Source organism: Mixophyes fleayi, chromosome 11 (assembly GCF_038048845.1).
Source record: "Mixophyes fleayi isolate aMixFle1 chromosome 11, aMixFle1.hap1, whole genome shotgun sequence".
Lineage (NCBI taxonomy): Eukaryota > Metazoa > Chordata > Amphibia > Anura > Limnodynastidae > Mixophyes > Mixophyes fleayi.
Genome location: NC_134412.1, coordinates 35,986,218 through 36,058,306, shown reverse-complemented (window position 1 = coordinate 36,058,306; position 72,089 = coordinate 35,986,218). Strand labels below are relative to the sequence as shown.

The following is a 72,089-nucleotide window of genomic DNA, read 5'->3' as shown; positions in this document are numbered from 1 at the left end:
GCATCCTAGTAATTTTCTTCTTCGGCCTTCTTCACTTTAAGAGAAAGGCACATGATGAATTAAGGCATTATTGGTCGACTGTGGTTTGTGTTCTTGGTAGTGGGCTGTCGCTCAGCTTCTTAGTAATAACAGTGAGACCTCCCTAGGTCGATGTCTATGAGGAGGTCTTTTGGGTTTAAGCTTCCTCAGTTGTTTATCCACCTTCCATCTGGAGATATAGGAAATTTATTACCCTTCTCTCTAGGATTTTTCAGTTTTCTTTATAGGTATGAAGAATCATACCATAGGATTGTGGTGTTGATGTTACATAGTGGTCGGAATTCCCTGCCCCCAAGAAGAGGTTCCACCCACCCAAAGCCCTCTGTACCTCTTTTTGGGGGCAGGAGTGGCTTTCAATCATTTTATTTAGAATGCAGAGAGCATCCTAGTAATTTTCCTCTATAGCCTTCTTCACTTTAAGAGAAAGGCACATGTTGTTGTGATGAATTAAGGCGTTATTGGTCGCATGAGGTTTGTGTTCTTGGTTGTGAGCTGTAGCTGAATTTCTTAGTAATAACAGTGAGACCTCCCTAGGTCGATGTCTAGGAGGAGGCCTTTCTTCGGCCTTCTTCACTTTAAGAGAAAGGCACATGATGAATTAAGGCGTTATTGGTCGACTGTGGTTTGTGTTCTTGGTAGTGGGCTGTCGCTGAGCTTTTTAGTAATAACAGTGAGACCTCCCTAGGTCGATGTACATGAGGAGGCCTTTTGGGTTGAAGCTTCCTCAGTTGTTAATCCACCTTCCATTAGGAGATCTAGGAAATTTATTTCCCTTCTCTCCAGGATTTTTTAATTTTCTTTATAGGTATAAAGAATCATATCATAGGATTGTGGTGTTGATGCTACATAGTGGTCGGAATACCCTGCCCCCAAGAAGAGGTTCCACCCACCCAAAGCCCTCTGTACCTCTTTTTGGGGGCAGGAGTGACTTTCAATCATTTTATATAGAATGCCGAGAGCATCCTAGTAATTTTCTTTTTGGCCTTCTTCACTTTAAGAGAAAGGCACATATTGTTGCGATGAGTTAAGGTGTTATAGGTCATATGAGATTTGTGTTCTTGGCAGTGGACTGTAGCTAAATTTCTTAGTAATAACAGTGAGACGTCCCTAGGTCGATGTCTAGGAGGAGGCCTTTCTTCAGCCTTCTTCACTTTAAGAGAAAGGCACATGATGAATTAAGGCGTTATTGGTCGACTGTGGTTTGTGTTCTTGGTAGTGGGCTGTTGCTCAGCTTCTTAGTAATAACAGTGAGACCTCCCTAGGTCGATGTCTATGAGGAGGCCTTTTGGGTTGAAGCTTCCTCAGTTGTTTATCCACCTTCCATCTGGAGATCTAGGAAATGTATTTCCCTTCTGTCCAGGATTTTAGAATTTTCTTTATAGGTATGAAGAATCATACCATAGGATTGTGGTGTTAATGTTACATAGTGATTGGAATACCCTGCCCCCAAGAAGAGGTTCCACCCACCCAAAGCCCTCTGTACCTCTTTTTGGGGGCAGGAGTGACTTTCAATTATTTTATATAGAATGCCGAGAGCATCCTAGTAATTTTCTTCTTCGGCCTTCTTCACTTTAAGAGAAAGGCACATGTTGAAATAAGGCGTTATTGGTCATTTGTAGTTTGTGTTCTTGGTAGTGGGCTGTAGCTCAGCTTCTTAGTAATAACAGTGAGACCTAACTAAGTCAATGTCTATGAGGAGGCCTTTTGGGGTGAAACTTCGTAAGTTGTTTACCCACCTTCCATCTGGAGATCTAGGAAATTTATTTCCCTTCTCTCCAGGATTTTTGAAGTTTCTTTATAGGTATGAAGGATCATACCATAGGATTGTGGTGTTGATGTTACATAGTGGTCAGAATTCCCTGCCCCCAAGAAGAGGTTCCACCCACCCAAAGCCCTCTGTACCTCTTTTTGGGGGCAGGAGTGGTTTTCAATCATTATATTTAGAATGCAGAGAGCATCCTAGTAATTTTCTTCTTCAGCCTTCTTCAATTTAAGTGAAAGGCACATGATGAATTAAGGCATTATTGGTCATCTGTGGTTTGTGTTCTTGGTAGTGGGCTGTAGCTCAGCTTCTTAGTAAAAATAGTGAGACCTCACTAGGTCGATGTCTATTAGGAGGCCTTTTGGGGTGAAGCTTCCTAAGTTGTTTATCCACCTTCCATCTGGAGATCTAGGAAATGTATTTCCCTTCTCTTCAGGATTTTTGAATTTACTTTATAGCTATGAAGGATCATACCACGGGATTGTGGTGTTGTTGTTACCTGATTGCTACATGATAGTTCTCTTCAGATTCCATATTGTTAGGCCTACTTTTTCTGAAGGCCACATGGACACTATATAATCTGTACATTTCTTAATTTTATGTGTTCATTTTACCTTAGTGTTCTCTTTCTCGTTTTTGTTAGTAGAAGTTAATGTGGTTATTTGAATCAAGGTTTTCTTCATTACTGTTTTGCTGGTAATGCTTCTGAAGCCTCCATTTGACTCTGCACTAATTCTAAGAATGCTTTGCTGCGACGTGAAGTTCTGCCACCTGGAAATATGGAAGAGACCTCTTACTAGTGTGCAAATTCTCCCTAGCAGTTTAAAACACGGCTAACATAGTCTCTGCCTGCCTCATGATTCCAAGATATTAGGGCATCATAGACATAGTGGTTGGAATTCACTGCCCCCAAGAAGAGGTTCCACCCATCCAATGCCCTTTGTACCTCTTTTTGGGGGCAGGGGTGGATTTCAATAATTTTATATAGAATGCCGAGAGCATCCTAGTAATTGTCTTCTTCAGCCTTCTTCACTTTAAGAGAAAGGCACATATTGTTGTGATGAATTAATTTCCATCTTACTTCTCAGATCCATACAAGTTGAGAACATTCTATGGTTCAATACAAATGATAACATAGCGACCAACATACTATACAGAGACATTCTGTGCTTGTAACTTAGAGCCCGGAGGTAGAGTTATATATAGAGTAAATATACCTTAACAATAAGATTTTAACTATACAAGGTGTACCTTTTCTCCTGTAACTGCTGCAGTGTGAGCGCTACATTTCCTTCAGAGCCTTCATGCTTTCCAGACATGCTGCTTTCCCCCTGTAGTTGTGACTGAGTTATGGCCAGAAATATCTTTTATAGAGGCAAAGGATCAACATGTCACAATGACCCTCCTTATGTCAGCCATTTGTGATGAAATGGGTGTGGCTGGTGGGTGTGGCTAGTGGGCATGGCTGGTGGGTGTGGTCATACTCTTGGTTCGTTGCTGTGATATGGGTGGGGCTGTTAAATGTGTCATAATAGTAAAATATTCAGGTTTTTTTTAAAAACACAGCTTTTTTGGTGGAACATGAATGATACAAGGTTAAAGTATTTGTTGAGGCATTGGGGAATGAGGGTTCCCAGGTTGTTTATCCAAATGGAGAAAGCTCAGATGGGAAAGGACTCGTAGTTGGAACAGCACAGTACCAGGTAGTGGCTAGAAAGGCAACTAAATTCCTATGTTGCAAAAATGTATAAACACATGCTGGTCATGTAAACACAGTATTACCATCCCTTAAATTTGGGGGAAAGTGTTTTGCACCACTCCGCAAGAAAGATAAATCAAAACTTGGGAGTGTTCAGTCAGGCAACCTCATTAATAAAGGGCATAAAAGTGTTAAATTATAAATAGATGTTCAAATAAACTACCTTGGAGGTGACCCAATTCATATATTGGTATAAGTGTATCCCCGACATACCTCCCGACTTTGAAGTGCTGGGAATCGAGACAGGGGGTGTGACCATGTCACAATGGGGGCGTGATCATATTGCAAGATCATACAGATTACAAGGGGTTGCGAGTGGAATAAACTGAATTCCCCTCCCATTCGTTTTGTCATAGATGGAAATGTTTTCATCTGCAGGAGAAGCAACAGTGCAAGCACAGGGACCAATTGTTGTTCTAGATGGATCTCTACCGAAATGGATGAATGTTTATGCATTTTAAATACCATGTTTTTTGGTATGCAGATGAGTCACAGCGGGGAAATCACTATAGTCAGCAGCCATTGGAACGGCCCTTGGGAGACCCTCTTAAAGTTGCAGCTGAAGCCCACGAAACCACCCTTGTGTGGGGGTCCTTTGTGCAAAGCCAGGTGGAGGTGGTGGGATCTCTCTAAGCATGGGGCAGCGGGTTGCCACCCCCAAGTGGTTATAGTTACAGCCTAGGCTGGAGCTGGCTTGCAGTGCTGTTTCTTTAACACCATGATGATGAAATCTATTAAATATAGCTGTGACAACTTTTTCACCACACATATGTCTTTAGTCTTTATCTGGGTTTTGGGCATTGGTATAGTGGGCATAGAAAAGGGGAGTGGAGGCCATGGCGTCAACCAACTTATACATGTAATGCGTGTTTCATTTTAATATTAGATTTGCAAATTCAGGGATCAAAGCAGTAATATTCAATGTTTCTCTAGATAAGGACTATGAAGCTCTCCGGCCATTCTAATTGGACTTTAATTAAAAAGGGCATTCATGTAGATCTGTACAGACAACTGTATATGTGACACCGGTGAAGGTACCAAAATGTTGCAATTTTTTTGTTTAAAGCGTACTTCTGGTAGTAATCTACAACCAGAAGTGTATTCAACAGTGCTACGGAATCTGCTGGCGCTATATAAATAAATGATGATGATGATTCAGTGCCTTCAGGCTAGAGATGGAACTCATGCATAGGGACTACAGTAGGATTGGTGGAACAGTCTATGTCGCCACGCTCACAGATGGACACTTGAGTAGTCAAATGACAACTAGGGTTTAATGAGCCAAATTGGTCATGTGAGAAACAGAGCGGGTATTATTTATATTTTAGATCAGTGGTTCCCAAACTTTTGCAGTTCGCGGCACCTTTAGAGTCTCCATAATTTTTTCAAGGCACCTCTCCAAAATAATTACTGAGCAGTCCCATTTTATAAGTAGCTGGGTCAAAAAACGTAATAAGTATTTAGGTCAGGACAGAAATGCTTATTTAGTTATATGCAAAAATACACATAAATCCAAGGGAAAATAATATTTTTAGATATTTTTACAATTATATTTCTGTCAAAGAATAATTTACAGCTAACTCACTCTGTGTCCCTGCATCATCTTCACACTCTGTGCCCCTCTGCATCATCTCCACACACTCTGTGCCCCCTCTGCATCCACACACTCTGTGCCCCCTCTGCATCCACACACTCTGTGCCCCCTCTGTATGCACACACTCTGTGCTCCCTCTGCATCCTCGCTCTGCCCCCTCTGCATCCTCGCTCTGCCCTCTCTGCCCCCTCTGCATTCTCACTCTGCCCTCTCGCTCTGCATCCTCTCTCTGCACCCTCTGCATCTTCGCTCTGCCCAATCTGCATCCTGCAATGGCCAGTAAGAGAGAATAAAAAACCAAACAAATAAAATTTACCAATCCGGCGGTGCCCGGGACCCAGCATCCTCTCTCCTGCCGCTTGACACTGAATGTCGGGCGTGATGACGTCACGCCCGACATTTAGTGAGAAGCGAGGAGGGAGGAGGATGCTGTTTCCCGGGCGCTGCCGGATTAGTAAGTTTTTTTTGTTTTTTATTCCCCCTCTTCTTGTCCACGGCACCCCTCTGACAGCGCCGTGGCCCCCCTGGGAGCCACAGAACACAGTTTGGGAACCTAGGGGTTAGATGCTAGATAGCCAGCAGATCAGTAATGGGAATAACACATGTATTGGGGTACAGATATAGGAAGATAATAACACATTTAAGGACAAAGGAAAAGAGATTGGAACATTGTTCAAGAAAGGGCCCCAAGAACATAATGGCAGGAATGGAGACACAAATTGACATATGAGACGGGCGTTAAATCACAATGGACAGATTAAGGGTCCAAGGATTAAAGAAGACAAGAGCCATAAGATAGGGTGTAATGAAAAGACACAGAATGTGGTAATGGGCTAGCAGAAGACAATTTATCCGGAGGGGATAATCCAGAAAAGACGAAAAAAACACTGCCTAGGCTGCATACACACGGACATTAAAATGAAATGAATAAGGGTATAGGATGTGTCGTGGTACAATCCAGGCCCAAGGCATTGCAATTACTGTATGGCTATTGAGCTAAGAAGTTAAATACCTAAAAATAGTGCATGGCTGCATTCACAAAAACGATCAGCATTGTATGCTCATGCAACAGCCACTGGCTAAAATCCCACCGCGATCATACTGTTTTATGTTTCATGCATTAAATTAACACTTGTATATGAGAAGTGTGGCCATCAGCCTGAACGCCTGAATGGTTTAGTTTTATATAGGTGAAGGTGCTCCACCATTTTCCCCTCTCTGTTTCCGGATTCCTCCCGCCCACCCGGCAGTTTTAGAATGGTTATGTTGCTTTCGGTGGGAGAGCAGTGCAGTTGGTAAGTTTGCATATGGTGCTTGGGTTATATGTCATAGGTCACTACTCCCCCTTTCGGATTGTGTTGTCATCACGTGTGTTGGGTCCAGTGAATGGGACTCTGGGCAAGTATGTTAAATATCTTGCTGGCGGTTTAAATAGGGGGTGTAGTCTTGCCGTTGGACATATATTTCGCACCGGCCAATAGATAAGGTATAATCCTGGGTTGGTGGTTCAATGGTCTGACCTTTCCACCGTTATTGGTTTTGTTTTTGCTATCTGCCCTGCTCTCGTCCGCCTTTCAGCCCCTTTAGTTTAATATTATCCATTTAATAAATATATTTTAATTCCAACGTTATTCTGGTGTCCGTGTCGTTATTGGTTTAGAAGGTATTATGGTAAACACTATGAACTTCCGCACTGTGCATTTTATTATCCTTAAAATCTACCATGTGCAGTTTCGTTTTATGCTACAATGTATACATAAATGCCATTTTAACATCTAAAAAGTATTAAAAAGTGAAAGTTTGATGTAGGATTGTTTAGTTTGTCCCATTACTTTTGGTCCCTTAAAAAGTGGGAGGCACATATAGAAACCGTTGCAATTCCTAGACCGTTCACCTGATTTGGATGCAAATACCCTCAAATTAAAGCTGAAAGTCTGCAGTTAGAGCAAATCTTGTTAGTTTCATTTCAAATCCATTGTGGTGGTATATAGAGCCCAAAATATGAGAATTGTGTCAATGTCCCAATATTTATGGACTTGACTGTAAATGTATTCATTCAACAATGATTGTATAATCTGAAAAGGTGGAATGCTAGTTCTGCAGCTTTACAGTTTGAGTTATCATTGCATGTGTAGCAGCAATATATTACTATGTACTGATCACAGTCACACCACAGTTTAGCTATAGTATTTATTAATTAGGGATACTTCTTAGAAGTCTAGCTCAGACAGGTATTTTAGAAACTGTGGGGCACATGTAGAGTTGGATGCAAGACTATTTTATTTGTGTAAAATACGCATCTCCCTACTGAGCAAGCCTACAAATAATGCGTAGCCCCCTATGTAGACTCAGAGCCACCTTACACTTACTCTGTACACTTAGGGAGGCAAAACGGGAAATGGAAGGGGCACATTAGCGTAGGCCAAGTTCAGTAGGCGTATTTCATGTAATTAGCATAGAAAACAGAGGTGGAAGCACCATCAGATGCATCTGTCAGGAGACGTATCTGCTGTGGGTGCTCGGCCTCTGGTGGAAGATACATGATCATTAACACAGATGTGATAAAAATAATATAAATTATTTTTTTTTACATTTTAAAAGAAAAAACACCACAAAAGAGCAACCAGCACTAGTGCTCATAGCCTAGATTTATAGCAGCAAAATTAGGGCAACAAACGGTCTGGGTCCCCCTGCTACCAGCTGTAGGTCATGAAAGGCTTGGCTGGTAACACTATAGCAGGGAATCCAACACTGTGGGATCCCCATGACATAATGTCAACCAGCCCTAGCCTGTTCAGCTTGGGGCTGAATTCCCTAGGGGAATAGGACCTGCAAAAAAATGCCCCTCCCCGAGGAAAAGCCAGCCCTGTACATTTTTTTGGCTGAAGAACTAAAAATCCCAACAAGCCCTGTAATAAAGTGTTAGGGTATGCTAGCACTTGCAGAACTACAAACACCAGCCTAGAAGAAAGAGATTAATATGCCTGCGCTGATGGAAAAGGAGCTGCCCTCTATTACCCTGCACACAATCCACTATAATGTGATTTAGATCTAATAGATAAGAGAATGTGGAATTAGAGTCGGCGCTCCTTTAAGTACAAAACATATCAGAAAACCATATATACACAGAATAAAAAGTCCAGATGAGAAAATCTAAAAGTCCATATACAAACAAACTCTGTTTAAACATTAAAAGTTCATGATTTGGATCCAACAGAAGTCCCATGTAGAATTCTGAAAGTTTCCTCCCAGGATAAGGGTATATGCAATCAAAACAAAAAAATATCATAGCGCAACATGTATGAATCATAACTGTCCACACTTAATCCAATGTGTTTATAAATATGAGACAATATTCTTCACCCTTTCGGGTGTACACTCACTAGAAGCAAGACTGAAATCCGCTTTGTATACAGGAGGTGTGTCTTTCTCTTTCAAACCACTAGGCAAGTTCCCTGCCACACTTTTCTTATATAGTATACTGAAAAAAGAGAGATATAGCCAATAGTGTATTATCTTAAGATCATTTATTATACACAAATATGAATAAAAACACAGGGATATAAAAAAAATGAAAAGAAAAATAGTGGCTGCTAAATGGAGGACAGATTCCACCTATGAGGTTTGACTCTTACCCTACTACCGATGGATGTCAGTGTGTAGAGAGAAACTCATCCCACCCGATCGGCGGGGTAGCCGGCTAGTTTCTGTCACCGCTGCATGTGTAGCTGTAAATGCAGTTCTGAGGCTGGAGTCTATGACTTAGTTCTTGCCATTAGATCAATTTATGCAGCTTATTCTGTATTAACGCCATGAACAGTGAATCAGCAGGGATAATGTATACTCTACAATAATGTGGATGGTCAATATGGAAAAAAACGTAGATAATATGAATATTCTTTTCCTTCCGTATATTAAAACGTATATAAGAATATCTTAGAGGTTCTGGTTTTGTCTGAACCATAGACTATGATCCATTCAAGGAATAGTATAAGAAATTGAGTGCTGTACAGTGAAATCCCAAGAGTCTTTCTATAATCAGATCGTACCCCACATAAAAATCTTTCTGTGCCCACATAGGTCCAAAAAGTAAAAGATAACACTGCAAATTTTATATCAAATGGAAAGCCTGAATGAGGCTAGTTTCTGAGTACCCGTTCTTACATATCTACTGAAGTATGACAATTTATGCTGTTCAATATATAACTGTACTTCCAAATAGACAGAAAATGTATATAAAAGATAGTATGATTAGAGATTTGAATACATCAGAAACGACCGGAGTGGGATAAACTTCCTTAGGTTTGCTGTCAAACTATTACATATTCTAGAGCTCCTAAAAATAGTAGATGTTAAACCATACTCCTTGACCTCATACATATGATATCACCACATAGGGAAAAAATATTTCTATACCTGTACGGTGTATTTATTCTAAAAACCACTTCATTTTGAAATCAGTGTTCAGACCTCTCGGGAGTAAATGAGTTTCATATTTGCTCTTGCTAAGTTACCCTTAGAATCCCTTTTCCTCTAATCACTCCAGATCTTCTTCAAACCACAGAAATACTTTTTGGAGTTAATGTCACACTTGTGTTCGTTCTTGCAATACATTGATAGCGAATGTAACTCATATCTTTTTTTGATGTTCCTGACATGTTCACACCAACGTTCTTTCAACCTGCGTCCTGTTCTTCCAATATACTGTTTCCCGCAGATACATTCCACTATATATATACACAATTTTTCGTATTGCAAGTGATAAAATCTTCTATCTTGTATACCAAACCAGTTGTGTTTGATCTCACTTCTACTTTCTTGGTGATATTGGATTTTACATTTTTACACGCTGCGCAGGAACAGCATCTAAAAAAGCCTTTGGTATTGTTCAAATCTCTTTTAGGTTTGGCAACTACACTCTTGACCAAAATGTCTTTCAGAGTAGGTTCTCTCCTATATATGAAGCATAGAAATCTTGACACTACATCCTTTAATTCTGAATCTTTTCTAAGGACCAATATTTTCTGAGAATGTTTTCTACATCTTTATGGTAGGTGTTATATTGGGTGATGAAAGATATTCCCAATTTCTTCTCTTGATCTTTGTTCATTTTGTCACTCAATTTTGGGATAAGTAGATCCCCCCTTTCTATATTTTGTATTTTCTCGATCACCTGATCTAAATTATTCTCCTTATATCCTTTCTCCATAAATTGTTTTTTCAGAAGTTGTCCTTGTTCTTTGAAGATTTCCAACTTCGTACAGTTTCGCCTTACTATTTGAAATTGACCAAAAGGAATACTTTCCAGCTATTTTACATAATGATTGCTATTGGTGGGGATGAATGAGTTTGAGTCCGTAGGTTTACTATAGTTTCTCGTAAGTACTTTATTATCCTCAATATAGATGTTCAAGTCCAAAAAATGCACTTCCTTTTTAGTCATCTCGAAGGTCAAATGGATATTGGAGGTGTTTTGATTGAGTTTACCATGTAAATCAGATAAAGAAAACTCATCTCGCCATGTGAATTTTTTTTTGTCAATATAGTGATACCAGGAAACCAGATTCGCCTCCCTGTTGGGGTCACTCCAGATGTAATTATCTTCCCACCACCCCATAAACATGTTGGCATAACCGGGGGTGAATCTGGTTCCCGTAACAGTCCCTTGCAACTGTAAATAAAAATTCGTACCAGAAAAAATTATTTGTCAATATGAATCTTATTCCTTCTATGATGAAGTTTTTCTCCTCATCTACCATCATTGATCTGTCTAAAAACTATTTGATCGCTTTAATGCCCTGCTCATGGTGGGTGATGAAAGATTTTAAAAAAAATTACCGAACCTGACTTTTCCGACAGTTAATAAATGCTGACTGACCTTTGTAATGACAAAAGAAGTCCCCGACAGTGTTCTGACAAATCTCGACCACCAGTAATGACGGCAGTGTGTTTTGACATCATTTAAAATGGCGATCGCTATATCAGTATTTTTAAATCAGTTCCATGCTCCGGCTCCCGATTGCAACACCACTTTGCTTACATCTGGCCGGTTCTCTGCGCTTATGTGACACTGGGCATGGAGCTTGAAATTCTCTGCACTATATAATATTTGCTCTGACACACGGTTTGCAATAGGTTCTAAACCCCTACTTCTGGCTTCTGTGCTTCTTTTGCTTACTTGGCTCCTAGTGAATTACCTGGCTTGTCTGACTATGATTCCTGCTTAACCCTTACCTTGTTGCAGTGTTTCCGGCCCAGGTTATTTATTGACCATGACACCATGACGCACTTTGCTCTCCCTGTGTACCGGACCCGACTTGCCCTCTGACCTCGCTTTCTGCATTGTCCACTGTACCTCATACCTCTGTGTGTATCTGACCCGGCTTGTTTCTTGGACCTCGACTTATACCTCCCAGTGTTCACACCTGTGTGGGAACTGGTTCTGCTCCTGGTCTTTCAATGGAGATTCAGTTAGTGGCATACTTTGGTGTACTCGCTTGTGTTTGACAGATCTTTTGGGACGCAGTATTATTCCTTGCTGTTTTGGATTACCACTCCCGTGTATTCATTTGCATCTATCCATCTATTCTCTATCACATCAGGGTGCTATACCAAAGGCCACGACCTGCGGGCTCCCGGCAGCAAATTCCATCCTGCCTTGCGGAAGTTCTTGGTGAAAAACTAAGGATACGTTAGACTGCACGCTTTGGAAAGGCCGGCACCAATCTTGACACCCCAGTGACCGTAACAGCTTTATCCCACTCTGCTCTTTGTCTTTTATTTATAAATGTGAGGAGCAGCATTAGCCATTTATATATAGATGTCCTAGGAGTGCCCCATGACAAATACACCCTATCTGTTTCTCTCTTTATCATAAGGGTTTATTAGATTATCAGCACCATTCACACATTGCCTGTAATAGGATTAGCTTGCCTAGATGATCATTCTCTGCAGTGTATTGTAATTTGTTCGTTATTGACTCTGCTAATTTTTGATCACTATTCCTGCCACCTTCCTCAAACGGGAGGCTCATTGTTAGTTACACCCCCCTTGGGGTGTTGTGGGTGGGTCCCAGCTTGTGAGCCAAATGATGGAGAGTGAGGCTCCATGGCCTAAAAGCATCAGAGAGCATTTTTGGTTAAGGAATTATTATTATTATATATTTATTTATAAGGCACCACAGAGAGCGTAGTGCCGGATACAGAAGCAAGTAACAAATAGAAGAGGTAATACATATTAGTAGCACAGATGAGTGTGAGTAATGCAATGGGGACTCACCCAAATTGCAGCAAAATACATGACAGGATGTACAAGGGAGTCAGACAGTAGACAGACGTGGGACAATACGTAAAGAGAAATAGTTACAGGGTCGGACTGGCCTGCCGGGGAGTCGGGCTATCTCCCGGTAGGCCCCGACCCTGATCGCTCCTCTCTTCATTGGTGGGGGGGAGCTGACACTTAAAAAACTGACAAAAAAAAAAAACATACATGAGTGCCTCCTCCTCCCTGCTCCGTCCGCACTGAATGTCGGGCGTGACGTCATCACGCCCGACGTGCAGTGAAGAGCGGCACAGAGAGGAGTCGCAAGAAGACAGAAGAAGAGAAGAAAAGAAAAGAAAGAAGCCGATAGAAAAGGTAAGTGAAGGAACGGAAGCAAGTGTGCAGCAAAGACAGCATAGGCAGCGTGTGTAGGGGGAGCAAAGATAGCATGGCAGAGTGTGAAGAGTGACAAAGGCAGCATGGCAGAGTGAAGGGGTAGCAAAGGCAGCATGGCACAGTGTGAAGGGGGACAAAGGCAGCATGGCACAGTGTGAAGGGGGACAAAGGCAGCATGGCAAAGTATCAGGCGCGGGCTGGGAGAGCTCGGCCCGGGGGGCACACAGGCGGCCGCATCACGTGACACGCGATGCGGCCACGTCATTGATGACGCGTGTTTTGCGATGCGGCCGCGGATATTGTTATCCAAATTTGGCTTCCGGGGGAGTTGGGGCCGGCCCAAACAGGGGTCGGACTGAGCGGCCCGGTGGGCCGATGCCCCCCTGCCCCCCGGCCCAGCCTGCTCCTGCAGAGTATGAAGGGGGAGCAAAGACAGCATGACAGAGAGTGAAGGGGAAGCAAAGGCAGCATGGCAGAGAGTGAAGGGGGAGCAAAGGCAGCATGGCAGAGTGTGAATTGGGGCCAAAGCAGCATGGCAGAGTGTGAATTGGGGCCAAAGCAACATGGCAGAGTGTGAAGGGGGGCCAAAGCAGCATGGCAGAGTGTGAAGGGAGGCCAAATCAGCATGGTCCAAGGTGATGAAAGGGGAGCCAGGATAACAGGGGGGGGGGGGGCAAAAGCAGCATGGCAAAGGGTGATGAAGGGTGGCACAGCATTCTGATGAAGGAGCACAGTAATATGTGTGTGATGGCACAGCGGGCTTGTGACAATGTAATGTGTGTGGTAGGTGGTGGCTAGCTTATGGGTGCTATTTTGTTTGTGGGGTGATGGTGGGGCAATTAAATTTTATAGAGGGGACTATTAATTTAAGATGGGGTGGTTTGGTGGCTATTTATGAAATGTGAATATGAATTATTTAATTGCAGTGACGGTTGCAGGAAATAGAAATATTTATTATACATAAATGCTATTAATCTATTGCTGGGGCTGTTTTGAAGGAGGGAAATAGGTTTATTTATTAAATGGGAATACTATTACTTTAATGTTGGGGCTGGAGGAAGGCCTAAGTATTAATCGTGGGTCCTATTGATTTAATCCCGGGGCTGCTTGGAATTTTCTAAATGCACCCATTTATTTTTCCAAATAGGGCTCCCAACATTCCAGGATCCAGACAAGCCGCAACTAAAGAAACCAGCAGCCACAGGTGGTGAAAGTGACAAGAACAGGTAGGACAGTCTATCAAATGTTCTGAGTCTAGTGGGACAATCCCGATTTTTGGTGACTGTTCCGCCCAATCTAAGGGGCAGGTGAAGACTGTGTACTCTTTATATACACACTGCATTCTTTATATACTACACATTGGTGCTAGCTGTCCTTTGTGGGCTGATCACTCCCCGTCTAGTGTCTGGTCTCGTCTCTTAAATGGCTGGTCACGCCCTCTCTGGTGGTCCCCTAGCATTGCAGTTCCCCGGTGGGCCCTTCATGCCCCAGTCCGACACTGAATGTCACTCACCTTAATAAACGTCTCATAGCATTTTTTTATATATAACATACAAGGCACAAATGAACAGACAGCAATTGAACAGACAGCAATATCAGAAACCCATCTGTATGTTGTATTCTTTTTTAGAATACTGGATATATTCCTGTTCCTCCTAGTTCCCTTATTTAAAATTATATTGTAGCAAGTAATTATTCTGGATGTGGGAATAATATCTTACAAATCGCAGCTTGTCTTTGTAACAGCACTATTGTGTTATATAGGTTAATTGTAATATTTAAACCAATTCATTACATGCTGTATTCTCTAATAGACCTCTCTGTACTTCAGAGAGCTGGGCTAGTTTGTTGCAGACCATATAACGTTCTCCTTTATCTCCAGAGACTCAACCAATTCATTCAAAGTATTATATATTCCAATTTATTTATGGAACTATTATTTAGTTGAGCCTCGGTATTATCTATGTTTTACATTATTAAGTCAGTATTAGATGTCTCATTAGTTTTTGCTTATCATCCGTGAAGCTGCTGTGGTCTCTCATATTGTTTCATACCGAACTCATAATCGGCACACAAAAAGTCTACTCCTCTTGCTCACTGAGAGTACATGCATTAATTCCTATTGCAAGTATCCATTCATTCACACATCCATTCCATACTTTATGCAAGATTGGGAACGAAGTTGGCCTCATTGGCAGTAACACCAACGTTTGCTTCCCCATGTGGCTTTATAAAGGCCATTGAAATACTCTTATAATTTTTGGCCATGCACTTAAACCCAATGGACTATTTTATTTATTATCATCTAATTTATTTATTTTATGCAATTTGTTCTTAACTGTTTATTTTGGGATTTAAATAAATCAATATTTCATATGGTATTTAAATTATTATTAGATCTGATTATTTGATTAATTATTACTTTTATGAAATTGTATATTGCATTATATTCGTGAACCAACTTTGTATTGTTTTATGTAGTTGTTTTTTTTTTTAAATCAATCTATTTCCATCATCACCATCATCAGTTTGTTTCCTTATGAACAAGTGTCAGTCATGGTCAGATCTAGACTTGGTGGATTAGCAGAGCCACCCCCCCAATTGCTGTTGTAATAGAAAATCCGCCCCCATATCTCTGGTTGCATTATAATATAGAGCCCACCCACCTAGTCTCTGTAATAATACATCAAACTCCAGATTAATGATGGCATTAAAACACAGCCCTACCTCCCCCTAATCTCTATTGTTGTAAAGATCAGACCCCAGATCCATGGGGGTGATCCAATTAAACGATTTACCCTTCCTCTGGTTCCTCCCTAGTTGTGACTTGTGAGAGCATCCTGCCACCTTATTGGTGAAGGGCTTGAATAATCCATCAGTCAGTGTGCTACTGGGTATGTCACTATTATATCCAGTAACTGTGTGGCTGCGCACTGTGAAGCAGGCAGAAGATGTTGCCAGACTGCTACGATTGTATTTAAAACAAAATATATTTGCCTTCCTCTCGGTCGCCAGGCACATCTAAGAAGTGTATGCTAGGGGGAAAGAGGTGGGCAATCTCTTCCACTGGAGTCAACACTTAAGTTTATATTTTTCAAAATAAATACTGTAATGAAATCAAATTCATGGGTTTTTAGATAATAGAAAAGTGCAAATGTACTGAAAAGATACCATCAGACATTCACTTTTATTATCTATGCTGCACTAGATATAGCAAAGCTAGTTGTGGATTGGTTGCTAGAAATCACAAAATATTTTGTATTTTAGCTGTAATCTGATCAGCTGCCCTGGTGGGCAAATTATCATGAAAATGGAAGAAAATAAATATAGTTTTCAAAATAAGCTGTTTTAAATACTGTATGTCCTTAGGAATAAAGGGTATCATGACAAAAATTCATTTTGGTGATATTTAAAAAAAAATCTATAAAATGTATTTACATTTTCAAGAAATCTTGCTTTCCAGGTTATGCTAAATTTATTGTTCAATTCTCTTCCGTTTCGACCTCTGTCAGCAATATTTCTTCAGTGGCCAGTGATCTGATAAGTTGAACCAAATTGGCCAGAGGGACAAATAAACACACACATGTGGGGTGTAGTATTTGCTCTGAGTTTATCAAATCATCATCTATATATGTTTTAGTCATGTAGATATTCTAGCACTGTGCAAGTGTGAATCACAAAGTCCAACATCAGCAAATATTACTATGAACAAAGAAAGATATACATGTCTAGTGGAACAGGACATAAATGTTACAAATCATATATGCAGTTCTTGCATGTCCCTGAAATTTGCTTAAAAACTAAAGCCTATTGTGACTTATAAAGTTGTAGACCTAAGCAATATTGTTTTGAACAATCTGATATCCAGTTAACGCTTTCACCTCCCAGGTGTATACCTTTCATTTGTAGGCACAGTAAAGAGGGATGTGGGCAGCACGGTGGCTTAGTAGTTAGCACTTCTGCCTCACAGCACTGGGGTCATGAGTTTGATTCCTGACCAGGGCCTTATCTGTGTGGAGTTTCCATGTTCTCCCCGTGTGTTTGGGTTTCCTCCGGGTGCTCTGGTTTCCTTCCACACTCCAAAAACATACTGGTAGGTTAATTGGCTCCTATTAAATTGTCCTCTCTGTGTGTGTGTATGTTAGGGGATTTAGATTGTAAGCTCCAATGGGGCAGGGACTGGTGTGAGTAAGTTCTCTGTACAGCGCTGCAGAAATAGTGGCGCTATATAAATAAATAAATAGATGATGATGATGATGATGTGCTAAACAAGATGATCAGGATGATTGCCTGCAGTTAAATTATCTGCCATTAGATGGCACTAACTTTTTTCTTTCACCCAATGCTTTCAATGGAGAAAAAGCAACACACTAAAGTAGCTGTATTTCACATAAGAGTAATATTTAATTTCTACAATGTTTCATATTTTAAATATGCACAATGAGTAAGTTACACTTTAATACACAAACCTGTTGATAACAAATAATGTAATACAATGTATTACAATATACATACATGCATTGTTTTTATTCTAGAAAAACAGCTCTATCACTTGTATGTGAGATGAAGGCCTTCTAAGCATAGATATGAACATATGGGACAGTAAAGAAACTCCTGCGCACCTCCATTTTTTAACTGCAGGTAATAACCGGGAACCGGTCTGGTCCCTTGGAATGTTATTTGTGCTGAATGCTGGTGCAGTTTTTACCCAAGAAATGAGAAGCAGATAAAATAAACTGCATTGTCTTCCTAAAAAAACACATTTCAATTTGTTTTTTATTATTTCAATACAATTTAGAACATTACATCATGACGTATATAATGTAACATAAGGACGAAGTCTACAAGTAAACTATAAGTGCATGTGTTCATGTCTCCTATACAACTGCTATAACTGGAGACCACAGACCTCTAATCCAGCCTATCATGCAGCGCGCCAAGGAACATAGAGTGACGTGGATAGAGCGTCTTCTTCTCTACCTGACAACTTCCTGTCTCTGTGCTTTCCCATAAGCCTCCGCGGTCCCCCCTCCTCTTTCCTTTCCTCCCCGAGAAGCCGCTGCTGCTACAGCCGCCATCATGGTGAGAAAACTAGTTTTGTTACAATCAACCGCCATCTCTTTCCCTTTTCCCACCAGCAGTCGTTCTTAAGCCGCTGTCCGCAGCATCATACTGGGGGGCTTCTGGCTGGACGAGTATTGAGTGGAAACTGACCCGGAAAGTCGTTTAATAAAGAATGTATCTGTTCCCCGGCCTTATGTGTTATACAGAGCTGGTATAGGACTCTGAGTGCTGGAGACAGAGGCTGTGGGAACAGCCTGGTGTGAGCAGTCAGCATGCTGTTATCTCCTGCCTGGTGTGCTTGGCTGCTCATAGACTGCAGCATGATTACTGTTACATGCCTGACAGTCTCTGCTTCCTTTACTAAGTCACCACCGCTCCTCATACCTACATAAAGCCTTATATGTATTCTATAAGTGTCCCTAAATTAATCATATCTACTTATTATTTTACTAGACAGAAGTGTGTGTGTGTTTTATATAATTTTACCTTTCCTTACTAAGTTTCGATAAACGGTGTGTTTGAAGTATAATATGTATTGATGTCTGTTATTTTAGTTAACTTTTTAACGGTGCCCTTTAATTGGCAGTGTAATCCTCCACTTTTGGATAGGATGACTTCTATTTTTTTAGAGGCAGTGAGTGGTGGAACTTTACAGGCAAAACCAGTGCTTAGATTACTGATCTAGTCAATTTGCTGTTACCAGACATAGTGTAAACTGTAAAATGTGGTCATAAGGTTTTATTCATTATTATTGATTTCATTGAACGCTCATGTTTAGTGGAACTTTGCATTGTCAGAGGTTAATGAAAACTTAACTATAAGGCTTGAATACTTTTTTTTTATTTTAAATGTGTTTATTGTAAAATGTGCTTTGCTTTCCTCATTTAGGGAGTAGATATCCGTCACAACAAAGACCGCAAAGTGCGGCGAAAGGAGCCAAAGAGTCAGGATATCTATCTACGACTTTTGGTTAAGGTCAGTAATGTTTGTGTTCTGGTAACAATTGTTTCTGTAGTCTGATATTTCACTGTTTCGATGTAAAGTGATTTTTTTTTTTTATTGCAGCTTTATCGTTTCTTGGCCCGCCGTACCAACTCCAACTTCAATAGAGTGGTACTAAAACGTTTATTCATGAGCCGCACCAACAGGCCACCCCTGTCTTTGTCTCGCATGGTAAGCAAATATTCATACTTAAATATCCTAAGTTAGTTTTGGTTTGTTTGTATATGGTTGAATCGGTAGTGTTTCAAATGTTCAGTATTGAGTGCGATCTTCCAACTCAATTTATCATTTGACGACATGGCAGACATACTCTAGGAACATCATTATATTCATAAGAGATTACCTGGAATTAAATTTTTTGGGGGGACAGGTAAGTTTCTTAAAACTGCTCTAGTTAAGATGCTGCATATTATAGAAGATGATCGTGTCCAAGCAAAGTGGGATATACTGTTCATACCACATTTTCCTCAGTTTTTTTTGTTTAACTGCTTAATGCAAACAGTTAAGCAGTTTACTTTGGGACACTTGAGCTGGTTCTGTTCTATATGTAAACTCTTCATTTACACTAACACAAGGAGTAGGATGAAGTTTCACACGTTAATTATGAACAAGCATGTTTGCCATAGGTCAGTGTTGCCTAACCTGTGAAACTACAAGTCCCAGCATGCTTTGCAAATATATAGCAGCTTATTGCTGCTACTTGTAGTTTCACAGGTTAGCCAACACTGCCATAGGTAATGGCGCCCCTCGCACTGGTCTATATTGTCTCTGTCAAACCCCATTCCAGCTCTGTAAATTGGGCATTAGCAGTCACCTCAGCCTTGTAAGTTAAAAAGATCACAAGGAATGGCAAAATGGCACCTTAATGAATCCAGCTTGATGTTCATATTAGTGGTACCTGTTCTTGGCAGTTTCAATAGCTGATAGACACTTAGAAATGAGGATTGATAACAGCGATTAGTTGTCGTGTGTGTTAAAAGGGACTAGCCTCAGTTTTCCTAGTGAATAGACTATTTTGTGTCTGCTATCTTTTTGAACAAAAGCATTCTTTTAATTTATAGATTCGTAAGATGAAGCTTCCTGGCCGTGAAAATAAAACTGCTGTGGTGGTGGGATGCATTACAGATGATGTCCGGATTCAGGATATTCCCAAACTGAAGGTATGTTGTATTTGTAGCCTCAACAGAAATCTGTTCTGGGGAGACCCCAAGCATCACCAGAGGTTATTTCCAGCTTTGAGAGTGCTGGGACCCTGCTAAATATATACCAACAGTGGTTGTATCAGAGTAGTAGCCAGTTATACAGAGAAGGAGGGAGATGGCATACAATAATATTTAAAGTGTAAAACCCCTTTATAGAATGACTAATCTTGAAATGCAGTTGGCTTTAAATAAAGAGCTTTTCGAAACATTTATTAGATTTCGCCCCTTCAATACACCAGCCTTTTGTCAGCATTTGTTTACGCAGTTTCATAAAGTAAATGCAGCAAGACTCGATCACTATAGAAACGTGTAGACATCCTGATGTTTCAGCCAAGCACCCGAAAATTGTAAATGTATCATTTTGGTCTTCTCGTTTCGATTTGGAAAGCAATGTAATGCAAATTGTGACTAATAACTATTACAGAAATGTTCCCTTTTACTTTGATAACATTTGTGAATGTTACAAGGTGCTTGAATAAACTAAGAATTGGGAGCCAGCAATTTATATGGGGGAAAAAAATGCCCATCTATACTGCCTTGTGAGGGGGCTCTTTGTGTAAAATGCCTTGTTTGTTATTCAGTTTCTTTATTCTGATGATAAATCAAGTCCATGTCTCCTTGTACTGTCTAGCCACCAATGGAAATTCAGCAGTTGATTTCTTATTGATGGTTAATCGGCTTCTTATGCTTTCTTCACTGTTCCTTGAACATGTTATCACATCCAGTTTCCTGACACCACTGGTCTTTCTCCTTCACTGCCCGCTGACGCACTCATTTAATTTGACTCTATAAAAAGTCTTAATTCTCTTTTTCTTTCCTTACGTACCCCTTTAATGAAAGACTCAGGCAATGCAATACTTGTGCTGACAGAAGGTGCCCAGGAGAATAAAGGGGCCATCGCAGGGTGTACAAAAAAGATACGGGGGCATTGCCATGGTGTATTTTCTAGTCAACATTTTGACCTGAAATCTGAATTTTGTCAAGCTCTGGTGTGTGCACTGTACTGTTATCAGGGACTGTTGGCTATGCTTATTTTATTTAATGCTGTTAAGGATATTTATGATCCATTTAATGGATTTGGGTAAATATAGCTTAACATTTTCTTTCATCATAGGTTTGTGCACTTAAAGTGTCCAGTGGAGCACGTAGCCGAATCCTTAAATCTGGAGGCCAAATCATGACATTTGACCAGCTGGCCCTTGCTTCCCCTAAAGGCCAGGATACTGTTTTGCTGTCAGGTAATTTTATGATGGTGGTTTTTTGCTTTAATTTAGTGAAAAGTAACCTGTTTAAACTGACAACAAATTTTCATGTGAATGGCTGTTTTTAAAGCCGTACCGCATAATTGTGCAGTTACAGATGTTGCCCATAATCACCATATTGCCAAATTCTGTTAATCAATGCATCACATTTTGAGGCAGAAGTTTCCAACTTTGTTCTATGCATTGAAAATAAATCTGTGGAGGCTGCAAGATTGTCAAAGGCCCACTGCTTTCAGGGACTAAAAGCTATATTTTACATGGTGTAAGCTTTTAAATGCCGCACTTTAGTTTGAGATCAGATTGATGTTTTTGGTCAGTTTGTTTTCCTTTACATTTCTATTCCTGTTTGGGCGATAATTAACTTATTGAAAGTTATATCAAGTGAGGCTTAATCCACAAAAATGTTAAGCAGTGTGTGCCAATGTTTTGTGATCCTCACACTGTTTGACACTCTTGTGGATGAAACCTTGCGTGCGTATTTCCCTCCTCGTACAGACATTTCTCCCTGCAGTTCTCTTTGAGACTGCAAATACTCTTAAAGCGGAGTCATTATCCTGAGATGAGTGCAATCCTTAAAAAGAAAAGGCTGCAGCTCTACGTAGTCCACGAATACCATAGTAATGAAAGAAAGAAAAATGGCTATATCGCCTATTACTGTATTACTATAATGCCGGTATATCGCCCATCTCAAGCGCAGTCTGCTTTGTATTTTTATCAAGTATAGGATGAAAGAACATCTACATCGGATAAACAGCTCTGCAATAATGTATTGTTTTTTTTGGCAACATCTTGCTGTATTTCAGTACTAAGTCTGGGGACACACTACAGAATTTTCTGACCAATGTGTTATCGACAGCAAAAAAGTGACGATCAGTATGCAGATTCATGTGTACAAAAACTATACATGTTTTAAAAGATTTACCTTCAGACCTGTGCTCCTCAACTGTCATCACGGTCGGCTGAAAAGATTGCAACTCTAACTCTTATGGTGATCCTGCTAGTGAGTGTATACACATTGCAGGATTGGAACGAGATATATAGTTTTGCTTAATAATCACAGGAAACAACTATCGGTACTTTGGAATGATTATTGTTTAAGTATACACACTAATGCGATAATGGCCGAATGGTCATTTATCACTCAATTGACCCAATAGTTGGCTGAAAAACCTGTAGTGTGTCCAGCTTAACTGATTTTGAATATTTAGATTACTGTTTAGAGCGATCATCTTTATCTTGAGAGTTCTGTGTCTAACTATGAGCAACCTGCTTGAGCAGTGTCCCATCACTGAGTTTGCAGAGGTTCTTGGGAATGTTAGACTCCACGGAATAGCAATAAGTTCAAAATTCTTGAATATCTTCGTTGTCCTTCCTGTGTGATTTATTTGCAGTACATGCTTGTTGATGTGCAGTCCTTTTATTTAATGAACAAATGCCACTGGCTACAGAAATGTGAGCAAACAAAATACTTCTACTGTCAATAAAAAGTTCATTACTGACTTAGTAGTGTATTAGTGAGTGCTGGAATGGGCAATAAGTGCAAGTGTTAATAGGATGAGCATTTGTTCATGCCAAATGACTGGATCCGTGAACATCTGGACCACTTTCTAGGGGCTTAAATTATGAGATCTGGCCATTTGGGTCTTGGACTGAATGGTCTGTTTTCTGTCTGCAACAAAGCCTGTCATGGAGTTAGGAAAGAACGCACACACAGGTCAATAGCTGCCAATTTCTGAGCACGTTTACCAACTTGTCCGATAATAATTGGACCCATTTTGATTGGATTATCGTGCTTGTTTTGGGACCACATTGATATTAAGCTACTTGCCCAGTATCTCTACAGATATTACAATATTGTGGTTTGCTTTACTAGAAAGTAAACAGTTGGTCTGTCAGAACAATGCTTCTGGGATTCATGTGGAGAGGAAAAGATTGTATTAATTTTGAGGCAATGCTTTCTGGCGATTACTTTGACTGAGGCTGTCAGTTTGTTGTGTGTTTTTATAATCTATTCAGCTAGTACTGTTGGTACCTACACACAAGTGTACATTAAACAGATATCTGCAAACATGTTTACATTTACTTTATAGCATTGTAGTTTATTCTATATATATATATATATATATAATGTGCCAGTGTGATAACTTGCTTTTGGCCAGTTGGAAATATCCAGAAGCAAGCTCGCTGTGTTCTGGAGAAACGTCCTGGGTCATCACGCTTACCAGCTTGTGATACATTGGCTTTGAATGATCATACAAGTTCAGGGTCACAGGAACTGCAGCTAATTTAAATAATTCCTAAGGCATTTGATACAGATGGGTGGACATAATTGCAATTAGCATTTTGTTCAGGCTGTACTAAATTCAGGCAAAAAGTGGAGATTAACAGTTTATCCCTTTCCCTCACCAGGCCCTCGTAAAGCACGTGAGGTGTACAGACACTTTGGCAAGGCACCAGGTACCCCACACAGTCACACCAAGTAAGTTTGACTATAAACTTATTAGATTTACTGTACAAAAAATCTTTGTGTAATGTATTCTGCATTTTGTGTTTGCTGACCTTTCTCAAATGTATTAAAGGTCACTACAGTGTTCTCCCCAGCACCTATCACTGGCTGTTGGAGCTCAACAGTCCTATTATAATAGACTAAACAATTTTCTCCTAGTATAACAGGCACTGAGAGCACTACAGCCAGCAGTGTGTGTTAGACCACTGACCACCAGTCCTGGCAGGTGTGGGCAATAACCTTCCAACATTTTTCAATATTATTGAAAAGTATCACACTGCCTCCAGCCGGCTACTTCTTAGTCATCCTGCTTGCAAAATTTTCTGGGAAGAACACTGCACTATTTATTAAACTATTTTAAGTTTAATTTGTAAAACCGTCAATGGAAAAATATATCCCAATTATTGCGGGGGGTTGGCGGAGATTAAAGTTATCACAAGGTCCCGCTGCGCACACTTCCAGGTATTATAAAACTTAAAACATCCCTGATTTTTGCTTGCCCCTCTAAGGTGTAAGCAAAATGCAGCAATGTTTTTAGATACTGAACATGCCTCGGCGATGCATTGTGTGAGGCTCCTCGGGACATTGCACTAAATCGTATTCATCCCATATAGTGTTTATAATCCCACACATTTTCAGTAAAAATATTCCCGTTAAGAAATTTGTGTTTATGTAATGTCCATTGGGTAATAATCACTTTATAATGTCAGCCTTAGTCTTGTGTTTGAACATGGGATAAACAGAGGTATTTGTATGTAGTAACGTGGTTGAAACAGCTGCTTGTTCATAGCAGATCAATGTGTGTATGTTAGGGAATTTAGACTGTAAGCTCCAATGGGGCAGGGACTGATGTGAATTAGTTCTCTGTACAGTGCTGCGGAATCAGTGGCGCTATATAAATGATGATTGTAGATTGTAATGACAGTGCCCCCATGTGGGCATGTTAATAGGAAGAGATCTAGAAGACATGTCTTATAGCGATTGAGAGATGCCCATAATGTAGTATTGCAGTCTTATTAATAAACATTAGTGCCATCTAATGTGAGATTTGTGTTTCAAGTAGGGATTCTAAAGCTGATGGGTACACTCCTATCAGTTTCCAATACCAACGGCGTGGATTGCCCAATTACTTATTTGATTGTTCAGTAGCCAGGCCGAGCATATTAATGTAAAGAGGCACAATATTTCCTGTTGTCTAATGACTGCATAGATGGGCCGGATGTGGTCCTCAAGCAGAAAAATGTATTTGATTATCTTGTTCATACCTGAAGACCATTTTAGTCCCAAATGTCTATTTTAAAGCCCATTTGGTTGAACATAGTGCCCTTCATAATTACAAGCAGCTTATTTAGAATGAAGGATGTCCTGAATGTAAAGAATTGTGAACATTCTCAAACTTGTTTACGTTTTTTCATATCCTTTCAGGTATTACTATGGCTCTGTACTGGATTGTAGCATTGATGGTTTGCCTTTTTCGAATTATGTTGTTTTTTTTCTGTCTAATTTTTTTTTTCTGTTCTATTTCTAGGCCATACATTCGTTCTAAGGGTAGAAAGTTTGAGCGTGCCAGGGGACGCAGAGCCAGTAGAGGATACAAGAACTAAACTCACTGTCTATGCTTTGTACACAATAAAGATGTTAAGTCTTCACAAAAAGGTTTCACAACTTTTTTTAATTCAATATACAACAAAAATGATCTGGTTTATTAAAGTCCTTCACGTTATTAGTTGTAGTGTCCCATCATTATGCCATCCTTTTATATGATGCCAGTCTTGGCCTGCGTGATAAGCTGGCATTCTAAAAAGGGAGCACGTATAACATTCAATTTAAAAGACCATTAATCCTAAAACGCGAGCCTATTTTTTCTAATTGCATATATAAAATACCAAAATAAGGTTAAAAATGTATATTCACTAATGTAGCACAATAAAAGCTGGTCATTGTGTACAATTTTAGTCTAGCTCAGCCCTGTCCTTAACACCTTTTAGCATAAACTTGCAATGCACAGAAAATGTTATGTCTAAGACTGTAGTTTTAAGTTTCCTTTAGATTTGTGTTCCATAAAGACTTGCATACATATTTTTGAATATTAGAAGCTTCCATAAAGGCAAATTGTATTTAGTGATCAACCTATATTCCCTTTGTAACAAAAGGCAGGAAGTGCATTTTTAAAGGCATTGGGCACATTTAGTTAAATAACTTATTGGCTTGTATATTCCATTTTACAAATTTTTTTGCATTACTTTGAAGTGGACCACTCTTCCACACAGCAAGCATTTTGTGGGCTGACTCCTTTTACAGGCTAGGAACCTGTGACATCACTGAGGCACTGCCCAATGTTCACATAAGGCTTGACTTATATTCATGAGGTACCAGTGCCTTATGAATTAATGGGTTACATTGTCATGAATATTTAGCCAAAAAGAAAAAAGTTGATGCCTCCACTGTGTATGCTCCAGGTCCACTTGATCTTCCAGGACTATTTATCCATATATTTATAATAAAAAAGAAAGTTGGACAAGATTATCAATAAAACTGGGTGGCCCATTGGACAGATGTGCCTCACCTAAGGATTTATTTTTTTTGTTGAAGTATTCATCCTGCAAGCACATATATGTAACCTTTATGTGGTCCTCTTGGATATGATGCAACTCCTTATTCTCTCTGAAGGACAAGCCACAACAAGGAAAATAAATCTCATTTGATTAGGTACATGGCAGAAAAATACCTTGGGCTATACATATATACTAAATTTATATTTAGTATAATAAAGTGACATTTTTCTTCCACCCTATCTGGGGAAAAAGTGCTACCTTGGGTTGTATGAGGGGAGTTGGCACGCAAATAGTCAATTATTTGTTTAACGTTAACCTACAGACTCCTCCCCTCTGCAACCCCCTGAGTCTACAGTGTAATTTGAGTGCCTTAGGCGTTGGGCTTACTGTCTGTTGCTCTGCAGCATTTTCTTACAGACTTTGATAAATAAGGAGAGCATAGTCCTGGCTTTCTGGGTGTGGGATGGGTCTTTGGGCTTACAATCTGAGAAATCCTTGGATTTTGGTCGTGCCCTCCACATATGTCAAACAAACGTTGGAGATTCACAAGACGTAAGCCTGCAACAGCACAAGGAGGGAATCCTAAGTGGGGACAGCTGGCTACTAAGCAGACCGTGGCCAGGTGGACCACATCCACCATTAGGCAGACGTATGTCACGACAGATCAGCCTGTGCCTACTCATATTGCCGCCCCTTCCACTCGCTCAGTGGGTGCTTCTTGGGCTGCACGAAAATGGAGTTTCAGCAGATCCACTTTGCAGAGCTGCCACCTGATCCTCTGTCCATACTGTTACTAAGTATAATATTTTTGCATCCTCAAACACCAGTTTTGGCCACAGTGTTTGCTGTGCCGGGCTATCGGAGCAGTCCCTTCATTAAGGGGCTGCTTTAGAACATCCCCATGGTAGCAGTGTCCACCAGATAATATAAAAATCCTCTTCCATACTTTAAAAAAAAATCCTTTTCTCAAGAGTCCATCTGGGGGAACACTGTGTTCTCTCCCTTCTGCTCTTTTCTCAGTTGTCTTACCCTGGGGGAGAAGTCTGGCTTTAGATTAAACAGGTAATTAACTGTCTGAGTGCCAACTCTTGGCTCCCTTCATACAACCCATGGTAGAAGTGTCCCCCAGAAAAAAGGATTTGTCATGTATAAAAAACCCTTTTTTTTTTTTTTTAACACCTAATGAGTAATGTTTTTTTTTTTTTTTAAACTGGTTAATCTATTGTACACCATAGGTTTTTAAACGTATTTTGTACTACAGAATAATCTGCATTGTCCTGAGCTAGGCATTCATTATCCATTAAATCCCAGTTGAATCTGGTGTGGCACATTTTATATTTATGCTGTGAAGAAGGAAAACTAGGAAGTTTATACTAACTCTTTGTAACCACAGAAACTGTAAAACATATGATATAGAATTAAGTTTTTATAGTGCAAATATAGAAATGTTAAACCATTTGGTAGGTCCTTAATGTTTTCTGAGTAAAAGAAAAAGGGTAAATTAATTTTATGATAAGCCCATGGGATCATGAAGCAGACATGCCAAGTAGCAACAGATTATCCAAGCTCGATCTACCTGTGCTTCCATATTCTGTGGATAAACACATTTTAAGAAGCGGAAGTTTAGAGCTTTGTCTATGAGACTCAAGAAACTTAGAACTTGTCTGCTCATTTCTTGTTGCTGGTGCGTCAGCTGCACTGGAACATTTTGCATGAATGGTGGAAATGCTAAAGGTGGGTTTATTCCTTCATAAAGTTCTTCTTGCGGTTGGCCATCCATTACTTTAGTAGCTATTCCAAATGGTAAACTAGATGAAAAAGTAATGAAACCATTGGAAGAGGCAATGGCATACCCACGTCTTAAGTAATGGTTTCTAGAGGGGTGGGTAGAAGCAGGCTTAGCACGATCCTTTGCTTGCACTTCAAAGAACAGGTCTGTACAGTCCATAATTGTGCAAGTGACTCCTTCATACTGGACAATTCTCTTGGGTTCAAACACATCTAGGTATCTGCTACTATACAGGATTGGTATCTGGAAGAAAAAGAGTCATGCGATAAAGAATTAAATATTCATAGGTACAGTACCCTCCATCTTATTATTAAGGGAGCAATAACAGAACATGGCAGTGTGGGACAGACCGCTTAAGTGGTACAACACAATACAACTCTCCAATGGCTTAACCTGTCCCTAACAAAGTGGGGGGTACAAAATTACGATGCTGAGAATTGCAGCTACAGTTACATCGACACACAAATGCCAATTTCTAAAATAGCAACATGTAGGAAATTCAGACTTACTACAAAGTGACAGCCAACATTTGCGGCAGCCCTGGGAGAAATGCAGTGGGCTGCCGACACTTAAAATAGCGAGTCACGTTGCCAGCATTAGGGGGGCTATGTGAGGACCCTCTGGCTGTAAGGTACAAGGCTTACTGAGCACCAATGGAGAAAATCTTGCTGACTCGCTTCACTACAAACAACCCATCTGCTTACTCTACCTTCCTTCTCGACAAGCAAACCTTTCACCTTGCCACCTTCAACTTGCCTTTCTGCCCACTCCCACCACCGTCCCTTCCATCGTAACCTCCTTTTACAAGCTCCATCATCCCACAACCACCTTCTACTTCACTCATCTAAAACACTCAATTCTTTATCGCCCATTACTGAGGGCAAGATTTTCTCTCCTTTCCTGTTCCTCCTCAACTCTGTTACTTCCCAACTCTGTGTGCTCTCTACAATCCATCCTAAATGGTGCAGCAAGACTGATCTTCCTCTCTTGCAGCTCTACGGTTGCTGCACAACTCTGCAAATCCCCATTCACTCCAGAATTCAGTTCATTCTTCTCCAACCTTGCCATGACATACACTTCCTCTAAACGGTGCCTCACTACCTCTCACTCCTACCTCCATGACTTCTCTAGTGCTCTCCACATAAGGAATGTCTTTACCCCTCCTGACTTACTCATGAGCACTCAAAACCCACCTCTTCACTGTAGCATGTCCTAACTCCCCACCTGAAACTACAGCTGCTGAATGTACTTAATCAGCTACAATCCGATCTCCACTCTCAGTTCCACTAGCTCCTATTGTCTCACAAGTAGGGACCAAACTACGACTGCACCTCCTTTGCCAACCTCCAAAGTACTAGCTTTTAGGTGTGATTTTATTTTATACAATTTGTCATTCTGACTGATGTTTTAGAGTGTTGTGGCACCTTACACAAACAAAAGCGATGATGAACAATGTAATTTACTTTAATGTGTCAAATGCAAAAGGACCACATTTCTTTTTAGTTGTCCTTTATGCACATGCTTAAACAGGAACACTCCCTGTTGTGATAACAGAATAAAGCACTTTAGCATTAAGTATACATAAAAACTTACATTGCCAGCATGCAAAGCTAAGTTGAAGAATGTGTGCAATTCTCATTAATTCTTTTAATTCCCACTTAAAACATTTCTCTATTACATCCTCAAAAATAAATGTTATCTCCTATTTAAATGTTCAAATGCATGATTTGCGTTTCTTACCTGGGTAAGCCGGGCATGTAAGAGCTCTGTCCAGTTCAACCAGTAACGGGAGACTGTAGACTCTGATATTCGGAATCTAAATGCTAGATCCTGAAGCAATAAACCTAAGCGCAGCCTGGTGAGGACGAGGAGGAGCTGGTCTTCTAAACTTAGGGCACTTTGAGGTCCCACCTCTGTTTTTTTACGAATTTTGCCAGTGCATAGTTTTTGATCTGCAGTAACAAAGCCAAGGAAGTCAGAGAGGTGTTCATAGCTGTCAAAACCGGTGTAAAAGCGCACCCATTTGCTTTCGTTTTTTATGCTGTTCATACAGAATCCGGTATCATCCCTGTTCTGTTCTTGATGCTTTACTTGTTGACCCAAATACAGAACCGTTCCAGAGCTTCTCTCTAGTTGCTCTTGCAAGTCTTTATTTTTCCTTTCTAAAATCTCCTTCTCGCAACGTAAGTTCCGTATCTCTGATTCCAGCTGGGAAATCTGCTGGCCCATGTCACACAATACCATCCATCTGTCATTCTCCCACTTCTCCTTTATTTGTGGAAACAAAAACAAACCAGAAGAAAAATTCATATCGTTTAGAGTGCAAATTACGAAAGGAAGCGGTCTGTGAAGAGTTATGGTTCATATTAAGCGTCATCTAAACATTGTAGTGCTGCCCATAAATAATGTTGTCTGGCCTCTGGGCATAGCCACAAAATGACTTTGGCAAACTCCTGCAGATGGCCAAATAGGTCTAGAGACTGAACAACCAAATCTACAAACCACCGGATCTCAATTCATAACCTGCACTTGGGTTTCTTAATCAAGCCTGTCATTGAAAATATTTTCATACAATAACAATTGCATTTTTAAGTATTTTTAAAAGCTTTTGTGTGTTTGCAAAAATAAATTTTCCATTGGAGACACATTTTGAGTTCCAAAGTTAGTATATAAATAGTTCTTTTGATTGCAAAAATATTTAGGTGTTATTGTTGGATGGTGCCACACAGATTAGTGCCCCCTATCCTATATGAAAATAGGAGGGTCATTTGCATTTTGATATTTAAGACTAAGAAATCCAGAGGTGCATGTTTGTGAAACAAGGCTATAACCAATACTGTTCATTCATATATGTGACTGGCAAACTCATTTGTCAGCCTTACAGAGCTGAAGTGCATTGTCATTTGAGTGCAAGTTTGGCCAATTTTAAAAATATTGAAGGATGTAGAGCGTTTTGTTTTTTTTTGTTTTTTTTTATTAAAAAAAATAAAATATTTTTTACAAAATATGGAATTTTTTTTTCTTTAACTTTTCCTGATTACAGCAGGAAAAAAAACCATATTTCAAATAAAACAAAGGTTTGGCTCATTCTATTCAAGTACTTCTGCACAGCTTATTATAAATATCCAGCAATCTGTATTCTAATCACTTTGGTTAGCTACTCAAATCTCTATAAAGCAAAATAATTTCCATGATTAAACATTACATTACTAAACGTCCTAATAAACATCATAATATACACAGACAGATAATGGATACAAAAAGGCTAATTTACAAAGCACAAATTAGCATGCAAATTAGTGCTTGCATAGTTACTGTAGTGAACAGAGAGGAATTACAGTTATAAGGATTAACCTGTAAAATAATTATGGGAAATTAGTTTCAATGCAGTTATGGTTAGGCCTTCTGTGTGTCAAATAAAGCCATTTATAATTTGTTTTTCTCTACAAGTGAAATGCATATTACTTCAAATCGGAGCCCTGCTCTCCAAGAGACATGATCTAATTGTATGTGTAAAATACGAGGCCACAAAAACTGACCTATTTTAGAAGATAACAGTGACACCTGAGTCAGCTTCAAGGTCCCTGCGGTGAGCTACGCCATGCATAGGAGAGTTTTTTGACACCCAGCGAGATGCTAGAGAGCCATTCTCAGCAGCAGTCTCACCTGAAGAGACATGAGCTGTGTGACCATGGCCTGCAATATTGTATATAGACAAATATAATTCAGTTTTAAAATATGTCACTTAAAATCAATAAAAGTAGTGATCAACCACATTCATCAATTGCATGATGAAGGGCAGCCCATACGTCAAATAAAGCATTCTGTCACACAAATAAGTTGACTGATAGGCTGGCCATAGGCCTGTTTGGTATCAATTAATTGGTAAATTCATAGTGGATCTATTAATAATAAAATTGGGTCTGCGTGACACTCCACAGGAAAGTTAGGTCACATAGTAGAATTTAAGGATGCTCTGCTCAGGCTCGGTTCCCCGAGAACCGAATACACCCAAATTTAGCAGATCTGAGTGCCGAGCTGGCTTGGTACTTTCGCGCGCCCTCGGAAGTGAAAACGAGGCAAAACGTCATTGGTACGTTGTCGGATCTTGGGAGTTTTGGATTCTATAAGTACCGTCCTCCACGGCGATCCAGCGCCATTTCACAGAGTGGCACAGAAGGGATAGCACAGTTCTTGGCAGTCTCTAGTGCAATTGGGCAGCGTCATAGGTAGAAAAGAAAGAGGAGGGGTAGCAAGTGTTCTTCAAAGTCTCCAGTGACATTCAGGAGAGTTCCATTGCTAATTGTCATTGCTGAAATAAAAAATAATAGGGTTGGCAGTCTTGGTCTTTTAAATCTGCAGTCAAATTGTACTGTGTTATCAAAATGGATTCACAGCAGTACCCAGAAGACCAGGAGCACCAAGCAGCTGCTGGCACCAGTCATGATGAAAGTAACCTCTCTACGTCATCTGGTAAAGGCTATGTTAAAGTGCATAGTGTTTTTAAGTCAGGGAAACAAAAATGTAAAAAAACGCCTTTTACCTTGGTAAGAAAAAAGACCTGTAATCCAGACAACCAGTTATCTGCAGAAAAAAATAAAATTGCCAACATGCCATTCTACACACGCAGTGGCAAGGAAAGAATGAGGCATTCGCCTTTCTCTATGTGTGCGATTTTGCAACGGTCACTGAGGCATCTTCTTGTAAGGTCAGTCATGACCAAGCAAGACCTTGTCATTTGAACTCCAAAAGTGTTGTCCAAATACTTTTACGTGTAAAAGCTGAGCTGGAAGAAAACAGTAAGGAATTAGAGGAAAATGTATGTTCAGAATCAGAAATGACACAAATCCGTGAGGAGAGTCTATCCACGAGTGCTATGTATAAGCTTGACCTTTCTGTTAGTGTAAAGAAGGCCCCTTTCAGCATTTCTGCAGATGTGTGCCTGAACAGCCCAAGTGTAGACAATGATACACCAATTGAGGATGCCACTTTGAAATTACAACAGGATGAGGGGGATATTTGTGTAGCTGACGAGGGCGCTAATGAGGACGTTGATGAGGATAATGTTGTTTGTGTAAGTCCTGCACCAGTGTAAGCAGTTCTTGCACGTGATATGAAGAAGGCCATTGTCATGCCTGGGCATAAGACCCAAAAATCCACCTCTTATGTGTGGAATTATTTTTACCCAAATTCTGACAACAGTTGTCTAGCCATTTTAAGGGTTTGTGAAGCCACAGTACTGCAAGCATGGATGTCTAAGTAGACGTGTATATATGTTACCTTCCACTTTGCTGCTGTTTCATCAGTATTGCACAAAGTGTTTGTAATCTGCACTTTACGTCAAAGGTACCTAACTATATTATATTTTTTTGGGGAGTTGTGGCTGATTCGAAGCTCAGTGATAAACTTGCTTTTTGCTGTAAATTAAAATGGCTCTTTTTAGTGCATTGTCTGCCACCCTGGATTGGGGGGAGGGGGGCTCAGCGCTCGTCGCCATGTATTTAGCTGTAGAATTACCACAGTTATCCCAGGAACGGGTGAAGCGATCAAATGAACCATAACTGATTTCATGTTCCAAGGAAAATTCCATCCTGCACCACTTTTCTTTTCGGACATTGCTGTGTGGCAATGTTTCCTAGATGTGCTACGAGCTACCGTGTGTTTGTGTCATTGCTTTGTCGCTTAGCATCCAGCCAGGTCGTTGCAGTCTTTGTTTGAAAGAGTATGAAAATAATATTGTGACCTGTGAGATGGTCAAAATGGACTGCAAATTACTTTAAATTAGTTTTATTGAGGTTAATAATAATGTAGGGGAAAAAAACAACTTTACATGATTTAGCAAAAAAAAATAATTAGGGGTTTTAGAAAAAAATATGGTTCCAAAACCAAAACACGCAAGGGCGGTTTTGCCAAAATCAAAACACGAAGTGAATCCAGATCCAAAACCAGAACACGGGGGTCAGTGAACATATCTAGTAGAATTGGGTAGTAAATCAGGCAACATGCAAATGGTGATTGTAAACAGTGTCACAGACCACAACACCTGGAGGTGGGGTAAGGTGTTTTTAAAAAGCTGAGAACAGTTACAAGAAATTGTCAGTCTTTTGGGAAATCAATCATTGATAAACTGTCCATTTTCCAAGCCAATTTCCCATGGCACAGATTATACAGCGCATGTAAGTTTATAGTCTAAAATCTTGTCTTTTTATTTTTAAATCTGTTTTGTTATATATGTCATGTCATCTTAGTTGTTTTTATATATAATTATATATTTTATATATAGATTGCTGGACCATGCTAACCCTTTAATTACTGAGGTGTGAATACATTTGTATACCAAGCTGAGTGTGTGTCTGCATGTAAATTTGTGTCATAGAGCCTTGAGGGTTTAACCCTTTGATTGCTGGTGTGTGCCTTGCTAAACTGTGTGTAAGAAGGAGTGCTCATTGTGTGCCAGTGTGAGACAGTATATTGGGGTCCTATTGCCCTTATTTAATAGGTGGTGGCAAAACCAAAGTGGGTGTGGTTATGTGAGCATTGTTTGGGGGCGATTCGGCAAATTTGTAACCTGTGCGATAGGTGAGAGGAAGATTGAGTGCTGGTATCGTGTGTAACCCCATACAGTAAACACTTCCAAGTCAAAAGTGTGGTTTGTGACTGGTAAAGGCAGTTAGGAGAGGTTATATGAATATATGGTAAGACATTAAATCAGGGAGTGGCTAGATGTGGCTATTCGTGACAGTTAAGTTTTAACAAAAAATATTTTCAGAATTGTTTGTTAAGTGTATTTCAAGGTGTGAATTCACTTGCTGGTCTTTGGAAGCACTGCATAAAATCAATCTCTGCCTACGTATATGGATACTCATTGTGGAAATATAAAAATATCACTAGAAACCCTACAGTTCGCATTAAAATGAATGGCTCTCTGATCGACACATTCTTCATCTACAATGGCACGCATCAGGGTTGCCCGCTTTCCCCATTGAAATTTGTCCTGTGCATGGAGTCTTTGGCTTGATCCATCAGGAATAACCCTGATGTGAGGGGGGGGGTGAGGGTTGGAGCATAAGTTGGCCCTCTGCTGACGATTTGCTGGCATTGGTCACCAACCCTAGTTTCATTACCCAATTTATTGCTCAAGTTTGAGAGGTTTGGGGCACTGTCAAACTTTAAAATAAATTATACTATATCTATGACTCTGAATCTCTTCATCCCGCTACATGTTCTTGAGGGTCTATAATGCTCCTTCCCCTTCACCTGGCACTCTTCTCAGATTAAGTATCTAAGGATATAACTGCCTAGGGACCTCTCTGACTTGTATAAAATGAACTTCATCCCTCTAATTCCTAAGTTTCGTGCAGAATTTTGGCGCTGGCAATCTCGTGGCTTCTCCTGGAAAATTCAACCTACTTCACTTTAGGACTACAAATCTCTTTTCCGCAAAAGTGCTACTAATATGTGCAAAAAGAGTTCCATTATAGATAACTTATTAAAACATAAAAAAAATAATCAAGACGCCTGCTAGGCTGACATGTAAAGTAACTGCTCAAATAGTCATTTGCATAAAATTGTTCATACAATACATATAAACCAAAAATAGTCTTTGCATCCCTCTATGAGTTATATTTACACAGATGGAGTATAATTTCCAATCACTTAGGTTTCAGCCCACACCTGCTTCTAATCTACAGTGCATCTGGAGAATAAATGGATCAATAAGCTGTCCACTTGCTTTAGATGAGACATAGGAGTATTACAGCTGCAAATGAGTCTCTGCGTAAGTGGGAAGTAGAGCCGCACTACAGAAGCAATGCAGTGTGGATCATACAATCTATAGCTACTAGAGTATACTTTCCTTTAAGAGTCCCCTGTTATCATTGTGCGGTTGCCAACAAGACCTGACTGGGCTTATACAGTCATGGTGTGGAGCGATTCCTGGGGATGCATGGGCAGTATATTCCTTGTCAGCATGTTATTGTCACTGACGCGTTTCTCCATTCAATAAATTGTTAATGGTGGTTTCATCAGAGGTAGGTTAAACAAACATAATGGGGTACGACTGTATACGTCCAGTGAGATCCTGTTGACAGCCACAGAACGATAACAGGAACTTGTCTCTTTTATAACATCTAACCTATATTTTCCTTCCTGTAAAAAAAATGTAAACCTACAGTAAGACACAATGATGGCCCCACACTACCTCACTGTACTGATGGACATTTTTTTTATGTTGCCAGATTAGCACATTGCATTGATTTTAAAAATGTTAAGCTGATTTGCACATTTCATAAATGTCACCGTACGTTTAAATGTTTGTCAATTAATGCTGAACATTCTTCAGAATCAAAGATCAGAGATGATGAATGAACAGCAGGGTCCTGGGGCACGGACCTCCAGTATTTGAGTGGAAGGATGTTTTAAGTTATATTTGTAAAGTGATAGATGTCCATTGTCAAAATCCTGTATGTCCTAAATCAGTATTTCCCAAACCCAGTCCTCAGGTACCCCTAACAGTGCAGGTTTTCCAGGTGACAAGTAAAATAATTACTACATTTTGAATCTTTCAAAATGTGTTGGTCAGTAACGAAGACACCTGTGCTCCAGCAAGGAGATAGGGAAAATATGCACTGTTCCTGAAGACTGGGTTTGGGAAACACTGTACTAAATGTTCAACTGTTTTGTTATGAAAAGCGAGAAATCCTATACATGAACCATCTTTACTTTAGCTTGAAAGTGTAATTTCTGGTACCTGGCAATAATTATTGGGTTTAGGTTATATGTAGTACCTGGAGTGCCTGGCACTGCATTTCTTTGCTGTTGAGTGCATCTTGCAATGATAGAAGAAGCTGATTCTGCTGATGAGTTGTCTTCTTCAGCTCTTTCACCATCTGTTTCAAAAGTTCAGGGTCATCGGGAACACAGTAATCTCCATGATCGTGTACAATGCATTCATTCATTTCACCCAGGTCCTGTAATGTTGCCTCACTTGCTTTCTCCATCAACTCTGCTGCCCAAACCAAGTCGCCAATGCTGGACTGAACTTCTACTGAGGGTGGTGTGAGAAAAAACAACAACAAAGCATGTATTCAACATGCACATTTCAGTGCACATTTTGGTGTTTTACAGGATCTGAGCAAAAGAGGACCAAATACAATGGTATAATAAAATAAAAATAATTCTATTGTTCTCTCTACCTGCAGTTAAAATCAGGAATTTCAGTTGGCTCGTAATATACAAATATTTTATTACCCAAAGCAATGGATGTCTGCCTGTCAACTCAGAAGCTGGATGTACCCGTCCAAATCTGGAAAGCCACATAGATCTTGGTATGAGGCTTTTTTCAATGATGCGTAGTACTCCACTCCACTAGTATATACTTTATTATTTAGGTAAGCCTCTTCATAGATCTACTAGGACAGCCCGGCTTTACACCTGCACAACAGTTATAAGGATTCTTACCCATTTCATTTTGAACCGGAGGACAGTAGTGTTGTGATTTCCTTTTAGTGCTCACCGCACTCTTTTTTTTCTTAAATGCCTTACTCGTCTTTCTTTTTGAGATGCGTATGTCTTCTGCAACTTCTTGCTCTAGGCCATAATCAAGAGGAGAAATGCTAGGTATTTCAATGTCCTGATGGTAAAGAAGAAAGCAATGTATAGGAATGTAAACAAAATGCATGCATAACAAAAACAGGGATTGGTGAGACCATAGGGATTATTGTCTGTTATGGCAATCCACAAAAAAAAAAGACAAAACAAATTGGGACATGTATGAAAATTGGTGTACAGGAAAAAGATGTTGTAACCTACGGAAACCAGCATTTTGGTTTTTTACCGCTATTATAAAAATAAATATGATTCATTGCTATGTGTTACAGAACCTTTTTTATGTATCAGCAACTTTATAAAGTCTGTTAAAACAAAATGTACGACAATGCACTAAAGAGCAAAAATTGGTGCACATATATTAAATATGGCCAGTCAGTTCTGAAAACATATAAAATGAAAACAGAGGAAATCATTTTACAACTACATGAAATTAAGCCATACAGTGGTTCTGTAAATAGAACACATTTTATTTTCTTAATTTAAAGTGCTTTCAACATTAATATATAGATGTTCTGTGTGCTTAGCGGGGAGTAGGGAACCAGGGACCAGGGGCGGGCTGGCCCGGGGGGCAGCAGCTCCCCGGGTCGCTCAGTCAGACCGCTATTAGGGCCAGGGGGGTAGGCCGGCCGTCCACCCCCCGGATGCAATATACCATATTTTCAACGGCGGCCGCATCTGATGACACGAGATGCGGCCGCATCATGCATCCCGTTTCATGTGATGCGGCCGCCTGTGTGCCCCCCAGGCTTCCCTCTCCCAGCCTGCGCCTGCCAGGGACCCCGACCTTCTGCATCTGCCATGCAACGGGGCTCATTATCTCCATAGGCACCAGTGCATGGAACCTGCCGCACCAATGGTAGTTCTGCCACTGCCAGAGAGGCTGACCTGGTCGAAGCACTCAAACAGAGAACTGCCGCTGGGTCATATAGCTGCTGCTAGCCTATTGACTACTAGGAGTTCCATTTTTCAGTCCTACTGAATTCTACCAGTGGAGTTTAGTGAGGTAAGGTATATTCTATTATTGGCAGATGAAATTCACTGCTGCACTGTAAACAGAGGTAATATCAGTGAAACTAATAGTTTAACAGCAGCTTGATGGAAACCAGACCTGATGGAGAGCAAACTATCAATAGCCACCAGCCAACGGGGACTGGGTTCTGCATTGCACATTGGCCACACCTTTTCTATTTAAACCACCCAACACTTCACTGGAAATGTTTTCTTCATTACCAGCTTGGAATATTGGTTATGTTCAAGATCTGGTACAAAGAAAAAATTTGTAAAAGTAGAATTCTACATAACTGTTAGTATGGGCAATGTCAGAATTGTGATAGGCACATTAAACCGTTCAATGCACCAAAATATTCATGTAATTAGTAAAAACCAATTGTGTTTTTAAGCGTATGTAAAAAATAAAATGAAAAAATAGGCAGCTATTGTAAAAACGAAAACAGACTTCAAAATATCAAGTATTTCTGTAAAATGCGGAACGGACCGGAAAAGTACACAACGTTTCTTCCCAGTGTCTCTTCTCAGGGCTGGGACTAGGAGGTCATGGCCAACTACTCAGTCTCTAATCCCTTGAAACAAAAAAATGTAATATGCATAATACAAGCAATACCTAACTGCCGACAGGGGGCGCACTTTGATGTAGTCTTCCGGAATCGTTCCGACTGCTGCACTGTTCAGCTTTTACTTACGTCCAATATCAGATCATTTCAAAACTTAATAAAAACAGTATACAATGTAAAAATGTGCAGGTGACATACTAGTGACTGGGGTTGGAGAAATCCACAGTGAGATACACAAGCGCTTGTACCACAATTTACCTCTGGAAGAAGAGAGCTAAGCTTAGGATCACTGGTGGTGGAGTGAATGAGAGTACTCTCCGTACGTGCTCTCTCATCATTTTCATTTTCGCAGATAACATCCATGTTTCTAGCACACTGCACTTAACTTTGTGAAAATGTAACAAAATGATAACATATAGCGAGCAACCATGGATTTGCTTCACATTACAAACAGGAAGTCGATATCAGCCTCTTTTTGAAAACAAGATGGCGGACATGAACCTTCCCTATAGCCAACTGTCTGCCAGTGCTTATGATGGTGCCAACATGCTGCAGTACTGGCAATCAGTTTACGTTGCTGGACCAGTGTTCTGCGTGATTGCTTCACTTCCGGTCATCATTTTGTAATCATAGTCACTAAGCGTCTATAGGCACAAGATATATGTAGCAGACTGTTCTATTTAGCTATCACAAAATAAATGTTTAGTACAGGACCCTCAAATGCCATTATTTCGCGTGAATGAGAGAGAGCGAAAGAACGTGTTGTGTCAGAGAAAGTCAAGACGTGCATATTATTATTTCCATTATTATTAACTATTATAGCATTATTATTTCTATTATCTAACTCTTTTGGGATATATATGTAGATGCATGTATGCATGTATTATATAACTTCTTCATGGATTACAAAATGTCACTTTAACTCCTGCAGTGTAATTTATAATAGCGCCTCTGCTTCATTTTATGATGTGCTTTATACTGTTTATAGCTTATTGTTTTCAGTAGTTCTGATCATTTGTATATCAATGTCACAACAAAGACTCACTTTAGCATGCGTGACAAGTGAAGGTTAATAAAAACACAACCACCTGTTCTGTCTAAAAATAACTTAACTTCCCTAAAATTATATCTCATAATTTGCTTTTTGTTACAATATCTCATAATTGCCTACTCTCGTGGGAATGTTTGGGAGACTCAGGATTTTCTGGGAGTTCTCCCGGAGTCCCAGGAGAGCAGGGCAACCTCCCGGATCCCGGCCAGTTTGTAAAGTTCAATGGAGGGGGTCTGGCTTAATGATGCGATTATGTGTCATTGTGGCCCCGCCCCCTGCTGATAGGGGGCAAAATCGTGACAGCTTATGGGGTGGGGCTTAGTTACATGGTTCTCTAAGCTCCACCCCCACATGCCCACCCGCTCCCAGAACATGAATTGGCAAAGTAGATAAATATGTGATATCTCTAGTTTGTTTTTTTTTCACAAGTGGGTGGCGTGGCATAATGGCCATACTGGATGGATGGAGTTTTCCACAGCTCTCCATCAGCGACTACTAAATCCACCTTCATTGGCATCATCCGACCTCCAAAAAGGCTTTCTACTTGTGCCCTGCACCTGGCCTGCTTCACTATTCAAACAGCCTGCTAAGATTATAGCAACAACTGTGGCGCTACATCCTGAAGACTTGTGAGTGCGGACATACTCCCTTAACACTGCCAGAGCACTGCTAAGGGTCTAGCACTGCTAAGGGTCCCCTGGGTTTAACCATTTCTCCTGAGATCCCTTTGGGACATAAATGGCTGTCATCATATTTTGCCCTGCAGATTACCTGTGATTGACACCGACCAGCCCAAGGGCGCTGTGCACTTGATGAACTATATGTGGCATATTGCCCTTTTGTCTTTATTAACCACATTACGAGCTTCATTGGGCAGCACGGTGGCTAAGTGGCTAGCACTTCTGCCTCACAGCGCTGGGGTTATGAGTTCAATTCCCGACCATGGCCTTATCTGTGTGGAGTTTGTATGTTCTCCCTGTGTTTGCGTGGGTTTCCTCCGAGTGCTCCGGTTTTCTCCCACACTCCAAAAACATACTAGTAGGTTAATTGGCTGCTATAAAAAAAAAAAACCCTAGTCTGTCTGTGTGTGTGTATGTTAGGGAATTTAGACTGTAAGCTCCAATGGGGCAGGGACTGATGTGACAATGTAAGTGTGCACACTTTCAATACATCTTCCACCCCAACCCTCTTTCCTCTTGCCATCCTCATCTTCTTCAACAGCTTGATTGCTTCCAGAGATTTCACTATGTCCAACAAACCAAAGAAAGTCACCTCCGGAGCCTCAGCAAACTTTTTTGGATCAAAAAGTAAGGCATACCGCCTCATCCTGCTCATCCTGAGACTTCAGGCCCCTTGCCATCTGCTGAAGTTGAATTAGACCCTCAGATTCAGGCGGTTATGACTAATCTGGAAGGGGTTAAAGCGCCCTTTCACCATGAACTCTCTAAAGCCATTATCGAATTTAAATTTGAGCTGACCTCACTGGGCAACAGAACAGATGCCTTAGAGACAAAAACAGATGACCTGTGCCGCTTTCAAACTGTTAGATAAAGACCTTTCCTGCCTTCATGAGGAAGTTGAGGCCTTGAAGGAAAAACAGGAGGACTCTGAGAACCGGTCCCGAAGTAACAATATCCGCATGTTTCTGTCGCGGACCTATAGGCTTTCCTTAATGGCCTTTTTTTACACATTTCATCCCTCTCTCCCTCGTCCCCCCCCTAAACATATCATATACTATGTTCAAGTGCTAATTTGTTGATGCCTATGTACATTGTTTATTCGTTAGTTAAAATTGTGATTACTTTACCTTATGATCTTTTCATGAACCTCCGGTTTTGGTCATCTCTCCTCGTAAATACAGGACAACCCGCAAGCACCCTTTGATATTGTTTGATGTTATATGTACTCAGTTTTCACCATGTTTCTGAACCCATACTGGGTTCCTTTCATGCAGGGTTCGCGCCCAATTGGGCTTTCTTTTTCTCCCCCCTTCTCTTTTCTATTTTGACTCTCCCCTGCCTCCCTCTCTGTTCCTCTCTCTTTTTTTCTCAAGAATGGACTAATAGCTCACCACTTTTTATTCTACCACTAGTCATGCTGTTGAGATTCTTCTTCCTTCCAACGCCATGCCAATAAAAATATTCTCAGTAAATGTCAACACCCCACGTAAATGCACAAAGCTTCTGGGAGCATGTAGGAGAGAAATAGTCGACGTCGTCTTCCTACAAGAAACACATTTTACCAGAGTCCACTCTCAACTCTAGGGTAAGCAGTTTTCCCAGACTTTCTTCGCTTCTGCGGACTGCATGAAGCGGAGAGTGGCTATTTTGATCTAAAGTAAGGTACCCTTCTTGCACTCCAATAATTATGCAGACCCATATGGTCATTTCCTACTTGTGGAGGGTACCCACCGCTCTACTCCTGTCACTCTGGTTTCGGTCTATACCCCGAACCAGAAGTCTTTTTTTGTTAGACTTTTTAAATGTATTGAGTGGTTTGTGCAGGGCCACGTGATAATAGGTGGTGACTTTAATGTGGTTCTTGACCCCACCCTGGACAGGTCTTCCCCGTTCTCCACCCGGCGGGGTACTCCTTCCTCTTCAGTCTCGACCTCTCTAACCACACTACTTACTCAACACCGTCTGTATGAGTCTTGGCGTCTTTGTAACTCTGATGCCAGGGACTACATCCACTTCTCTGCCCTTCACCAATTATACTCTCGTATAGACATGCTACACATCTCCCACTCCCTTACTTCCCATGTGACCCAGGTGGGCATTACTCTGCTTTCCTGGACTGATCACTCTGAGGTGTTCTTCCTCCTCTACCTTCTTAAAACACAGTCACAGGGTGATAGGTGGCGTCTAGATGATTCCCTCCTGCTTAACCAGTCCACCCTTGGAGAACTTAAAACCTCAATCTCCAACTACTTTCAAGATAACTCTGACACAGACATTCCTCCTGGCATCATCTGGGAAGCTCATAAAGCCACCATTAGAGGTCACCTGATTAGTCTGACTGCGGCCTCTAAAAGGAAGGCCACAAAGGAGGTGACGTCCTTAGAACGTAAAATTACATTACTCCTCTCCCAACTTCAGACCCAACAAGACCCTGCTTTACTCACTAAAATCACTACACTGAAAGGCCAACTTAATACCTTGCTTTCTCATTGGGCTGCTATCACTATGCAACAACTCCAACAGCAGTACTACGATAAAGCCGACTCAGTCCTCACTAGAAAGCTTCTCAAGAACACAAGTATATACAATTATTTAATGGAATTTAATATTCTAAAGACAGTAACAATGATACATATACAGTTATGGCCAAATGTTTTGAGAATGACACAAATATTATTTTATTGCCATCATAAAAACTGCTGCCTCAGTTTTTATGATGGCAATTTGCATATACTCCAGAATGTCATGAAGAGTGATCAGATGAATTGCAATTAATTTCAAAGCCCCTTTTTGCCATAACAATGAACTTTATCCCAAAAACAACATTTCCACTGCATTTCAGCCCTGCTACAAAAGGACCAGCTGACATCAGGTCAGTGATTTTCTCGTTAACACAGGTGAGAGTGTTGACGAGGACAAGACTGGAGATCACTCTGTCATGCTGATTGAGTTAGAATAACAGACTGGAAGCTTTAAAAGGAGGATGGTGCTTGAAATCATTGCCCTTCCTGTGTTAACCATGGTTACCTGCAAGAAAACACATGCAGTCATCATTGCTTTGCACAAAAAGTGCTTCACAGTCAAGTATATTGCTGCTAGCAAGATTGCACCTAAATCAACCATTTATTAGATCATCAAGAACTTCAAAGAGAAAGGTTCAATAGTTGTGAAGTGGGCTTCAGGGCGATGTGGAAGTCAAATAATTTGATGAAGTAAGCTAAATTGATTAATATTGTTTTACCATGCGATTGCGATTAGTATGCCACGTGTAATAATGCAATCACACGGATTAACACCACACACATTAACATTTGCATTTATAAATAATACACATTTATTAAGGTTACAATCCACATCTATTTATTAGTAAAATGTATTAGAGAAACATCCATATCCATAGATAAAACTACATTAAAGGTATCTAAGGCTCAGGAAATTGGAAATGTATTATGTTCAATATCATTTTGATCTGCACATCACCATCAGGAATCTGCTACTATTGGTGAAACGATTGCTTCCTGCAATTGCTAGTTATGGAAGATAAATGATTAATGCTCAAAATGATTTTATGTTTGGAATGCAAATAGGTTGGTTTAAAATGTATTAGGTCAATTCCCTTAGACACATGTAAAAGACTTAGTATAAGTATAGGAAATAAGGTAAGAATGCAATGGTGTACTGTTGAGGTAAGTATGGCATACTGTGATAAGTGGGTCAAGATGACAGATGAATGTGTAAAACCCTTTCCCAAGGTTGGTAGTTTTGATCCGGAGGTATGGTTAAAGATAAAAATGTTTATGAAAACGAAGAATTAAACAAACTGACTGTTTCAAACTGTGGAAACAGGAAGAGAGCATGTGGGTGGATAGCGCGTGTGCTGCGGAAAGTAGCATTGCGAAGAAAAGCGATCGCAAAGTGCGCCTCTGCCGCCATGTTGGCAGGGCAGGGAAAGTATAAACCGAATAAAAAAAACCCAAAAACTTATAAAAATAACAAATGTAACTGATATTCTGTATTGAGTATGTAACTTTTTAGAGGAAGATGAGTAATTTGTATGTATTTTTCTTTTGTGTTTTGTTTCTGTTTTTGTGTTTGTGTCAAAACCCTGCAATAGAAGGGACAGTCATTGAATCTAGGAACAATCCCTGCAGTGGAGTGCAGTAAGTGCCACATAGGCAAGACAAAAGGCGCTAATTGAATCTAGTGAGACCAGAGAGAGGCATCTACTCCATTCATTGGCAAGCCCAATATGTAAAGTTAATAACAAAAGTGACATTCCCCACCTTACGTGGATAATAACTAAAGTGCAGCCAGGGAAAAGAAGTGTGTCATGTATTCATATTAGTAAAATAAGTTTGTTGTGTCCCTGTAATGGCTTAGTTTCAGAAATCCTAAAAGGAAAAATAAGGTTTCACATGTATGTGCTATTAGTAGGTCAGAGATATCTATTGTGAGACAATGGTTTTAGCTAATTGACCCTGGTTGCAATGCAGCAAAAGACTAGAGATAACAGGGATAAATTTACATAAGAAACATTTGCTGCCAATGAATGGATAGAGTTTGAGGGTTTTTTTCTGTTGTTTTGTTTTTTACTGTTGGTTAATGATAAGGATTGAAAGTAAAGAAATTAAAATGTTTTGATTGTATTCTGATACTAATTAAACTTTGTTTTTTCTCTTCTTTAGCCAGAGATAAATATATTTAACTATGGGGATTGCAGGGGAAATGTAATATTTTCCCTTAAAAGACAAGTTAACAATGGGTCATTGTAACACTCTTTCTTCTAGTTGCAGTGGCTCATGATAACTTATTTGGCTAAGATTTATTATTTAAAGTGAAGTGTTTATATACTCTGCTTCTAATGGTGTTTTTTATGTATTCCAGGAAGACACACATGGGAGATACAGAGTATGCGTCACAAGGGTTAATTTTGCACTTCACTGTTATAGCCACAAGTCCATCACAGGTTGAATAGTTATTGTGATCAGAGATACCGGGTTCCTTATGAACTAATGATGAACGACACTGGATTGGATGGGTAATGTTACTCCCTGTTAGGTTTAAAAAGAATGGAGGAGAGCTCATAGATTAGTTAAGATTTAAGGGGATTAATGAAATAGTTGAGAGACAATATCCCGTAGTTTCCAATCCAGCTGTCATCTTGCTGTAAATCTCCTTTTCTGCTTTCCTGCTTTCCTGTTTTTCTGCAAGTCATTTCAAGTCATTTCATCATTTTTATTCTTTGCTGTCTTCTCGTTCTTTACACTTCTACCTGTCAATATCTCAGTCTTTTCTTATAATGAGGTACAAAATATGTGACAATGGACAGAATTAGGGGTACACACACTACACTGACATAGTCACAAACGTAGCTAAAGGTTGTGTTTTAATGCTTATAGAAACTGCTGATTTTTAAGCAGGAGTTTTGTTGTGGAAATACGAGTCAAATGTTTATACACTGCATGCGGTATCTGCCTTCCTAAGTCCTGCCTAAATATGTTTGTTGAGTAAGGTGTACAAAGTGTGTCTCTAGATGCACAAAGGATAGAAGGAGAAAAGGTGACTAGCTGAAGATCAATTAGGCAGACATACAGATATGCATGACTGTGTGGAATATTTGAATAAGACTTTTTCCACAAGACCTTACATAAGTGACACCCTTTAGAAAATATAAATTTTTTATGTTTTTTACTTGTCATAGACAGACAGACATGTATTGGATATTGTTATAAATGATGAAGGTGCTATAAAAACTGACCCTTTTGCCCTCCTCACTTAGCCAAGTAGCTGAAACTGTGGGATCGAGAATGGCATGTGAATTGGCAGAGGGTAAATCAGTTGATATACACTGATTTTTAAGTACATTTCTATGATAGTGGGTGACGTTGAGGCGACAGAGGAACCTTTGTGACAATAGCAGGACACTAGAAGCGCACTCACATTATATAAAGGAATTTTTGACAGTGATAAAAAGACTCAATATTATTATAACAGGGCAGACAAAGCTTTCAAGTGGGCAGCAGGTTTAAGTATGAGAATTGACAAAACAATGCTTTGTTTGTTTTTTCTAAATTGAAAACACACAAGAATAAAGTAAAATGCAAGAGTTGTGTTTCCTGCAGAAAAAAGCGGTCTGAAAGGCGAAGGGATGTGGTCAGATGTCCTCTAGACTCTGGAGAGATGGACGAAATAGGCCTGTTGCTCCCAGAGCGTATCTTACAGACCTAGCTGAGGCAGCACATGGTCTGACTCATCTGGGTAAAGAAGGTATGTGTAAGCTGGTAAGAGCAGACAGGTCAGGTATAGTGCTGTTGTTTGACAGCAGAGCGACACTTGGACCCATTCCACCCACTGCGGAGGACTCAACAACCCGGAGAAGGTTCAAATTACAGCCGAGAATGACACTCGTGAATCTGTGCCGGGAGACACAAGGTCGCAGTTGATAGCACCTAAACTAAGGACTTTGCAAAGACTGTTATCCCATCATGGAACAGTGGTTTTCCTGTTTTTCCCTTTCCTGTGTTTCTCTCATCATTATTCTCTTTCCAAGACATTCAATTCTATCATTGGTGATCAGGTGATGAAGACTGGTTCAAGTAGTGATACTGAGGATGTGGGGATGAAGGAGAAGTTGGTAGCATAATCGGTCCAGCCAATTACACTATTCAATTCGGGGGTAAAAAAAAAGTTTTGGAGCTCAGAGACAGTGTGAGGGGCTATTGTCTGAAAAATAATGCCAGTCCAGTAATAATTTGGACTTGAGCGGGCATCCATGATAATGATTATCATTCTTTGGCGGGTAAGGTTTTAGACCAAGCTGAGTGCCGGGTGTGCTCTCACGTGCCTCAGAGACTAAATTATGTAGGACTAGTCCTCTTTCCACTAAATATTTCTGTGGTACTCGAATGATGGGGTGGGAGGTCAGTAGAGGGAAGGTAATACAGCTAGGTCCCTTTGAAATTTCCCAATACTCGGCAGACTGATCACTGTTTCACGTAAAAAGAAAATTGAGTATTGGTAGACTGGACAGAATGAACAGACAATAGCCTGCCTCACAAGTGTTGATGAAAAACCCGTTGATATTATTAGAGTGTATTTAACTTCAAAGGTTGAAGGATATCATAAATAAGATTATGTTAGCAGACATAGGATGGTGTATCTGAAAATGTATTATTTAAATGTCATATAAGCTAAAACATGCCTCAGACAGATGGACATGTCACTCATGAGGAACTTTACTAGAATATTATGTAGTGATGTAACATATTTTATCGTACCTTGTATTCTTCTAGATAATGTATTACATATGTGGGTAAAGGGCATACAAAAGGTTAACTCCGAGCTCCAAAGGTGTATGTTCCATAGAAAAAAAAAATGGTAACCTGACGGATATCCACAGACAGTGTGGTTGTACCAAAGGGGACATACATTACAGAGAATGAAGTGTACTACTGAGATCCTGCAACAAAAATCTTCATAGGGTGAGAGTGTTGGGTATACTCTCAAAGGGTGGACTGTGGAAGTCAAATAATTTGTTGAAGTAAGCTAAATTGATTAATATTGTTTTACTGTGAGATTGCGATTAGTATGCCACATGTAATGTCGCAATTGCACGGATTAACACCACACACATTAACATTTGCACTTACACTTGTAAATATTACACATTTATTTAGGTTCCAATCCACATCTATTTATTAGTAAATGTATTAATGATTATTTATACATAGATAAAACTACATTAAAGGTATCTAAGGCTCAGGATATAGGAAATATATCATGCTTAGTGTAATTTTGATCTGCACATTACCATCAGGAATCCGCTACTATCGGTGAAGCGATCGCTTCCAGTGATGGCTACTTATGTAAGAAAGGATTAATGTTTAAAATGAAAAAATTGTGTTTGGAATGCAAATAGGTTGGTTTAAACTGGATTAGGTTCCCTTATGCACATGTGCTCAGATGTTGGAGTGAGCTGGCCCCCACTTTATAAGGAATCCTTTGAACTGACCTATGATTTGCATTGTACTGGACTGACCCGACCCCTGTACCAATGAAGAAAGATCTTAGTTTATCTTTGTGTACATTGTGACATCATCACTGTTTTTTTGTTAACTGAAACTGCATATAAGCTCCCTGCCCCAGTGTTAGCTCTCTTCCTGCCTACAAGCCCAGGACTTGCTTGCGAAAAAGTAATGCATTCGGTTTTATACTTTCCTGTTTATTGTTATAACTTATGCTTCATCATAGCTTGCTGTAATTCCTGCTGTCTTTTGCTATTAAATCTCGTTGTGCGTTGGAACCACAATAATCGAATGGACAACGTTTATTGGTAGTGACAAAATGAACATTATATCACCCAAGAACGTCTAGCAAGTGCCAGCACCGTCTCCTAATGTTGATTCAGCTGTGGGATTGGGGCACCACCAGTGCAGAGCTTGCTCAGGAATGGCAGCAGGCAGGTGTGAGTGCATCTGTATGCACAGTGAGGCGAAGACTTTTGGAGGATAGCCTGGTGTCAAGGCCAGAAACGAAGCCAATTCTCTCCAGGAAAAACATCAGGGACAGACTGATATTCTGCAAAAGGTACAGGGATTGGACTGCTGAGGACTGGGGTAAAGTAATTTTCTCTAATGAATCCCCTTTTTAGATTGTTTGGGGCATCTGGAAAAACGCTTATCCGGAGAAGGAAAAGGTGAGCACTACCATCAGTCCTGTGGTGGTTTTAAAAAGGCAATAGACCCCACGCCTGTATTCCATTATACAGGGCGTGGGGTCCGGGTATTGCCACTTTAAAAAAGGCATTTTCAGTATGTCCATAGTAAATGACATAATTTTGCAGTGTAGCTGTTTAGCTTATTCAAATTTTACAGTACACGGTCATTTAAAGCTTCGAAAAAACATCATGTCTCTTATATGGTAAGTAGTTATTTTATTAATGTAGGGTTTATAGCCATTGTTATTGTCCAGTCTTTGAAAATTATGTCGCCTTTATCGTCTCTGTTCTCCCGTACCCCACTCTAAGAACAGTTTGGTGATGAACAATGCCTTCTCCAGCATGATGGAGCATCTTGCCATAAGGCAAAAGTGATAACTAAGTGGCTTAAACTTATGTTACATTATGAATCTTCTTCATCATGCTCAGAATCCCATTAGTGCAAGAGCTAATGGAGTTTCGAGACATTGCTGGTCAGGACTCTCTCATGGAAGAGTTTGCATACACTAAGGGGCCGATTTATTAAAGGGAGAATAGCCATTTAAATTATCAATAGGGCCTTTTCTCAATTTAGAGGGTTAGAATCATAATGCTTCTGTAACTCCCATCAGAGAAAAGATAGCCTTGGCATAGAGAAGCTAATTTAACAAGTATTGCAGCAGTACTTGTGCACCACAATACTTGTTCTGTTATCATCATCCAAAATTGTAGAAGTACAGAGAGATGCAAGTGGAGCAATGACACAAGTTATATATATGCAAACTCCGCCCACGGTAGTAAGGATGACCAATTGTCATGAAATTCAGAGGTATACAATCATAGAAATTGTTCCAGGAATGTATTGATCTTTTCAGTCTGTCTGTTAAACTGTGGATGATACGCTCATGAAAGTCTGATGTTAATGAAGGATTTCCATAATTGGGCAACAAAGAGAGAACCACGTTCAGAGACAATATCTGATGGGAAGCCGTGGAGACGGAAAATGTGTTGAATAAAGAGTGATGTAGCCAATTACTAAATTGGTCTACAACCACACATATAGTATTGTGTCCTGCTGAACACGGGAGATCCACGACAAAATCCATAGACCGGTGTGTCCAGGGTTTCATAGGGATAGCCAATGGCATGAGCTGGCCCAAGGGGCAGTCTCTGACAGGAAAGTTCACCAAATGAAGCGTGACAGAATCTCCATGGTCTTGGAGATACCAGGATGTTCGGCAGTCTTGTTATCATGAGCGTCACAGTGAGAAGCTTTCCTAAGGTGTACTGGAACAAACAGACGATTTGCATGCATTTCCAAGGGAGCCAACTTTTGAAATCGGCGAAGAATGATACACAAGTCTTGGGTAAATCCAGCGTAAATGATAGAGGGTGGAATGATAGGCAATGGTTCAGCAGCAGGTATATGATGGGAAACAAAACTTTGAGATAAGGCATCCACCTTAATGTTCTTGGATCCAGGTCTGTAGGTAATAATTAATTGAATGCGAGTAAAAAATAGTGCCCACCGAGCTTACCTGGAATTCAGTCATTTAGCAGAATCAATATACAGGAGGTTTGTATGATCGGAGATGGTATGAATGGCTCCTTCTAGTCAATGAGGCCACTCTTCAAAGGCCCATTTTATGACCAGAAGCTTCCCAATAACTACATTGTAATAAATTTTTGCAGCAGAGAATTCACGGGAGAAGTAGGCACAAGGATGCCAAGTGTGATCATGAGCGCCATTCTGAGATAGAACAGTGCCAATGCCTATGTCAGAGGCATCTACCTCCAGTATGAACGGTAAATCAGGATTGGGATGTCTCAAGATAGGAGCAGAGACAAAAGAGGTTATAGCCTCTCTGGACAAATTACCGGGGTCCGCCCCCTTACAGGTAAGGGCAACAATAGGAGCTACCAAATCTGAAAAGGCATGAATGAATCTTCTGTAGCAGTTTGCAAAGCCCAAGAACCTCTGGATGGCCATCAGATTGGTGAGTCACACCCAATACAGGATGGCTTGGACTTTGCTGAGATCCATAGAGAATCTACTAGAGGAGATTATGTATCCTAGAAAACATACCTTCTGTATTTCAAATTCACATTTTTTAGGCTCGACAAAGAGGTAATGATCTTGAAGTCTGTGGAGGACCTTGATAAAAATCTTTATGATTGAAACACGTTGGCTGTTGGGGTACACACTTAGTCCGGTACAGCTCTTTTCCTGAGTTGGGCATCAGTGGAGAAAGCCGGCTCTTCACTTATTGTTTACATGCTGTATACCATCTGCCTTATGCGCAATAAGAAGGAGGAGTCCTACAACATAGACTTGTTAAATCTTGGAAGCTAAGCAGAGTTTGGCTGGGTTGTTTTCTGGATGGGAGACCATCTAGTGCAATGAGAAGGAAGAGTTCCATACTACAGGCTTATGATCCAAGATAATTCTAGTAAGTGTGCACCCCTTAAGGGGATTTCGGAAATTTTGAGAACTATCACTGGGAGACGATGATGTGTTGCATGTTAAGAATCACGAGTATTACAAACACAAGTTGCATTTATAACAGTCTGCACTATGATGTTTTCTCTCTGATTTTTGGCCCCCCTACATATAACGTCACGGGAATACATGAGAAAAAAAGAATGACCCTCCATCATCAACTATCATGGCTCTAGACTGACCAGTAGTTATCACCATCGGTTTATTCATGTTTTGACTATTAGACAGTCATCTGTTATGGTTTGAAGCGATTGAAGAAACTATTTCAGTGAGATCTGATAGAGACTATATATGCATCATTAGATATTAAGGGCATAACCAAGTATTCATAATGGCCAGAATGGGTGTTGAATACCATTTTCCACTCGTTGCCCTCTCTAATGCATATAAGATTATATGCTCCGTGGAGATCAATCTTGGTGAAGATGGTAGCACATTTCCGTTGATCAAACAAGATCAAGATGAGGGGGAGTGGATAGGTGTTCTTTATCGTGATCTTGTTAAGGCCACGATAATTGATGCAAAGACGCAACCTGCCGTCCTTCTTAAACACAAAGAAACAACCAACCCCTACTGGAGACTTCGAAGGCCTCATAAAGCTTTCTGAAGATTTTTTTCCATAATCTTGCATCATCTTAGTTTCAGGATCGGAGATTGAATGCAACCACCCTTGGTCAACTTAGGTCGTGGAATTAACTCGATGGCACAATCGAAATCACGATGTGGAGGCAGAGAGTCAGACACTTTTTTGGAGAACACATCCTGGAATTCACAGTAAGGTGGAAGAACTTGTTCAGGGAGAGGCTACAGAAGAGGTAAAGACAAGCAGGCCTGAGTGCAAGAGCAATTTCCCCTTTAGCTCAACTACTGGGTTAGGAAGACAGAGCCAGGCATGACCCAAAATTAGCTAGGCCTGATCTTTTCCCTTATTGCGGCAAGAGCAAAGAAAGTGACCTTTGTTGCCACAGTAAAGACAGAGGCTGTCACGATCTGCCTCCTGCAGCTCCTGTCTGCCAAGAACAATGTTGGACTTTTGCCTTGATATGTATCCAGCTTGCAGTACCACTGTTCCACGAAAGGGGTCACTGTGGTACTTGGACTGCTCTCCTACCTGATAGAGATAAGCTAGTTACTCCAGGATGCTTAGCACCTGTCCCTAGCCTATAAAAGCCTGCCTGTTCCAGCAGCCTTTGCCAGTTCATCTGTTGCCTTTACTGCTGCTGGTTTTCTTGTGTATGAATCCTGATTGCTTTCCTGGTTTTGACTGTTGCTTGGCTCCTCCTTGTGCACCTCATCTTTGACCCAGACCCGGTTTTGTTTTGACTTCTCTTCTGCCTTCTCCCTGGTATTCTGGTGGACCATGTGGCTTTGACCCCTGGCTTGTTTGACCATCCTGCTTTACTGTGTCTGAATTCCATTTCACCACTAGCAATCATGCACCTACACTTTGTAACATATACAGCTCCTGTGTCTGTGTTCCATTGCAACACTAGCAATTCTGCACATACAGTCTGTGGTCTGATCCAATCTCCTCGCTGTCTGCCTACCTGGACCCCTGAGTACTCCGCCCTGCAGGCCACTACACTTTTTCAACTTGCTAATCACCCAGTGCCTCATGCCCCTCAAGCAACCTGCAGTCCTGACACCCGTGACTCACCTGGTGCCTTGTGCCTCCTGAGTAACCTGCAGTGCAGACATCTGTGACTCATCTGGTGCCTTGTGTCTTCTGAGTAAACCAGGTATCTTGACACCCGTGTTTTCTCTGGCTTCTCAGAACTGCCTCTTTTGAACTATACTACTATTGACCATCCTCATCATCTGTGGCTTCCTGAGTAATCCTTGCTATAACTACCATATTCTGCTGACTTGTTTTTGATGCCTTACCATTTATTGCATCCCTAACCTGTGTAACCTATGTAATAATAAACCTCTCCTCTGATGAAAGACAGCATGCCCCTTACTGCATAGGCTCTACACCTTCCATTGGTGTAGGAAGCAAGCAGGTGGAATGAATAAATATGGTGCTCCCTTCTCAGCCTTACTTGCCTTGATCTGTCTGTCAACTTTAATGACGAGTTGCATGAAAGTCTCCACGGGAAGCCGGGGAAGGGTATTGTATTTGGGAATCCTTAATTTGTTCGGACAAACCGAGATGAAACTGACTGAGTAGAGCAGGATCGTTCCATTCGGTGTCAGCTGACCATCCTCTGAATTCAGCACAACATTCCTCGGCAGAGCGCTGACCTTGTTTCTGGGATCTTAGATGGGACTCAACTGAAGCTACCCAATCTGGAACATCATAGAAGAGCCCTAAAGCATTAAAAAATGCATCACGGATTGCAGGGTAGGACTACCCGGATTCAACCCAAAGGCCCAGGTTTGTGGGTTCTCTAGAAGCAGTGAGATCACAATTCCTACTCTCTGTTTCTGAGTAGCGAGGCATCGGGCAAAAAATACAGCTTAAATCTCTCTTTGAAGTTCGAGAACAAGGTGCAGTCCCCAGAGAAGCGATCCCGATGATTGAGTTTAGGCTCCACAGATGGTGCCATAGTGACTGATGAGGATTTTGAAGCTTCATCTTGCACAAACAGACAGTGGGAGAGTTCTTAGACTACCTGTGACTAGAGTCTAGATCTGGCTTGACAGAACCTGAGCTGGACCATGAGTGATTTCACTAGGATCCATTAGGCAGTGTCCTCCAATGTGTTTTTATGGCCGGTTATAATGTTACGACTAGCGGCTCTTAACATAAGCTTCTAGAACAGATGACAGTGGTCTTCGCTTATAGCAGCCGCCTTTCCCATAGAGCTTGTTGCGCTCACAGGAACTTGGATGCCCCCAGGTCTTAACTCTTAGAGTAGTGGAAGCTAATATACAATACCACAGAAGGTAGATAGGAGACGGTAGCCAAGATAGGAGTGGATGGTCAGAAGCAGGTTGGTGTCAGGGGTCCATAGCATTCAGAGGTCAGGGCTGGCAGCAAGCAGGTATATCTAAAGAACAAAGGCAAAGGTCAGGGCAATCAGAGTATAAGCAGGGTCCAGAAACAAGCCAAGGTGTCACAACAAAGGGTCAATCAGTAGTTCTGCAAAGTATCCACAGTAACACAGATGCACAGCAACAGAACAGGTCAATAACAGACAGTATCCATGCTATAACTGGCAGGAAGGCTAAGCTCTCCCTACTTTAAATACACAAGGTAACCAGTTAGGTGACAGGAGAAACCTCTGTCATAATAATCCCCAGGAGCTGCTTAATTAATGGGTGCAGCACTCCTTAATTAGCCCAGGAGGCTTATAATAACATGCTACTAATCCACATGCGCCTGGCTTCCCACAGTTGCTGGGGCACGGCGCTTATTAAGAAAGTGCCCCACCCCGGCAACTGTGATGGCAGGAACGGCCAGGACTTTGCAAAAGGAAGTGACGTCCTGGCTGTTGCCATGACAGCCAGGACACAGCAGAAGAAGTGAGCCGTGGACTGCTGAGGCTCATAACAACCCTGCATTTGTCTGCCTTGATTTGGGACAGCTGCAATACCTCACAATCAATTTCCCTCCACATACTTTCACTATGGGATAACCCTGAGTTCCCTTTAGGCTCCTCACATCACTATTCCCAGCTCTGGAGGGCAGTAGACATCCAATTCACTTTTGACTTCACCGACAGAGGCTTCTGGCTGACTTTAAATGGTCTACTGTCACTGATATAGGCAGGAGATGGCGGCTATTTGCCAGCATTTACACTACTGAGTTAGGAGGAGCAGAGTCTAATGCGCCCCTGGTTCATGAGGGACCCCAGCAAGGAGGTTTGGACTTTGCTGCAAGGGATGCGCAGGTTGCGGTTCTCCAAGTCAGTTACAAGCAAAGTAGGTAGGAAAGCAGGGACGATGCCTGACACCTACAAAATACGCATCCTGAGCTCTCTCATAATTTCTTCAATTTTATACCACACTTCTTAGGCCCCCTTCTATCAGACAGACTCCTCAGAAACCTCACTGATTTTGTAGGGCTTTGCATAAACTCTCCCCTGAAAGAGATAATTTCCTCACTTCTCCATAATAATACTGGACAAGATGCTGGGACCTCAGGGTAGGCATGACTGCATGTGTGAAAGAGACCTAGGCCCACCTGTGGAAGACTCTTGGGAGATATTCAGAGAAAAAATAGCATCCAACTCCATCTCAACCCTGATTAAAGAAAATGCCTATAAAGTGTATTACTGGTGGTACTACACTTCTGACAAACTTACGGCTATGTTCTCTTATGAAACTTCACTTTGTTAGAGGGACTGTGGTCAGAAAGGCATACCATCATATTTGGTGGACCAGCCCCAAAATATAAGTTAATTGGGATAAAGTTTGAGATCTACAAATTACTATGTACAAATACATAAAGGGTCAATAGAGAGAACTTTCAAGTGAACTTTTATGCCAAGGACTGTACATAGGACACGTGGTCACCTCCTTAGTTTAGAAGAGAGGAAGTTTCACAACCAGCAAAGGAAGGGGTTCTTTACAAAATGGGCTGTCAAGATATGGAATTCTCTGCCAGTTAAAGTTGTGATGGCAGATTCAATTGATATGTTTAAGTAAGATTTAGACAAACTTTTAGCTGAAAAGGGTATCCAGGGTTACGACCGTTAATTAAAATGAATGATAGTAGTGGATCCAGGCAGAAATAGGACTGCAATATTGGGTCAGGAGGGATTTTTCCCTATTGAAACAAATTATCGGTTGCTTTATCTGGATCAATTTAAAATATAATATATATAAGATAGGGATTGCAGGAGATACAAATAGGTTGAACTTGATGGACTGGTATCTTTTTTCAACTCCATCAACTATGTTACTATGTTATCTTCTGGCCTCGCTCTTGCTGTGCCCGTTGTTAAAGATCCCTGGACTTTCCTCCTTTGCTACCCACTACAAGAAGCTGACAATCACTCTGCTAAACTAGCTTCCTACATCTTAGCATCAGCTAAATGCCTCATTGCTATGTCCTGGAAAGAGCTTGACCCCCCTCCCATGTTTCTGATTTTAAGACCTACATTTGGTCTATGGCCCACATGGCAAAAATTACCTATTAACGCCAAGGCAAGGACAATACCTTTAGTCAGGTTTGGGCTCTATGGCTTTTCTTCCAAGTCCAGTCAGCCCACCCTATCACCCTGATGTGAACAAAGGTCTTTGCCTCATCTCCTGTAAATTCCAATTTAGTTATTTTTCACCATCTTAGTTAGGTTAGATCATTTAAACTTTTCTTACATGTATCACACCATTTATATATACTGTATATTTGAGCACCAAGGTGGTGACCTGTCCTCCACTCCTTCCCCCACCCACTCACCTTTTCTTCCTCCTTCCTCCTCCCTCCCTTACCCCACCTTCAACGGATCTAAATACCATATTTGTATGTGTTTTTCTACTTTATTATAAAATTTTGGATATGCCTTCACCTCTCACCAGAAAATAAAAGGTCACACATCTTACAATTCCACTTACCTATCTTTCTCTCTTTCTCCTTCTATTAGCTGGTGATATATCTCCTAATCCAGGTCTCCAACACTCCTCCAACACACATATAGCAGAACACTAGTGAAATCCCGCAAACCTTAAATGCATCACCAAATGCATCACCTGTCTCCCTTTTCTTCCAAGGTCCTTTAAATGTGCCCTTTGAAATGCACGCTCTGTTTGTAACAAACTTACCTCCATACACCACCTCGTCCTCTCAAACAACCTCAAACTTCTGTCAATAACTGAAACATGGCTTACACAATCAAACACTGCCTCACCTGCAGCCCCTTTACATGGTGGCCTCCATTTCACCCACACCTCCAGACCTGGAGGCAGACAAGGAGGTGAGGTTGGACTACTTCTCTTCCCACAGTGCACATTCGCAGCTCTACCAAATGTCCCATCACTTACGTTCACATCTTTTGAAGTACATGCTATTCATATTTGTAATCCATTCTCTATGCATGTTGCTGTGATCTATTGCTCTCTTGGGCAGCACAGACAATTTCTTGAGGCTTTTTCTGATTGGCTCCCACACTTCTTATCTTCTGATATCCTTACCATTATCCTTGTTGATTTCAACATCCCAATTGCTAATTCAAGTTCCAATGCTGCTTCCAATCTATTCTCTCTAACCTCCACCCTCGACCTCTCCCAGTGGGTTGAATCCTCTACTCATCTGGATGGCCATTGTCTTGATCTTGTTTTCTCTAAACTATGCTAAGTTTCTGATTTCCTCAACACGCCTTTCCCCCTCTTTGATCATCACCTTATCAGCTACACTACTTTAAACTCTCTGCTGTCAAACTCTACCAAGCCTCCTCATACCCGCAGTATGAGGAGGCTTGGTAACTCTATTAATTTTTAACAGTATTCCACCTCTCTTAACACTTTTTCTCCCCAACCTCTACATTCACCTCCCCGGATATGGCAGTACTTCATTTTCAGCATACCCTAGCAACAGCCCATGATCAAGTGGCTCCAGCAAATATTCATAATTCACGTCGACTTCAATGTAATCTGTGGCACATAAAAGTAACATGAAATTTTGAGAAATTTTCTCATAAAGCAGAATGTCACTGGCATAAATATCGTACGTAATAATTTCTTCACATATACTTCTACCACTCCTATCGAAATACTCTGAACACTGCAAAACAAACATACTACCAATCTCTCATCTATGCCCAGGCTTCAGACTCCAAGCACCTGTTTAACACATTTAAATATCTTCTCAACCCTCCCACCCCAGACCCTCTGACTACTATCAGTGCCCAGGATCTTGCTTCCTACTTCAAGGACAAGATTGATAAAATCAGACTAGAAATGCAATCAGCTCAATTCCTTCCCAGCAACCTTTGACAACCTCTCTTCATTTGATCTCACAAATGTAGATGAAGTATCTGCTCTCTTCTTATCTTACTACTCTACCTCCTGCCACTTGATCCTATACCCTCACAAATTGGTAGATCATTGTTTGCTGTGCTCATTCCACCTCTAACTAAAATCTGTAATCTCTCTCTCTCTCTACTGGTATCTTTCCGTAATTATATAAGCATGCAGTGATTTCTCCTATTCTGAAAAAAAATCTGACCCAAGATCTCTTTCAAATTACTGTCCCACCTCTCAGCTCTCATGCCCCACCAATCTTCTAGAGAGACTTGCCAACACTCGCCTCACACGTTTCCTTTCTGCAAACAACCCATTGGATCCTCTTCATTCACGCTTTCACTCTCAACACTCCACAGAGACGTTGTTGATTAAGGTTGCCAATGATGTGATCACTGCTAAAACCAAAAGTCATTACTCTCTCCTAATTCTCCAGGATCTCTCTACTGCATTTGACATTGTTGACCTCTCTCTTCTCATAGAAACGCTACAATTCCTATGTCTGAATGACACTGTCCTATCCTGGTTCTCCTCCTACCTTTCTAATTGCTCTTTCAATGTTTATTTGTCTGGATCCACTTCTGCTCCGCTTCCTTTATCAGTAGGAGTACCACAATGCTCAGTACTAGGTCCTTTTCTGTTCTCTATCTACACCACTTCTCTTGGAAAACTGATAACTAATAAGCATCATCACTATGCGGATGATACCCAAATTTACCTATCCTCCACAGAAGAGGTACTCCTGTTCTCTTACCATCTGTGTTGTTCCACGTTACTGACTGTCATTCAGCCCTATCATCTTGGATATCATCTCGCTAACTCAAGCTCTATCTCCCAAAAACAGAGTTAATAATATTTCCACCCACCAACAGAAGTTGCCTACCTGACGTTCCTATTTCTGTTGACAACATGACCACCCGGCAAGCTGCCTAGGTGTGATTTTTACTCACAACTATCCTTTGTTCCTCATATCGACTCTATGTCTACATCATGTTACATAAATCTACAAAACATTTCCAGAATATGCACATATCTCACACAAGACACTGCAAAAACATTAATTCATGCACTACTTATCTCCCCCATTGACTATTGCAATTCCCTCTTGAGTGGTCTTCCCCTAAAGAGACTCTCATCTCTACAATCTATTTTGCATGCAGCGGCTAAACTAGTTTGCCTTGCAAATCGTTCTTCCTCTGCTGATCCACTCTGTCAATCTCTACAATGGTTGCCTGTTTTTTACAGAATTCAATATAAAATTCTTCCACTGACATACAAGGCCATCATCAAAACTGCACCAACATACATCTCACTTATATCAGAAGATTTCCCAACTCTAAACCTCCGTTCTGCACAAGATCTGCGTCTCCCTTCCAATCTCATCACATCCTCCCATTCCCGTTTACAAGAATTTTTTGGAGCTGCATGCAGTCTGTGGAATTCCCAACCTCGGACAATAAGACTTTAATTTCGTCTGCAAACCTTCAAGCACTCTCTTAAAACCCAACTCTTCAGGCTAGCTTATAATATTCCTCAGCCACCCTATTAACCTCGCTAGGTTACCCTACTACCACCCTTTACACAGTTCACACAAGACAACAACCCTTTGACCCCAGACCAACATTGCTGTGTGACTGGATCACATAGCATACAAATCACTTTTTACCTTTGCAATCTGGCTGGACCAGTATGCAATATGTAGATTTAACCTCATGTATCTGACTCCCATTGACCTATAGATTGTAAGCTTGCGAGCAGGGCCCTCTTACCGCTTTGTCTGTTTTACCCAGTTTGTTTATTACTGTGTTTGTCTCCAATTGTAAAGTGCTACGGATTTGCTGGCGCTATATAAATAAATGTTAATAATGATGATGATTATCTGACCCTGAATTTTCTGTAGTTGTATTATGTATCCGAATCCTGATAAATAATAAAAAAATGATGTTACATTAGTATTTATGCTCCAACGATGAACGATTATCGTTCCAAAGCACAGCGCATCATTTGATTTGATTTTTAAACCGAATTAACAATCTTGTTCAATAATGAAACAATGTTGTTCCAATTCTGCACTCACGACTGACAATGTGCATAGTCTCTAGAGAGCAGTATTGCTCTACTAAACAACACATAAAATAATGCACCGCCTATTGGGAAATATAAGGAATGTAGAAGTCACAGAGGAGTTCTGTGAATATATATATATATATATATACAGGTTATGAACCACAAAGTGACTTCTACTATACCTATATTTTACAGTAGTAGTTCTTTTAATCCTACTACATAAGTATAATCCTACTACATGTAACCCCCTGTCACTGTGTGTAGTGTGGTGTGCAAAGGGTACACAATGCACCTCCTTCTCAAGCCCTGGCTAGCTGATGGGCATGGGTGTAAATGATCAGGGGGTCCCTGCACATGCAGGTGTTTCTCTGTAGTTAGTGGGACACAGGTAATGTCACTTTGTAATGCAGTGCAAAAGTCACAATAACATGGGCGCCAGACCATCTCTATGATAAACTGAACTTTTATTTACACTCCTCTTCCTCCAGCACGATAATCATAATGGTTGCAGCAATAAAGAAAAATATATACAGCTCCTCACTCTCTCCAGCACAGTTCTTAATGTTATCCAGATGTTAAATAACATAATTTACATGTCTCTTGCACTCCATACTCACTGCAGATCACCCTCCTCTGCAAGGACACTCACATGGATGCTAATTGGCAGGCAGCTTCTCCTCCATGCAGCTCTGACACACTCTGTGTACCTCTCAACTGCAGTTCATCCCTCCTCTGCGGGGATGATGTCTCCTGTGCTCTGACACGTCACTCTGTGTACTCTCAGCCTCAGGATCTGACACTACAGCTACCTTGCCTCTTGTAGCAGCCCTCACTCCAGGGTCTCTCCCATGCAAAGTGTCTCCCTCTCTCTTGGGTTATCTATAGTGGCATGGAGTTCTCCCCCTCATCCAGGGCACACATTCCTTGCCCTGGCTCAGTCACCACGCTCAGACAGCCAGGCAATGCTGGGGGAGCCTGGGAGCTTCCACCCCAGGTCCCCAGCTATATCTCTCCTCTCCTCTGTCTCTCCTCTGTCTCTCCCAGTCTCTGTCTCTCTCCCTCTCTATTCCTATCCCCCCTTAATGACAGCCCCTCCTTCCTTTCACTCAGTCTCACAGGCTGGGCTGGGTTGTCACCCTGATAACCAGTTTATGTAACTTTTTATAAACTTCTAGCTTACCCTCTAGGTGACCCCTCATGTATTCACTGAAGTGCAGGGTTTTACTAGAACACCACTAGGGGGGTGTTACATACATAAGTAGTTATTTTCGTACAATAAAACAGTTTAATATTTTAATTACCATTGTGTTATATTATGTTTGTTTAGTTGTGTAATTTCTTTTTTTATTTAACAAGTAAAAGAAAGTTGGTCGGCCAGTTACACAGCTCTATCATGTGAAGTTATTCTATGTCACATGATGCTGCTTGTGCAGGGCTACGTGCATAGGTTTTACTGGGTATATTTTTGATCTGTTTAATTTCTGACTTTTGAAGAATTTGAAGAACTGAAATAGGAATGTAGGAAAAAATTTAAGGTATTCAAAGACCGTATGGGCCTGATTCATCTACGGACGTAAGTCCCTTTGCATGCTGTATCTTGCGTGAAATTGCTCTGCGCATGCTCAAAAGGACTTTACACCAGTGAACATAATTGGGTCCAACTCATGTCCAAACACAAATGGCAGTTATAACAGAACATGTGTTTGCAAGTAAGAGAAACTATAAAAATGCATTTTATGTACAGTTCGCATTAAGAACATCCTGATTTATGTATTGCTTTTTTTTCTTTTAATAGACATTTTATTAGGTTTTTCAAATAAATAGCAGAGTGAAGGAAACTGACATAACATGTGAATCAAAACATTGTGTAGTTTCTGAGAAACATAATCACATATTTGCCGACTTTCTTAAGTCGGCATCCGGGAGCTGCCTGGGAGAGGTGGATTTTTTGGGGTGGAGCTATGCAAATCACACCATTTTGGCCCCGCCCCGTGATGTAAAGAGGCAAATGCAGCATTTTACAGCGGGGGTGGGGCCAAATGCGACGATTCCCTGAGAATAGCGGCATTTTGGATCTAATTCTGCCCACTTCACTAGGAAGTGGGCAAATGCAGGGGGCTGCCATACTCTCCCAGGAGACCTACCTGGAATTCAGGAGTCTCCCGGACATTCCAGGAGAGTTGGCAAGTATGCATAATCAGCATATTATTATCAGCATACAATGCCAGGGAGAAGTGAGTGAAGATAGAAAGGAAAGAAATGAATAGAGAGAGAGGAAAGCGGATGGGGAAAGTGACTAGCTAGAGAGGTGAGAAGATTAAGATCCAAGACATAATTAAAGTGATAGTTAGGGCTCCAAGGCCTTAAAAAGCTAAAAGGGGAGAGCCTCTGAGATATTCCTGATTTGTTTATTTCATGTAAAAAAAAAATATATATTATTGATTGTAGTATTAATAGTTGTAAATTAATTTGATTAAATCTTTTTTATTGCATGCGTCCTGATGGGACTTGATATTGCAGATATGCATTGTGTGTATCCTGCACTCTGGTCTGTCTGTCGGTAAGTAACCTGTAGCCAGAGTGCACTTCTACCCATATTCAAATGTAATGTTTCTAGAAATCCACTTGTATATGAATACAGGCATATGTACATGCAAGTTATCTCCATTTTATTTAAACACAAGTTGCATCCATATTGCGTTCGAAGATGAATCAGGCCCTATATGAACAAATATAATGTTTTTTTTCTCACTCACTGCCCTTGATGAGGAATGTCCTAAAATGGCCGCCATATAGAAATATAATATCTTTGATAACTGGTATTGTCAGATGTTGGTAAAAGTGGAATATGTTTCACAACTGTTTATTTAAAAATTCGCAATCACACACATAGTATTACAATGCACAGTCATGCTGAGATATATGACTCACACTGCAGGTCACTATCAACCACCCAAACTCAGGTGAAAATTCAACTTTGATTACAGAGAGCAATCTGTAGCATACAGACAATAAAGAACATATTGAGAAAGCAATTGCAGCCATGTAATGATATATGCACATACAAGCTATATGGCCACCATTGCAGTCCTGAGTCCCCTAGGTAAGTCAGCTGAATCCCACAATGATGTCACGACATGCATCCTGCAGCTCCTGTCTGCAGGTACTTTGTTGGACCTTTGTATATATTTGTATCCTGCCTGTAGTACCACTGTCCACCAAAGGGGTCACTGTGGTACTTAGACTGCTCTTACCTGCCTCGTTATTGCTTAAACACCTGCTTCTGGCCTATATAAGCCTGCCTGTCCCAAGCAACCTTTGCCAGATCATGTGTTTCATTTACCTGTGTTGCTGTTCCTGTTCTCTGGCTCCTGTTCTCTGACTTCCCAGCGCATCTATCCGCAGATCATCTCAGCCACTGTGTCATCATCATCATCATCACCATTTATTTATATAGCACCACTAATTCCGCAGCGCTGTACAGAGAACTCACTCACATCAGTCCCTGCCCCATTGGAGCTTACAGTCTAAATTCCCTAACACACACACAAACACAGACAGAGACTAGGGTCAATTTGTTAGCAGCCAATTAACCTACCCGTATGTTTTTGGAGTGTGGGAGCACCCGGAGGAAACCCATGCAAACACGGGGAGAACATACAAACTCCACACAGATAAGGCCATGGTCGGGAATTGAACTCATGACCGCAGTGCTGTAAGGCGGAAGTGATAACTAATACGCCACCGTGCTGCCCCGTACGCCAGTATCCTGTGGTAACGCTCTGCATATTATTGCTACCTGTTGTCTGCAGTTCCCAGCACATCTATCCGCAGATCATCTCAGCCACTGTGCCTATTCCGCTATCCTGTGGTATTGCTCTGCAGATTATTGCTACCTGTTCTACTCATCTTACCACCTTTTCAGAGGTATCCAACCCTGTGACCAGCAGGGTACTCATCTCACCACCTTTCCAGAAGTATCCATACCTGCAACCCGCAGGCTACTCGTCTCACCACCTTCCCAGAGGTATCCAACCCTGCAACCCGCAGGCTCCTGCTCTCACCACCTCTCCAGAGGTATCCAACCCTGCAACCTGCAGGCTACTCATCTCACCCCCTTCCTAGAGGTAGCCAAACCTGCAACCCGCAGGCTACTTGTCTCACCATCTTTCCAGAGGTATCCAACCCTGCAATCTGCAAGCTACTTGTCTCACCTACTACTGCATATCTCCATCGCTTTACAGCATTGCCTATTCCACTGTTAAGAACTGTGGTTATATTACTGCCTTACCAGTTTTGCATCCTGAACCTGTATTACCTGTGTTTCTAATAAACCACTTTGTTCACCTACCTTCTCTCCGGGATCTTACCTTGGGAACCCTGACAAATGACAGGAAAAATCCATGCGGGTTTCCCTGTTGTAGTGATACCAGCCAGGCATGTCATAGCATGGTGGTGGTTGAAGCTCTTGTGAGAGGGCCTCATGCTGCTCATACCCTCTCAATTACCTGTAACCAGCCCAGGCTAACTGCAGTGGTGCACGCAGGGGGGGTTTCTGGGTCTCCAGAAACCCCCCCCCCCCGCTAAAAAGTGCCCTACATATCGGCACTGTAGTATACAGCAGCCGCGGCGCTGTCTAAGAAGCGTCCGCGGCGGTGCAGTGACGCTTCTTTGACAGCGCCGCGGCTGCTGTATACTACAGTGCAGCCGAAACGGAGCGGGCGCATGCACGGCAGGTCTCTAGGAATTTTTTTTTTTCGGGGGCGGATGAAACCCCTCCGAAAAATCTAGGGGAAGAATTCTCCCTAATAGCCTGGATGGCCTTTCCCTGCACCAGACAGTTTCTGAATATAAGGGGCGCACGGATGTTATACGCCACCTTATTCATTATATAGAAGAACTGGATCTGAAGGTGCTATTAGCACTAATTACAGGTGCTTCTGTTTCTGGGTGAGACTGCTCTATTTACACTCTTTATGGTCATCTGACTGATTTTCACTGCTGTTGTCGTCCTTGGTTTATCCATCCATATTCAGGATTTTTGATTATTTATTTACAAAGAATACTGGCCACACACTTTGTTTCTTACAAGAACATCTGTAAGTTAGTCTCCAGATTGAAGACCCTATTATAGATGTTTACCATTTAAATTTATTGTTATATCTGCATTTGCAGACATGCACAATATCATATACAAAGATATCCTATTTTAGAGGTAGTTTTTATACTATTCCACTGTTGGTGGTTTATTCAAATTTGATGTATTATTATTGATATTGGTTATAATAAAATACTATTTGCATTTTAGACAAAGCCCACCTTCTTTTATTTTTATTCACTTATTTACCATGATTGGTTTCCTTGGCTCACCTGGTTTTGTATTTATTTACATTCTAACTTTGAGTTACACCTGTCTTAAGATAAGTGAGTCTTAATATAACTGGGCAAGAGCGCAGTTTTGCAGCCCACATTTTATGTGTACATATGGGCAACATTTCGGCAACTCTAAATGAGATCCAATATGCTCACATAATGTATATGACCTCCTTTACTTTATATTTAATGCAACTTATATAAGAAATGTCAGCATTCAAGTATACATTTCATTGTAGTTAGTCATTCATGGTACACACAATGAAGTGTTTTAATCTGAAACAATTCTCTGTGCAGTAATAATCTATTTCTATCTCCCCTTCCGCAAGTTAATATGAAATTAATTTTGTCCCTTAATAAATAATGATTTTCCAAATAATTAAAATGTCAATGATGCTCTTATGTTCTGAATGGCAAAAAAGCTCAAACAATATGCAGTTTGAGCAATCTCGCTATTCACAACCACCTCTTTCATTTTGGCCGTTTGGATGGCTGTTTTGGGGCGGTTTAGTAAATCATTGTTAAAATCGGAATGGCGGTTTGTAAAGTGGTTGTTTTGAAAAATGTAAATTCTGTCCGTTTTAACGGCAGTTTGGGCTTTGGTGAATCCGGAAAAATAGCCTTTAGTAAATCTAGCCCTATGTGTGTGTATGTGGAGGGGGAAGGTACAATTATAAGATAATACAATGAAATGAATGCAAACGCCTACACAATATATGAAGTGACCCCTACACCATCAACTGCCTTGGTCAACATGGACTCATCTAAAACCTACAGTGTTAGGGCTAAAGGAAAATAATGGGGTTGCCAAAGAGGACAGTATGATACATTTATTTACCTTCAGAAAATACCAGTCTCCAGTGGTCCCTCATTGAGCTCCTCTTGCAGCCCCTCCTTCTCCTTCTCTCATGATTCTGAAGGACCAGCCTCCCTCTCCATTATGAATTCTGCAAGCCCCTCCTCCACCATCTCCTTCTGTGGTGGCCCTGCAGATTGTGTTTGGGAATCGGCAGACTCCTTCTCCTCCTCCTCTGGGGGTTGTGCTAAACAGGCCTCTCTGCATTGTTGTCCTGTGAAACATACAAATCAATATATTATGTAATGGTTTTTCATAGAAAACAATGACTACACAGATCTAATGCACACTGAAGTATTTTTTTTAGGCCAGAGAACATCCAGATATAATGGACTGTTTTAATACACTACTCACATGGTGCAAGGGTCTTTTATGATATTTTCACAGGTACTCACATGCCTCCAGGACTCAGAGTAGTACGTTTATCTTAGTTTCCAGGTAGCGATGAAACTAGAAGCCCAGACTCTACAACTGGCAGGAAGTCTACCCTACTATTTAAATGAATGAGGGCCAACGAGAATGCTCCCTCAGAATGAGCCCCCCTACAATCTAACTAGTAATTGTGGTCATGTAAACTCCAATCTGAAGCAGAGTGACCCGGTTGTCTGGCAACCAGCAGGGATGTAAGAGGCAGTACTATGCAGCCGCGAATCGGAAGCAGTGTTCTGGCTGCTTAGCAACAGCCAGGAAAAGCAATCTGTGTGTGCCATTGCAAGTAGCATGGCACCTCATAATTCCTTGCTAGTTTGTATGAAATGTTTTGTTTACTGCACCCTCCACACCCACTCACCTATATATGCAGAAATAAACCGTACATCCACAAATAATCCTTGCATGTTGTCATGACATCTCATCCTGCTCGTGATAGTGACATCTCACCAAACCTTGGACCCTGTGCAAGTCCTACTTTCTGGTAATTCCCCCAGCACCAGCAGATATTCGAACAGGGTGTATTGATGTAATTGGTCCAGTATTTGCAAAAATATTACAATGCTCATTGCAGACTGTAAATTTTCCTGATCCACTTATGGAACCAGTTGACCTCTTCTAAAAGTAAACCTTCTCTAGACCCAGACTGTATGACTAACTGCAAACCTTCCACTTCTAAGGAAGGTCATCGAGAAAGTGGTTGCAACCCAACAGGAAACCCATCTACGAATCCACAATTTTTATGATTCGTTCCACTCAGGATTCAGGAAACAACTTAGTACATGATCATCTGATTGCAAGAGACAGAGGCAATTGTTCTATCGATATCTTCCTGACCTCTCTGCAGCATTTGATATCATGGACCTTGTGATCATAATAGAGTTCCTGAGGAATTTCTGTTTACTGAATGGCACAGTCTTTAGCTGCTATTAAAGTAATTCTATCGTTTTCAAATAAGCATTGCATAGGCTATTGTATTGTGTTTCTAACGCACAAAGTGATTTATTTTAGCAAATGTAAATAGTCAACAATTCAATACATTATTATATTATGATACAGTACAGTACAGCCAATACCAAAAGATACATACATACCACTACTATCGCATGCGCTCGCTGCGCTAACCACGGGCACCCCTGGACAGTGATTCACCTTTGAATACTGTGATCAGTGAAGTCTGAGATCTGGGTGCACAGCTATGATCATATATACACAGTCAGTGTTACAGAGAACAATGCAAATGACGTGGCTTGCTTCTATAGGTCCAGACATCAGATGGGTCAAGGCTAAACAGGTCATAGGCTGATTCAATCTAAGGAATCCAAAGGTGGGGGTCGTCTCTCCAGGGGATGGGCTCCTTTCTTCCCGCCACTGCTCCAGTTACAATTAGCATTTTATAGCCAACATCATACATAGGTTCATTCCCTAATATCAATAACTAAAGTATGCAATGTGCGATCTCTTCGCCGACTGCACCGGACAGCTGCTGATGATTAGGGTTTCAATATGATACTAGGCATGATAGCTTTCCTATAACCTGAACCTTGAATATCACTGAAGTGTACATATAATCATTATATATATATATATATATATATATATATATAGACTAATAGTAAACCAAATACTATCTGCTCATAAATTACAGTGTAACGGAACCAATATGAATTATATAAATAACTAAATGTTGTAATGCGAGTGTGTGCGTGCGTATTTTACCGTGCGATCGCACCATGCCACGTGTTACGTGGCGTACGGATCGCAATCGCACGGCAAAACAATATTAACCAATATACTTTCGTTCATCCAATTATACGACATCGACAGTCCATAATAAACTATCACCTTAAAGATTTTATATGCAGGATCTCAGTACCACGTTTCATTGCTATGTAATGCAAATTCCCCTTGGTGTATGACCACTCTGTTTGTAGATCTAAACAAGTTATCATAAGAGAGAGTCTTAATCCTCTAAACGACTTCTGCTTTAACTATAAACCGTACACTTCTGGAGCTTGGAGATAACCTTTTGTATGCCCTTTAAGGGTGCAGTAAAACACTTAATACATTATTTGGAAAGGTACAAAGTACAATAGAACATGTATCAGTTATACAGAATACTCTACTACAGTTCTTCATGTCTAACAGGTTCATTAGTCCAACGCATGTCTTTAAGCTCAGAATACATTTAAACACTTCATGTTCATCAATAGCATCATCCTATGTCTATCAATAATGCCATATACAATCTCCTTCAGCTTGCGTTAATATACACACTTCTAATAATGTCATCAGTTCTTTTCATCAACATTTGTGAGCGGGCTATTGTCTGATCGTTCTTCCCAGGCTCCCAATACTCAGATTTAACAGTGATCGGCTTGTAAACTATTGGGGGACTCCAGACTAAGGGACCTAGGTGTTGTACTTTTTTTCCCTAGTGACCTCCCACCTATAGTTCGGGTACCTCAAGAATATTTAGTGGAAAGAGAACTAATCCTACTTGATATAATCACTGAGGCACGTGTGAGCACGCACAGCACTTTGTTTGGTCTAAAACCTTACCCTCCCAAGAATGATAATCATTCTCAAGGATGCCTGCTCAAGTCCGAATATTACTGGACTGGCATCGCTGGGTGTACCTCTTTTTAACCATGGGATCGCCGTACTTACAGATGTAATGCTACTCAGACAATAGCCCCTTGCACTTTCTCCAAGCTCCAAGGTTTCCAGATTTTCCTTTACCCCTGAATTGAATAGAGTAATTGGCTGGACCGATTATGCTACTAACTTCTCCTTCATCCCCAATACCTCCTTATCATTACCTGAACCAGCATCTGTCACCTGCTAATAATCAAACGAATTAACCATCCTGAGAAGAGAATGAAATGAGAGAACACAAAACAGGAAAACTACAACTTCATGCTGGACAACTGTCTTAGCCTTTGGCTCAGGTGCTGCTAATTGCATTCGAGGCCTTCCAGAACAGACTCATGAGTGCCCTTGGACCCTTCTCTGAGTGTTGGAATGGGCACCAGTGTGTCTCTGCTACCCTTGAAGCCGTGATGCTGGTAGCCCACACCTGGTACCTGTCTGTCAAATAACCTGAGCCTAAGAAATTATTGCTCCACAACTTACTCTCCCGATCCAACATCCTGACAGTTAGTGTGACTTTTCAGGAAACAGTGTTTTGGACGTTCTCGGTTGTTGTCTCACTATTTACCTTCTCTCAAGGTCTAACCTAGCCTCCCAGTTACAATCTCATCTCACGAGAGGTCAAGAACATTTCAAAAACTGACAGGTTAAGAGTCTGCCCAGGAGTGATCTTTTGGTAGCGGGACAGGACTAGTGGCCGAAGCTATCAGTCACTTCAATCAAGTTCCAACTCTCATTCTATTCAATTTGTTCTACCGAGTACCGTTACTTTATGTTCACACTGGTTTATGGCTAATTGAAAGTATGTGATTTGTTACCACTACTCATACATTATACCTCTATTATCAATAACATGAATACCCCTATCATCTATTATATCTCTAGGACTATCACATTAAATAACAAAACCTTTGAGTATGACACAGTAATACATTAGACACATTTCAATATACCTTTACCCAGACATATTTCAATGGTACACCAGTGTATACTTGAGGATCCTGCATGGTGGTAATTGGATGAGGTGTATTTGTTTTACCTGGAGGAAAACCCATCAGCAGGAGGGATATGGGATGGCTCTATTGGTATCATTTTCCTGACATTCTCCTAATCAAGATAGGACGTTGCCGTCCTACTAGCTTGAGACAAAATATCTGGTGCACCCCAATATACTCTTACCAGCTTGCACATACCTTCTGTACCCAGCTGAGCCAGACCATTTGCTGCCTCCTCTGGGACTGGGAGCTACACTCTGGGAGCTTCTGGTCTACCTTGTCCATCTCTCCAGAGTCCACCAGTCTCCTCACCACATCTCTTCACCTTCCACACAGTTTATTCCTCAGGTAACACAAATCTTCATATATTAACCAATATGTGTATGTGTGCATGTTTGTGTGTGTGTGTTCACATTTTAAAACTAAAACAATACAATGAAAAACAAAACAAAACATAGATTTGTTAGCTGTCACATAAAACCCTGCTGTCTATTTGACAGCTATGTTTGCCCTGG

At 40.8% G+C, this 72,089-nt stretch overlaps 2 protein-coding genes across 3 annotated transcripts; one reads left to right on the top strand and one right to left on the bottom strand.

Annotated features, from left to right (window-relative positions):
* Positions 1-17,786: 17,786 nt before the first annotated feature.
* RPL18 (ribosomal protein L18) lies at positions 17,787-25,501 on the top strand. Its single transcript, XM_075190660.1, has 7 exons — positions 17,787-17,892; positions 18,763-18,849; positions 18,940-19,047; positions 19,938-20,036; positions 21,193-21,316; positions 23,750-23,819; positions 25,375-25,501. Exons 1-7 carry the CDS (start codon positions 17,890-17,892, stop codon positions 25,448-25,450), a joined length of 567 nt encoding a protein of 188 aa, XP_075046761.1. The 5' UTR covers positions 17,787-17,889; the 3' UTR covers positions 25,451-25,501.
* Positions 25,502-25,503: 2 nt separating this feature from the next.
* Positions 25,504-39,840, bottom strand: LOC142107310 (uncharacterized). 2 transcript variants are annotated; one of them, XM_075190658.1, is made up of 5 exons: positions 39,629-39,840; positions 37,650-37,821; positions 36,977-37,236; positions 29,931-30,458; positions 25,504-28,433 (listed from the first exon to the last, which is right to left on the bottom strand). In XM_075190658.1, exons 1-5 carry the CDS (start codon positions 39,731-39,733, stop codon positions 27,909-27,911), a joined length of 1,590 nt encoding a protein of 529 aa, XP_075046759.1. In that variant the 5' UTR covers positions 39,734-39,840; the 3' UTR covers positions 25,504-27,908. The 2 variants fall into 2 exon arrangements, with proteins under 2 accessions (XP_075046759.1, XP_075046760.1); XM_075190659.1 differs by lacking the exon at positions 39,629-39,840 and adding an exon at positions 39,421-39,607.
* Between the last annotated feature and the right edge of the window lie 32,249 nt (positions 39,841-72,089).

Excerpts from the sequence above, each read along its gene's own strand:
- RPL18 (XM_075190660.1), top strand. Across the intron at positions 18,850-18,939 it reads ATCTACGACTTTTGGTTAAG|CTTTATCGTTTCTTGGCCCG; the intron begins GTCAGTAATGTT and ends TTTTTATTGCAG. Across the intron at positions 21,317-23,749 it reads GGATACTGTTTTGCTGTCAG|GCCCTCGTAAAGCACGTGAG; the intron begins GTAATTTTATGA and ends TTCCCTCACCAG.
- LOC142107310 (XM_075190658.1), bottom strand. The coding sequence starts at position 39,733 with ATGGATGTTATCTGCGAAAATGAAAATGATGAGAGAGCACGTACGGAG. Across the intron at positions 37,237-37,649 it reads TCCGGTTCAAAATGAAATGG|TAGAAGTTCAGTCCAGCATT; the intron begins GTAAGAATCCTT and ends CACCACCCTCAG. Across the intron at positions 28,434-29,930 it reads TACATGCCCGGCTTACCCAG|ATACCAATCCTGTATAGTAG; the intron begins GTAAGAAACGCA and ends TTTTTCTTCCAG.